General features: G+C 38.4%; 2 long non-coding RNA genes across 2 annotated transcripts; both read right to left on the bottom strand.

Annotated features, from left to right (window-relative positions):
- Positions 1–5,546: 5,546 nt before the first annotated feature.
- On the bottom strand, positions 5,547–14,511 carry LOC120749297 (uncharacterized). The gene is made up of 4 exons (XR_005699607.2): positions 14,420–14,511; positions 13,870–14,001; positions 10,163–10,250; positions 5,547–7,869 (listed from the first exon to the last, which is right to left on the bottom strand). It is a non-coding gene; the product is annotated as an uncharacterized LOC120749297 (long non-coding RNA).
- Positions 14,512–42,287: 27,776 nt separating this feature from the next.
- Positions 42,288–51,700, bottom strand: LOC120749456 (uncharacterized). Its single transcript, XR_005699657.2, has 4 exons — positions 51,633–51,700; positions 50,762–50,940; positions 46,981–47,056; positions 42,288–42,800 (listed from the first exon to the last, which is right to left on the bottom strand). It is a non-coding gene; the product is annotated as an uncharacterized LOC120749456 (long non-coding RNA).
- Between the last annotated feature and the right edge of the window lie 20,389 nt (positions 51,701–72,089).

Genomic DNA, 72,089 nt, shown 5'->3' with positions numbered 1-72,089 from the left:
AGTGCCTGTCTACTCCCCCAGTGAGTGAATGGCACAGTAATGCTCTGCTCTCTGACAGAGCTGGCAGGCTTTGCTAAGCAGCAGGATTTGTTAATGCAGGTCCAGGTGTTGCTAGCCCTGCAGGTAAGCTGCTCCCTGCCCCTTCCACTCACTCCCTATCCTTTGCTTCCAATCTCTCCCTTACCCCCTACTGGTTGCCCTTCATGCTCTGCTAGTCAATATGGCCAGTTATTTCTCTCATCCATTCATACTCTTGCTTTTTTCTTTCAGAAATATCCATTAAAACTAACCACTGTATTTCAGGTCTGCTCAATGCTTAATTTAAAATATCTCTCTCTTCCTCTCAATTAGATGTCCAAAACCCTTCTCAGTCTCTGGACTCCCCTGTCTCCAACATAGCCCAGTCACCAGGCTTACAGAAGACATTGCTTTTAAATAAGTTTTTTTACATGATTTCTAACTAGCCAAAAGTGAGCCATCCTGCCTTGATCCACAACTCAAGTGGGTCAACAGACCCCCACGCACAGTAACAAGTTCATCTTTAGATCCCATATTTTCACTCCTTTCATCCTAGCCTTCCTAATAATTAATTTCAACTCAGACAGGCCAGACTTCTGTTTTAGAATATCATTACTTTTCACTGCAACAGAGTATTTTTCACTTTCAAAAGCATCTCTGGCCAGCCAGAAGAACCAGACCATAACAGTGTGTGAAAATGATACTGGCTGTGGAGTACAGCACTTCGCAGCCTAGAGCCACATGTAGCTGTGTATGGGGAGAAAAATGGGAACTAGGGGACAATGGCCTTGAACATGCAATTGCCAGAAGTTTAGTGGGGCATAGACTTAAAAGACAGTTCAGTTTTTGCTTTTCCCCCCCTTTATTATAATGTCCCTTAGTTGCTTCACGTCCTGAAAGTCTTAAGACAGACTGGTGTCCCAGGGAAACATGCCAATGAAAGGAGACAAAGGCTTTGCTAGCCAAAATCAGAATGCTTTTCTTCAGATCCCCAAAAACAGTTCCTGGTTTGCTGGGGAAGAAGTATCCAAGGAAAGTTTCACAGCTGCCCTTACTAGTGGACTACAAATCAAAAGCAAATTAAAAAGAAATAAAAAAGGACTTATTTTTAGAAATTGTTAATTTAAATTTATGTAGAGGAGATAAGGCATTTTCTGGGAGGCTGAGAATTATTAAGCTATATATGTAGTCACTATAGAAACTACCAACCTCTTCTCTGTTTTCCAGCTTCTCCCAAATTAGGAACCTACAAACACTTCAGCTTCCTCTGAATCTTTGGGATGATTCAGGTGCAGCATTTAAAACTCCTCACACTAGGTTCTGATGGAGAGATATCCCACATATTGTATATACAGGCTTCCAGACTTAGGCAGTATCAGAACTGAGTACAGACTCTTTTCATCCATTGATAACCCTTTATATTATTGCAGGTTCTAATGCTCCCAAATGCTAAGGGAATGTATATCTGGCATCTTAAATTATTGCCTTATATGTGGAGACAGAGCTTTGCAGTCTGCTTCTGGGGGACACTCTCATAATCAGTTAGGGACTTTGACTTCAGAAACAGAAAATGGAAGTTTAATAACCTAGCTAGCCCACAGTAGAGAAAATAGTTTAAAAATTAATGGTGTATTAGAAAAAACCCCTAACCCTTCCAGTTTTGGTGGTGGTGTTTTGTTTTGTTTTTGTTTGTTTTTGTTTTGTTGTTGTTGTTGTTTTCCAAACCACATTTTCCCACATTTCTACATAGTTAGCCACAAAAGGCTGGGCCAAAGCCTTTGTCCTGTACTCTTCTTTTCATTCTCCTGATGCTGATGGGCCAAACCATGAGATCTTCACTGACTCCTCTCCACAAGAACTCTGCTGTTTTAAGGTGTTACTGCTCCTACCTCATGCTGGTTTTTTACCATTCCGCCACCAAAACTGGACTAAGAAAACCCTAGAGCCTTCCTCAGCCACCCAAGTGCCAAGTTCTGCTCCTCCTCTGCCACCAGGCCTTTGACAGTGACTTGCCAAGCTCTGATGGTGGGACATCAGCCTCTGGCACAGGGTGATGCCACACACCTGCAGACCCCCATCTTTCCCACTGCTGCAGGCGCTTTGGCTGTACACAACTCCCCTTGGCTCTAGGCAAAGATCCAAACACTCCCCTGTTTTGCCAGCTGGCTGTCAGAGACCCTGGCACATTATCTTCAGGGTTTTAATTAGTTGTTTGCTATAAGTGTGCAATCCATTCCCAGTGTAATCACCCAGTGGCAAATATCCTGCCTAGGGAGTTCCGTTCCTACTGAACTCATGCTAACACAAGGTCTTCCCTTAAATTTGGAGAGTCCTGTTCTTGACCTAAGAATGACTGAATTTCACCAAGACTCAAAGGGAGTCAAAGGGAAGTGAAGCAACCTGGGACCATGAGTAAAAAACCATAATAATAATAATAGAAAATAAATACATGCCTTTTTCACATTTCCCTAATCCAGTTGCAACCCTTAATACATTTACTTTTATAATGCTTACAGTGTAGTTGAAGTGCAAAGGATACAGCTCTTTTTGAAGTTCTTATTCATATGCCATTTGTGCTAAAACACTAGGCAGTTGGGGTTTTGTTATTTCTCACAGAGATATGTTTCCCAGTCTTTTTAGTGGCAAAATTTCCATTTGTTTGATCATTTTTATTGTAATATAAAAGAACTGTGTTAATTCCAGGTGAATTTACTTTTTTTACCCCTTTCAGTTCTGAACTCAGTGGATTTATCTTCTTGTTTTAGCCACATTCAGACTTTCTATTTCACTGTGAGATCATATATCACAGCTGAAGGAGTAATTTTAAACTGACATTTGCCTTTTGTAATCCTGTGTGGAATTGCCTAGCTAGCTAAACTTTGTTCAGCCTGTAACAGAAACAGGAGGATGCAGATGTCAACAAACGGGTGACTCAGTCTCAGATGGCTCCATACAGTATTACATCAGGAGCAGAAGTTTTCCCTGAATGACACATTGGCTTGGGTACACTCCAAAGCAACAGAAGCACCAGCATCATGGCTTACCCTGTCATATTGCAATACCTTGGCTCTGCTAACAGGAGTTTAACAGGGACACATTATTTGCCTAAAGCACAATTTTTCATTGGCACTTAATGAGTTTCAAATAATCCCTTGTCTGCATACCCGAGGTTTGATATTTAAAACTGATGAGGATTTCAAAGACTAGCCGACAAACTCATGCTGACATGAATTGTCTCTGAGCCTCACCAGCAGTAAGGCGCTCTGAGAGCTCACTTTTAAAGCATCTCAGGTGTCTGGAAAAAGTAGAAACTGGTGCCTCTGTCACAGAGTGCCTTAGTCACACATATGTGAAAGAGGAGTGGCTGCATGCACGACATGGGACTACTCCTTCAGGAAAAAGCACGAAGGGACTGCCCAGGCATTTGCATGGAAAGCCATACTGCAGAGAGAGTACCTCTCTTCTCAATCTTAAAAAAAAATCAACCAAACAGTGCAAGCAGCAGAGAAGTAATTTGCACTCTGGGTCTCTACACTAGGTCTGCAGAAGGAAAGGACTTTAGGTATGATCTATTAAAGCACTGACAGCTTTTAAGGTGAAGTGGAAAGTTCAGCCTCCACAGATGACAATTGTCCTTTGTCACCAGAGAACTCAGAAGGAAAATTTATTACTCTCAGCCAAAAATTTAAGCTGAACTTGAATCATGCCACCAGAAAGACTGTTTGCACAGTTCAGCTTTAATAGTTACTGACTTGATACTTGGGTGAGAGACTAATAATATGACATGGTGTACAGGAGCAGCCTCCAATTTATCCTCTTGACTTCTCACATCTTTTCTTGCCATCTGAAATCTTGTAACATTCTTAATCAAAGGTCACAGGAGACACTGATACGCAGGCAAACTTTATATATGGCAAGGCAAGGTTATCACACCTGATAAATTCAGGTCCTCTCTAACATTTCAGAATCTGTTAGAAGAGAGAACTTGAACTTGGATTAATTCCCAGTTTTTCAAGCAAATTCTAATTGTTTCATGCATTCATACTGCTATATTTTTATATTTGTGCACTTACATACACTGTACATATTTGTATAAATTTATGCATATATATTTACACACACCATATATACATATATGCACATTTCATTTCAGTACATTCTAGGAAGACTACAGATACTCCCCAGTTAATTTTTTCAAGTAACTCAAAAAAAAAAAAAAAAACCAAAAAAAAAAAAAAAAAAAAAAACAAAAAAAACAAAAAAACCCCCAACCTTGAAAAGTACAATAATAAAATTAATGCTTCCCTTTTTCAATCCAAATGAATAAAATACCTCCATCTCACATTGCAAAACTGAATAATTCATTTTTAAAACAAAAACCTTCTCAAGTGTGTTTTGAAATGTTCATGGGAAAGACATCATATTTCATTCTGCTCTAGCTTTTGCTGTCTTGCTCAATATGACAGAAGTCACCAGCAAAAGAACAGGAATGAGCTGTTGTCTCCTGGAGGAAAAATCCTCTCACATCATTGCTGTGAGCCATCTGCCATGCATTTTTAAGCATCTTGCCCCTAACATCAGTATTAAGTGGCTGCAGCAGCACTCAGCATCCCAGGCAGTTACCAACCAGTTGGAGGGATTTCTGGAAAACACTGCTCTAAGAGCGCCTTTCTGGGATGAATCCAGTAGGAATGGCTGTGCATTTGGAAAAAAGGGTCATCAAGTGGCTTGGCTTTTACAATGGTGCCTTCAATTACGTTTAGCATGTGAATATGTTACATTTACTACCTGAGGATTTTAAAGTAAATTTAGCTTTAAGGGAAGTATTTAGCTGATGGATAAAATAAGGCATACAAAAAGTGAAAAAATCACTCCAGTTGGTCTGCCTGGCTCTGGTAGATCTGCAGAAAGGGAATAAGACACATGGGACTATTTCCTCCACACCCATGTATTTCATGATTCAGTATATAACCTCTTTCAGCCTGCACTGCTCTGTTCCTTGGAAAGAGCTGCATGATGCTCCCAAAAGCTGGGGATGCTCTTAATGGCATTACCACTGTAACAAAATTGGGCTGGTACTAAAAGATCACTGCTACAAACACATCTTACAGTTGGTGACACAAAACTCTCTCAAGCTGAAACAGATAAATAAAGGGAAAAATAAGTCTCTTCAGATCAAAATTCTGACAATACCGTGTCAATAAGAAAAACACTAGAAAGTTTAAGAATATGTAGTAATCTTCTGAGTCTTTGTATCTTCTCTGCTTATCCCATCACACTTTATCATGGGCAGTCCCTGTACTGCACCCATGGTGGTGTGGTGGGGATTTTTTTTTTTTTTTTTTTTTTTTTTTTTTTTTTTTTTTTTTTTTTTTTGTAGACTTCCTGCTGTATTTGTGGCAGAGAAGCATATTTGTTTTTTTCTGTGCAACACTATTTCAACTTGTGTCCTCTGTAGCTTTCCTGCTGCTTCTTTTTCTCTCACATTTATTACTCTGCTTTCCCTTCTACCCCCTTACTTTTGGGCTATTCTGGTTTGAATTACAAAGAAATGATAAATTCTATTGAGTGTTGTTATAAAAATGTTTCTTCTTGTATTCTGAGGTGTTGACCCCATTGTAGCTGAAGGCTCTTTTCAGATCTAAACGGTGCATTTCTTCCAATTTGACCTGCTGTCTCACATGTGTCCTTTAGTAACATGATTTTAGAGCAGAAAAGACATCAAGAACCACTGTGTGATGTAGAAAAGACTATAACCTTAGAAAGTGAGTTTCTTTCTATTGCCTTTGACTATGTGTGGTTTTGGGCATGCTTCTTCTTTCACAGGAACACTGAGTGATGCACAGGGTCTCATATTATGCGAAGAAGCTTTTCTCAGTAACAAATATTAATTTGACCTCTCTTCCTCAAAGTAAATGACAAAATTCCAGCTGATATTGGCCACAATAGGAGCAGAATAATATTTTGACACTAACAGTTAGAGAGGAATGTATAGAGACAGGAAATACACAATCGTATTGAGAAGCACATAAAGAGTGTTATAAAGCTCTGGCATAGTAATAACTGAGCTGCTGAGTTCATTTGTGCCCTGTCAAAGAGAAATACCGTTTCATAAATACATGCAAAGGTTCATGCAGGGGGGCATTTGATCCTGGGAAGCTATCTCAGACACAATGGGTTCATTTCCTTCTTTTCCACATTTACCCCGTTTCCTGGAAAAAAAAGAGGGTTTTACTTAGAAGGACAGCCTGTCCATGCTATAATCTATGTCACTGGTAAATCGCTTGCCTTGTGAGCATAAGGAAGATTTCACCCTCCTCTGGATCTAGAACCTGTTTTCTAGGGAAGCTGCCACCTCTTCAGGAGGCAGTTAATACAACTTTTTCATATTTTATATTTACTTGTTTACTCTTTAAAAATCCCATGCTCAAGAAAAGTTGAATAATGTTGTGTCAGTTTAGCACCGGTTCAGTTTTCTTGAAATCAAAATCTTTGTCCTCCATACAATATCAAACAACCCTGCAATTTAAATACTGAATAAGCATAATTCTTAACATTGTCTGAAAGCCCAGCAGAGTTATTAGTAATTAGAGTTATTAGTTATTAATAATCAGTTAGTAAACTGACCACATAGCAGATGATTTCTGGATGCCCTGAGAAAACAATGCCTTTTCAGCACTACAGCCATCAAATTACCCGAACTTTCTGCAAACACTAGCTCTGCACCAAGGGGATGATTACCTGGTTGACTGTCCTCTGTTCTGTCATAAGTACTGGTATAGCCATGCTGAAAAACCAACCTTCTTGGGCTAGAAATAAGAGAATTGGTCAACAAGCTTATCAGTTCTCTCCCCTTTGAAAATGAAGAAGGTTTATTAGTCAGAGGCTGAAAGACTAAAAACCATGAATAACTTCTTCTTTCAGTCAAATTCACAATACCTGACTACCTGGAAATAGGAATCAGTGGGTGAAAAAGCACTCTGAAGTTTCTTTTTTGCTGCCATTTGTTGTTGCTGCTGGGAGATGACAGAGCTAGTATGGTTAAGGGAAAGCTGTTTTCAGCCAGCAGAACTTTGACTCAAGCAACACACAAATCATGACACCAGTATTATCCTATATTCAATAACTGATGTGAACTTTGCAGTTCAGGTTACTGCCTCTTGTCATATACAAATTCACCGGGGTGAGGGGTGAGGGAAAGAAACAAAAGAAAGGGAGAGAAGATAAAGAAACAAAAGGCTTGATTTTATCACAGGATTACTCTTGCTGTGGCAAACAGTAAAATCTCCATATTTCCATTACCTATGGCTACCTTGCAAAGAAAAACTCACCATAACATTTCCTGCGTTCAAAGGTAACCACTGGCTGAATTACACAGTCGAGTTAGATCAAGGCAGACTCTGTTACCTTGTCTTAAGATTGGTAAAATAAGTGCTTTGGAGTGAAAAACATGAAGATTTAAGCATAAACGTGTTTCTAGGTCCTGGACAAGATGAGATTAGCTTTGGATGTTTGTAAGAGAGAGAACACCTTTCTCCACCTCCATTTACTTCCTGATCTGCTGAATATTTATTCAAATACTGTAAATACTTATACCCTCTGTTTAGGATGCAGAGGCTGTCATTCAAAATCTCATTAAGCAGCCAGTAGACATCAGCATTGTAAGGAACAAGTAATGACATCAAGAAAATCTGATATCTTGTCAGAGAAAAAGTGTACAAGACATGCAAGAACAGTGGCCTTCTTTGCTTCTCTGTGACAGAGCAGGAGTCATTATGTGCTCCCTCTTCTTTGACACGCATGCCTTTGTAGTCTTGAAGGGAAAGGGAGACATGGGCCAGAAGGCAATACCTGGAGAAACAAACCAGATAAGTGAGACAAGACATGGTAACGTGAGCATATCAGTGTGAATGTACGTGCATTTTAAACAGCCACCAGTGAGCCCTGAATCTGAAGGCAGTGCCTATGAACACGCACACAATGCCTGCTGTCTAGCAGAGCTGCACTGCAGAAGGATGGTGGCAATCAGAGTTTCTTGGAACACTTAATGTGAGAGGGGGAAAGGGAATGTAAAAAGGAAAATAGTATGGGGAAACCAAAAACTCATGTCAGGTGCTCTGGCAGTGCACACTACTGTGATATGATTTCCAACACAAATAACTCTTTATATTTAAAAGGAAAGGGGAAAGAAAAAAAAATAAAAAAAAGAAGAAAAAAAAAGTTTAAGGTTTTATACATGCTAGTTTGCATGTGTCTTCTGTGTACACATGTCTATAGATATAAATATGAGTTGTAAGCATTAAATGCATGCATTAATATATGAATACCCCAATTAACATAAAGTTGAAGTAGACAAAAGCTCTCTTCCAGAAACAAAAGCACAATGAGCAGCCCAGAGAGTAAAATCCAGAGGGGAAAAAAGGAGTTATGGAGGAGGAAGCCAGCATGCTGTGCATTCCATTTGTGTGATACCAGGCCTAGGTGTCTGTAGCTCAAACTCCTATCAGTGTTTGAAAACGCACATGTAAAACAGCACAAAATCTCTGTATATGGTGGCTGGGGAAGACAGTGGAGCTGAGCCAGCAACAGCCTCATTGTTTTGTAGGCTGAGCCACTTCAACAGTATTCCCAGAGTGGCAAAGGCCCTCAAATCTTTGTAACTCTTTGATAATTGCTTCACTGAATTCATTGTGGCAGGCAAACAGCACCGTTTCTTGCACTGTTTTTGTTCCTGGTGTTCTCCAGTAAATTTCTTGAACTTCTTCTGAGTGAGATAAAAACTCCTTTTGAAATGCCTTTAAAGAAAAAAATCTGATTAACCTCTCTTCTATTTCAGGGTCATAAATAACTCTGATGCTCAGAGAAGGCTGCAACCTTCAAGAGAGTTCACCCAGCAAGGAGATCACTCCCACCTTCTGGATATGCAAACCTGGATGCTTAAGCATGCAATATCCTCTTCTTCTTCTTCCATTTAATTTAATGCTTCTGATAAAATTTTCACAGAATAGGCTAAACTAGTTACAATGAAATGGGATGTTGACTTTTTTTTAAATTTGTAATAAGGATTTCTTGATTTGAAACCTGAAGATAAAAGAAGTTCCTTGAAGCAGAACTGTTTTCTAAATCAGTAAATTTGCCTGATTCACCATAAGCAAGGTCTCTGTTTATTAGTTCATCAGCTAGGTTATGAAGCCACTGTTTGCAAAACCTGTGAGGAGTCCCATTGGCAAGGTAAAATCCTATTAATACAACGGATACAGCTGGGGAAAACCAGAAAAACTCGGAGCCTTATATTCTTCTGTAACAATTCTTTCATTAGAAACTAATTAGGAATGTACCATTCCTCCACAATTATCTGGCTTATTCCAGCTTCACCTTTAAATCATGTCTAAGCCATAAGAGAAGTACAGAGGTGTCAAGATGTGGTGATCTTGCTCAGAAGTGTCAGAGAGTCTTCAGAGTTGTTCTAACCAAAACTTACTACTGAAAAGATGCTCTAAAAGTCATAACTCAAATGTGCCTCCCTGACAGGGGAGCAGAGTTTAAGATAAATAATTAGAGAAATTAAACAGCCTCAGAAAGCAGAGGAAAGAGACAGAAGAATGACAACCTGTTATAGCACGGCCAGACATCGATACATTGCTGATAAACGAATTCTGTCTTGTTTGCCTCACTCAGACTCAAAAACTCAGACGAGATAAATACTAGCAGCCAAAGCAGAGCCCATTGTGTGTTTATTAATGTTTTCTTTGTGATGATTATAGACTTGGAACCCAGTAAATTTGAACCTGCCAGCCACAAGCTCCATAATTTCATCACAAATTACTTAACAATGCTTTTTTGAGGAGATTTAACTGCAAGATGTCCTTGAGAGGTGATGACATTCTTCTTGCAGACTCAAACACTTATTAAACAGAACACACTTTCATTTCTTTTTGGTAGGGTTAATTTTCTACTGCTTTAACTCCTTGAACTATTTTCCCAAGTGCCAGCCCACCATTAGTGCCAGCAGACGGGAAGAATTGTGAATGTCTGGTGGAGTTGGGAATGAATTTGTTTCCTCAGAAGAAGCCCTGGAGTTCAGTGGCAAGGGCACCATCACACCCCTCTTGGGCTCACCAGACCCAACAGAGGTGTCACCCACCCTCACACAGTAGCTCTGGATCCAGGAGAGCTGATGTCATCTTTAAGGTGGCAATACTGTTTTGTGGAGCCAAACTTCTGCTGCCTCTCTGTAAGTCAGAAAACAGCATATATTTGGAATACAAACTATGACACAACATTTTTTTTAAAAAAAAATTACTTATGAGAACTACATGTGACTTGAAGATTAATGCACTGTTGGTATGGTTTTACTGCTAGGCACTTAAATACAAACGGACCTTAGAAATACAGCTTTGGCAAGGATGAACTCATGATTTCAGATTGCTCCTTGCTGCCAAAATATACGCTTGCTTCATGTTTGCACTGAGAGAGTTAATTGTTGTCCTGATCTAGTCTAAGGCTTTTTTTTTTTACAGGGCTTAACCAAGCTGCATCACTTTCTCATTTATACTAGAACCCCCAAAAGGGTCTCCTGTTGCCCACTGTAACCACATTCTGGAAAGTTATTAATAAAAGTGTTTATTGTTTTAACCCTGAGTGACCAAACCCAACATTATGCCCTGTACTGAGTGTTCCTCTGAATGATTCAAGGGAAATTAATGCCACTTATCCTGAGGCTGAGAAGCAACAGGAGAATTAGCATGCATTCACTGTGTTCATATCCCTGCAAAAGTTGACAATTCTACTTGCAAGTATAATTCCAGACTGTCCAGGGAGATGACAGACAAGCAGGTGCAGACTTGCCTGAAAAGGAAGCTGCTTTAAGGCTGCACATGTAACACAAACAGAAGGAATCTCCCCACTACCCTGGAAAGGTTTTAAGGACATTATTTAATGAATTGACACAAACCTGAGTATATTAAAGAAGAGGGACAACAGAAGGCAAGCAGAGTATTAGCCTGTGCATCCTTTCCAAGCCTTCTGTTTGCCAAGGCAGGAATAGCCCTGTTGTCTCCTCTGGAAAACTGGGGAGCTGAATACTCACATTATAAAGCAATGAAAGAAGGGCACTTACTATAATTATTCAGGGAAAACACTGATGGTAGTGGAATTCAGTAGCAAGGAACAGCTTTTGTAGCTGGCTAAATGCAGGAGGGAAGCTTGACAAAGGCCATTTTGGCAGAAAAACTAGATGTTATGTTCAGTGTATTCTGAACAAGTATTTGGCACACAAAGTGAACTCAGTTGAATGGATTCAAGAAGCAACAAGCTGTGAAATGTGTGTTTAGCTTAGTAGATTGGCAACAGTGGTTTCAGTCAAAGAAAGGACCACCTAGTTCCTCCTGTTTGGAGGTCTTACCTACTACAGTTCATCACAGACAGATTATATACTGTTCAAGTAGTTGTGTTTTTTTTCCCCCCCTGTAATTTGTCCATTAATATTGGCAGGGTTGATTTTCCAGTGAAACATTTATATTAGTCAGAAATGAAATAACTTGGTAAACCTCATTACAAATTGTCATTGCAGAATGTGCCATATTTCTGCTTAGTCATCTGTCTAGCATGGGTTTTTATCCTTGACAGAGTCAAGGCCATGGCCATGGAGGCTAAAAGGTGTCTCTGCTACCCCTAGCACTGCTGAGAATCTGGGAGCCAAGTAGAAAGAAGGCTTTGCACCCCAAGTTCTTGCAGTGAAACCTGCCTCTCAGGAAGAGACAGTCAGAGCTCCTGTTCACTTTTATCCCACAATCTGATTTGTTTGGCTAACAGCAGCTAATGGAACAAGCTATAGGTGAGACAAACATAGTTCCATACTGTGGCTGACAGGAGAGCTGAATAAAGCCAGATGTGCCCATGAGACCCTCAGAGCCTGTACAATGCACAGCCCGTAAGGCAGAACAGCCCCGGGGCTGCTGCTCAGGCTCTTAACACAGGAGCACACAGCATGAAGGCAATTTGATTCAGGGAAATGGACAGGTATGGGGATGTGTTTTCCCCAGGACTAATCCTTAATGTTTGTCTTATCCATTAATAGAATTACACATTGATTTAATAATGTTTTTACTCCTCCCTGCATAAAAGAAGATGCGGGTTTGTATTTTGTTGTTGTCGGGTTCCCCCCCCGCCCGCCCCCCGCAAAAAATCTCTATTGAGAATATTAATAGCAAAAGCTTGAGAAAATTAGACTAATAAAACAATAAAAAAAAAATCTTATTTAACAGCCTGCTTTTAAAAAAGCATAGTTCTGATATTTTTTGGTTGCTTCTGTGAAAGAGGTAAATATTTTTCTCCAAAATTTTACCTCACTTTCTCCAATGTTATGATTAGATGCATTTCTTCTAGAGCTATCTATTGATTCCAAATTATGAACTAGGCTACAAGAACTAGTTACATCTGCACTTTAAAGATAGATATTCTTCTTCAGGATAATATATAACATTTGTCTACTGGCAAGCAAGAATTTTATATTTAAAATTTAAAATAATTGAAATACAAATTTTGGGTGTACTGTAATAAACTTGTAAACAAATTTATTATTTTAAATGACATTTTATTTCCAAACCAGTTGGGGTTTTTTCCACCCATTGAGGAGGAAAAAATATTTTATGAAATGTAAAATGACACGAAACTGCATGATGAACTATTCAGTTGATTGCATTTTAAATTTCTCTTCAAACAATGTTTTCTACCTTTTTTTTTTTTTTTACCACCATGATCTTAATTCTGTCTTCTCTAATCCCCCACAAAGCTTGAAAATATTGGCATAAAATCTGATATTTAAAACCAAAAACCAATGAAATATCATTGGGATCCTTCACATTTGCTCACTGGCTTCTTTTTGTCGGCACTTAACTTCTTCAAGTCCAAAGACATATCTTTGGGGCCACTGGATTTAAACAAATGCCACAATTTCTCACTTCACTACCTGACCTTGACATCTGACTGTAAGCAAAACACCTACTGTTAAAAAAGATGTGATGCTATCATGATCTAACAATGATTGATTAAACCCAGGTCTGAATTTTAATGCATTTCAATGAATTTCAAGTGACAGGCACCTCTGTTTAATGCTGAGATACTGACTCAGCAGTGCTTAGCAATATGAATCTGATGTCTGGATTGGTTTTCCATTCTTTCATACACCCCCAAATTTAATATCCAAATCTGTTTTGGCTTCCTCTGATAAGTCTCTGGCTTTTCAGTGTGTTTATAATACTGTTATAAACTTACTGACCTGCCCTACTACTACATGCTTAGCACAATTTATGACATCCTTGCACACTAGAAGTTATTAATTAAATTGCTCTTTATTTGTGAAGCTGATTACTACAAGAGGATGCATACAACAGCCAACAAGACAAACCAAACCAGGCACCATTAAAAATCAGTGCTGTTTGCAGGTTTCTAACTGGTGTAAAAAGAGTGCTGGCATTCAGGCAACAGGCAGCATCTTGTCACTTAAAATACAATATATTAAGCACAAGATCAGAGCAAACTCCACAAAGTATTCAACACAGTGCATCTTCCCAGGAATTCACTAGACCCCAGTACTATTGTCATGACATCTTATGAAATTGAGTTATCTAGCACTCACAGCAGATTAAGTGAGGACAGAAACTGCAGAAGTAGTCCGCTTACAAAAGCCCCATTCACCCCATTGAGCAGAAGTTCAGCTCCTTTATTTGAAACAAAATACAGCACTCAACCAAAAAGCAAACCCAGACTCAACTACCACAAACAGCTGAAGCATTACTGAAAATTGTCATGTTAAAGTCCTCCATAACCTCAGCCAAGGGCCAAACTCACCCATGGTGCGATTCCTTTGGACCTCAATGGAGTTGTGCTGGCAACCACCTCAGCTGTACTTGGCCTAGTGCCATTATTTATGCAAGGCTGTACTGTGTGTCTTCTCTTGATAAATGCCAGCACTGTAGAGCTCTAAGAAATAAAGGAAAAACAATCTTCAATAATCACAAGACAAGAAACGCAGACACACAAACTGCAGCACGACAGATAAACAAGAATTTACAGCCGTGCTGTGTGCAAGCACTTAGCAGAAGTTTTTTCTTCTATTTTAAAGAAAAAATTATTGTCATAACTAGCATGCACTTCTTTCTAGTAAATGGACTACAATTTGACTCTTTCATCTCTGCTTTGAGGCAAAATTTTTCACAATTAAAAACAGAACCAGGATGAGACAGATTCTGACTGACTTTTTATGGGGAGACCCTGGCCTGCAGTTTAACAGACTTGAGGGAGTGTAGGATTTGCAAATACACTTTCAACATCTTTCAATTTGGAAATATTTAGCACTGCTACATGAGGTATGAAGCCAAGCAAAATCTTCAAGACTCACAGGAACATGGTCATTAGTTTATATTCAGGTAACATGCCTGTCATGTTACTAGAGGCTGGTACTCTTTACTGAGGCTTTAGAAAGCCTTTAAATATAAACATGCAGGCTCCAACCTACCATTTTGTTGAATTGGCACAGGTGATCTTAACACACTTGTAAGGCAGTAGAAGGCACTAAATAGCACCTACAAAGCAGGCAGTGGCACCTGTTTCTCAAGAGCTGACAGATATGTCAGGAATTCAGCGTCAGCACACAGCCTGGCTGAGGAGCAAATTCCCCCAGGAGCTCCCCAGAGACAACATTTTCCATTTCCTATATGCTGGCAGTTTTTCAACAAATCAGTCCAGTATGTGTATCTATATATAATATGTATGTATGTGTATAAGATTAGCTTACTTTTCTCCCTACATTTACTTGAACAATAATAACTTTTAAAAATCAGGTGTCATCTGGAATCAATGAATGCATACTCACGTCTTTCTTTTGTCTGCTTAAAGGCAATGGTTAACCTTTGTGTATTCATTCACACATGCAATGAAACTGTCATGCCTTCCTGACGCTGCAACAAACCAAAATGTGCAAGGGTAAATTAAAGAAACAGCCCAGAAGAGTACATAAGCAGTTATATATTCAGTATTGCTAATAGTGCATGGATCAGTAGTCTGTGAAAAAAAGAGTTGGCACAGTAAGTTAGGATAAACACAGATTCTAAAAAATATATGAAGACACATTTCAAATGAGAAATAAGAAAGGTTTAAAGCAACATTTACTGAAATCTGATGCTACTAAATAGCTCTGTTACCTTAGGCAGCCTATTTAACTGCTGCCTCAGCTTACCCATTTGAAGTATGAGAAAATGTCTCCTTATCTGAATGGTAACTGAATTTTCCTGGGAAGGTACAACAGCTTATGACAGAAGAGACTTTTTGAGTTTATTCAGTCTTCTCCCTTTGCTTAGAGCAAGACCTACTTTGAAGATCTTAAATCAAACTTCAGAATAAAATCAGTTTGTTCTGGACCTCACCCAGTCAATCTTCAAGTATCTCCAGTCGTGATTGTTGAACTTGCCCTAATTCTTTATGAACATTGATTTCCTCCAATTACAAATGTGAATTTCTTGCATTGCAGCTTACATCCATTCTCTTATCCTGACACTCTGGAAAACCATCTGTCTCTCTCTCCCCTACACACTCCCATCAGGCAGCAATCAGGGCTCCTTCCCGTCAGCCTCGCCTTCTCCAGGCTGAACAATCCCAGCTCTCACAGCCTTTCTTTGTCCATTCTGTTCTCCTGCCCTGACCAGCCTGTGTCCCACTGCTGGACTCCACCCAGTACCTCAGCCTCTCTCTCTCCTGAGGAGCCCCAAAATGGGCACAATGCAGGTGTGGCCTCTCCTGTGCCAAACAATGGGGAAGGATTGTTGTCCTCAGCAGCACCCCAGTGGTGAGCAGTCTTCAGCTGGCTTTGTGGTCCTGGTTACAACTTGGTGATCCTGTCAAGACTTATTTTGAACTGTTTGAAGTCTAAAAATAACTGCAGAAATTGTTAGGTAGTATTTATGCAAGAAAGAACGACAACTTGTGCTTTTTAATCCTACCCAAAAGATTTACTTAGCTAAATTATCAAAATTTGAACTTTATCTGACAGAGAGTTCCTGTAGAGATGTCAGAGACCTTTTAGAAAGAATATATTTATTATCATGATATACTTACGTTGCTGTCAGATGGAAGATTTAGCCAGGGAATAAAAAACTTAATTTCATCATCTGGTATGTCAACTGAGTTGCTTCTTCCTATTTAAAAAGAATAAATGAGAAGACTGTATATTTAATTAAAGAGAAAATCAGCATTTGTGATTGCCTTCAGTTAAAGCACAAGTCTCTCTCTCCCTTTCTTAGTTTCTCTATCACTATCCTTCAATGGATCATCCACCTTAAACATGGTTATTCATCATTTGCTTAACACAATCATGCTATCAGTGCAACACAATTACCTCACTTTTTCAGTGCTTTATCATTTTGTTCCACTACTTTCCTTCAAACAACTCTAGCTGCATCAATGTGCAGCTATTGTAAAAACAGATTTTGTATTTTACTTCCTTTTTGATAAGCTCCTGGAGTGCAGCCTTGCTGAGAATATTTTACACAGTTTTGCCGTTTCCATTATATCAAACACATGTATATTATTCTTCTTTATCTTCTGCGGACAAGAACACAAATCTGCTTCCTGTAAGCTTTCTTTCCAGTGGCAATCAAGGCATTCACACCTGGACTGTGTCAGATACAGCCCTCTAGCAAGTGAGCTGCTCAATGCTATCCCATCCACAGTGGAGTAATACTCTATAATCAAACACACTTTTCTACCATATGAATTTCTGGGCAGACTGGCAAACTAGATTTGTACCTTCCCAGTGATTTCAGCAGTAGAAGATAAATACACTTTTGAGGACTTGTCCAAATATAATTTTTACTTTTGATGGCTCTATTAATGGTAGCTTAAAAGCATAGGATTAATACGAGATTTTCCGGTATAATAAATCTGGTCTCTTGCTTTTATAAACAAGGTTGACATACAATCTTGCTCATAAATATATCCTATTTCATTTTACATAGATTTTCTGTTTTGTTTTTTAAATCCCCTCTTACCATGGAAAGGCATACAGGAAGCTTACATCATGTTTTTCTCTCCAGCCCAACTGTACTCAGAACGACTGAAAAATTTTGTTTCTTGTACGTAATCCTTTTACTTAGTCCTTTGGTTTTATTCTTCTCACTCCTTTCATTCCCTTTCCTCAAGTGGTATAAATAGAGGACTTTCAACATCCTTTTAAAGAGAGATATTCCTCCTAAATCACCTCTGCACCTCTTTTGCTTTACACTTCACCTCCCACAATTGTAGAGGATCAGGACTTCAGACTATCCCAAATGTAGGGCTTTCCATGGCCAGGCAGAAAGGTATTAATTAATGACTCCCTCAGTCTTTTGGAAGCGTTTTTTCCTGAAATGTGAGGCCTTTCTGTGGACACAGCTTGTAACTTGACAGCTGTAACTGTGTCCTGTATGTGTTGTAACTGCAGCCAGAATAAAACCCAGCTCTGGTGAGAGAAAGAAGTCCGTGCTCAAAAGTATCCAAAGCTGAGGAACTGCTGCAGCTAGTGGGGCCTGAGGAATTTTCTTAGCACCTAGGTTGATGCTGGTTGAGAAAAACACATTGATAAAGCAAGAGAGAAGTTTGTAATATGATATGCCTTTCACATGTTAAGGTTCTTAAATTTCATGGACAGCGGGTATAGGGTTACAAAGCATTAGATTGAGCAGTTCAGTACTGCAACAACTGCCAGGTGTGGTTACCTTCTGACAGATGTCTGTCCTGTGGGCTGAGAAAGGCAAATCAGTCTCAGCCCCGTTCTCACCTGAAAAGTCATCGTCATGAAATGCTTCATACTATAAATTTGCACAAAGTGGTGACGGTAGAAGAGACAAAGATTGAATAGATGTTTTGTGCCATTTCTTTCATGCCTCCAGGCAATCCCTCTCAGTCATGGTTGAGATATTTTGCTGAGAAGTAAAGACAGGGGTGTTTATCTTCCCTCCCTGTACCCAGCTGTCTTCTGGGGAGGAGCAAATAGAGATTAAATGCTTTTCAGACAGAAGTTAGTCAGGTGAATTAATTTTGCTTAAATTTCTTTTTATATGCTTATATCTCACACTGTGTTTGCAGGGAGATACACACATTTTTCAAAATTTAAGACTGTTATTGAAGATGTCATGTGAAAATTTTACCATTCACATGCAAGACAGCCTAACAGACAGGGGCAGGGGTGAGAAGGAAGGAAACTAAAATCGCAGAAATCTCATTTACCTTTCCAGCAGCTAGAACCCAATGATTTACTTTCCAGTCTTTTACCACGTGTGAAACATTATTTTGTGCATGCAATTACACCTTACTTGGATGCATACTCATTTCCAAGTCAGACTAAGATACCTTAGCCCCCCTCACAAAGTGTCTTTAAGTACCAATTAAATATACATTTCATTGTCTAAACGTTTGATTTACTTTTTTGCTCATGATTTGCTAAGCATGCCTAGAGAAGGAGCGACTGAGAGGAACCCTAACTGTGGTCTTTAACATCCTCACGAAGGGAAGAGGGGCAGACACTGATCTCTTCAGCCTTGTGACCAGTGACAGGACTGGAGGGACTGGCATCAAGCTGAGCCAGGGGAGGTTTAGACTGGATATCAGGAGTAGGTTTTTCACCCAGAGGGTGGTTGAGCAGCGGAACAGGCTCCCCAGGAATGTGGTCACAGCACTAAGCCTGACAGAGCTCAAGAAGTGTTTGGACATGGCTCTCAGGCACAGGGTGTGATTCTTGGGGTGCCCTGTGCAGGGCCAGGATTTGGACTCAATTATCCTTATGAGTCCCTTCCAACTCAGGATTTTAAATTATTCTATTATTTTGCATTTTATACCTCCTCATCCATGCAGTTAAAATGCTCAAGAAGGGATGAAAGAAATGTAAAGGCTATTCCTTGGGGACCCCTGGAAATATTAGACACATTCAATTTAAGTTCACAAGGAAACCCTTTTCCAAATTTCCTGGTTTATTTTCTCAAATAATATATGTATTCCTCACCCCTAGAACAATAAAATAGAGGCACAGAAAATATTTTAATGCTTAATTATAACAGTTTGCTTCATTATCTGTGTATTTGCTTTCCATTGTTGCTTTTAATGGCAAGTGCCTACACAGAATATCCCAAAGACTTCATAAACCTTCAATTTCATAGTAATTGATCTGAAACATTCAGGATCCTAGCACAGGAAATGAAGAGACAGTGGGTACATAGAAATAGTGAATCACAGAACCGTGGCTAGTCTCTCTCTCAGAGCCCCAGCTCCATTTTTGCCTCAGCTAGCTTGAGGGACAAACCACAGTTGGAAGGATTTTTCCTTAGGGCCCCCAAAATCCCAGGAGTAGCTGTGAATCTTTTCCTTTAGAGAGAGATCAGGTTCCAGTCGATGGCAAAGGAAGGTCTGGACTTGATCTGGGGGAAGCCAGGGGTTTATTCAGTCTTTCTTCTATGGCCTTGCCCCTGCCTGGGTCAGGAGCCCGGTCCCTATCCCAGAGCCAGGAGAAATTTCCACGTGCTTTTCTGGCTTATATCCAGGGGACAGGCTAAAGGCAGAGACGAGCCGCTACCCAATCAGGGATAAGGTGGGAGTGGAACAGAGTTGGATTACAGTCCAGTGTGGGAGAATGAGCAGGGAAAGGGGTCAAGGACAAACCTCGGGATGTTACCTTTTCCAGGGGAAGAAGGGAGTACAGAAGAAACCATTACAAAACCCAATATAAAAATGAAATACCATATAAACCCAAATAATGCACAGCAACACAGAATGATTTGGGTTTGAAGGGAACATGAAGACCATCCAGTTAACAACTCCTGGCCATGGCCAGGGACACCTTTCACGAGATCAGATTACTCAAAGCCACGTCCAACTTGGCCTTGAATATTGCCAGGGATGGAGCATCCACAACTTCTCTGGGCAACGTATTCCAGTGCTTTACCACTCCTCATAGGAAAGAATTTCTTCCATATACCTAATCTAAACTTGCCTTCTTTCAGTTTAAAGACATTTCCCATTGTCCTTTCAATACCTGCCCTTGTCATAACTCTCTTTCCACCTTTCTTGTAGGCTCCATTTAGCTACTGGAAGGGGCTATTATGTACCCTTGTCCTCTCCTCCAGGCTGACCAACCCTAACTCTCTCAAACTTTTCTCATAGGAGAAGTGTTCCTTCCCTCTAATCATCTTCACAGTCCCCCTCTGGACTTGCTCCAACAGACTGATGTCCTTCCTGTGCTGGAGATCCCAGAGCTGGATGTGGTTCTCCAGCTGGGGTCTCATGAGAGCGGTGTAGAGGACTGGAACCCCATGCCTTTTCCTGCTGTCCATAAAAGGCCAACCACCAAACAAATCAAACCAAACCAAATCAAATAATGCACCACCACCCCCTCCCTCCCTGCCAAAAAAAACCCTACAAAACAAACAAACAAACAAAAAAACCACCAAAACCCCAAACAAAAACAAAACAAAACAAAAAAAGGAAAAAAAACCCAACAAAACCAAACTATTAAATTTATAGTATTTTAAGTGCTGTAAAAGAAAGCTTGGTCCAACTGGATTGAGAAATGAAAAGTTCAGAAAGCAGTGTGTTTAACTGGAAAATCAATGTGTGTTGACAAGAGCAAGAGTTATAGGAGAAAGAAAATAAAATAAGATTATATCACACTAACTGAGATTAGAGGAAAAGAAAGAGACACGGGAACAAAAAAAATTACCAAAAGAAATTAATGTGTTGACAAGGCTGCTACAGAAACCTGATTGTCTCATTCCTGCTATGAAAAATAATGCCAGTATTAACAATGAAAGTTACATGTACAATGAATTACAAAATTATATGCAAACTTCAAGGTGAACTTTTTGAATTACAGGACTTGTAAGGAGCTGCAGCAAGTTGATGTGCCAGGCTTATTAGCATTCCACAATCCCTGCATGGGAAATATTCCCTTTTGTGCTGTGAATTCAAACTTTTACACCTCCTAGAATGATTTTATTCAAAGAGCTCTGTTGCTGGGGTATTTTTATTTTTTTACTGGTTAAAAGAAATTGAAAAGTAAAGGACACACAATCTAAATGAAAGCTATCTAACAGGGTCCTTGCTAAAAAATGCATGGAATTATTTCTAAATCCTGTTTAGAGAGATAAAAGACTAAAACTGTTAGACTTCAGATGAATATATTTGCAAGGGGAAAGTCAAAATGAACAAAGCATCTATACTTAAATCTCCTATGTAGCAAGTCCTCCCATCTATTAATGAAGGAAGCACAATTTACCTCCCTTGGCGACAAATAAAAATCAATTATTTTTGTGACTAATTTTTAAAAGAATTTAATTACCTTATCTACTTCTAGAATTTCTTAGCCCTTTTCCTTAGTAACACATGTTGACAAGAATATGATAAAATATTAAAAATATCTAAACCAACCACTTCAGATACTGTTGTATCACTGAATGATTCAACAAATCACAAAGATATAAGATATCAAATGGGTCCTTCACCTTCTCCCGTATATGTATTAGGATTTTACAGTGCATAGGCTTAAACCTCAGTGCATTTACTGAAAAAGAGGGGGGATGTTGAGGGGCAGGAAGAGTATACACATTCCTTGCATATTCAGTTTGGTCAGAACCATGGCCACATCAAATATCTGACAGTTTACTGACTCCTACTCGTGCAGTTCTGATCACACCACTAAGGGATGCTGAGCATTGACCACCAGGCCATTTCTCTGTTCTGGATGGGACTTTTTTTTGCCAGATGTATCTTTGGAGGTAGGCTGTGCACAAAAAAGGAATGACAAAAGCCTGCTTAGCATGTTTGGGCAGGGCCAGGTTTTGCTTCTGGTTTGATTTTGCACTTAACCACTTTGGTCATGACCTAATACTTGTTATTAATCAAACCTCTAGGGTTAAGCCCCTTGAACACTACTACTTTAAAGATGTGTGGGACGTGGACTTCACATTACCTTCAGATAACCCAAGAAGATTATGGCTTTACAGAAATATCTATTTCACTACTTAGACAGATTAAATCCAGTTTAACTGATAAAGCTTTGTCTTTAATTCCTGCTGCAATTCATTACCTCCAGTCACAGGGTGTAATAATCTATTTTGTCAATTATACCTTTTTTCATTTCTCTGCAATTCATCATTATTATTTGATTTTTAGGTATAAAAGGAAAAGTACTAGCCAACAAAATTACTTAGGACCATAATGACCTAGCACAGTGAAGCCATTCATCATCAGTACCAAGCCTCCATCTGAATAGATCCTACAAATAGTTTCAATTAATAGCTTTATACAAGTACTTCTGTAAAACATACATTAAACATTGTGGCTGATTCTGAGAGCTGCTGAGTTTGAATTAATAACAGCTGGAAGTCTTTTATGCCACTCAATCTGGATCAGAAGCAGCTGATCAGCCCAATCAGACCCATTTAGGAAAGCCTTCACCCCAAAAGTCTTTATACATAAAAATGTCTCACATAATTTAGCAGGAAGACATTATATAACTGTGGCTCCCAAACTAGAAATGTCAGCTAGGGCATGCCAGGAGATGAGAAGAAACACTGAGGAGAAGTTGATACCAATCATTAGGTAGTCTTTCATGATATGGTTTCCATGCATGCATAATTTTTTGCAATTTACATTTGTTTATAATAAGGTACATAAGCAAGAGGACAACCTTAATGCGGAATTTCCTATTCTCTTTGACTATATGGATATCACAGAAACCCCTCCCCCTAGCAATATTATAATGAACTCATATGCATGTATCCAGTATGATAATTTTGGCAGCGATTTAATTTCTTAAATTAATCCCATTACCACATTCCTGCACAGGTTCCTTCCTCCACTGCCTAGATAACAATGCATTTTTTTTATCCTCCACTTGGATATGCATACAATTAATGCATAGAAGCTTCAATAAGTATATATCAAAGGCAAGCCATGACAGGCAACATTGTACATAGGCATTGAATTGTCCCATTTCCAAAGCTTGTGTTAAATGACACATTGCCCAGAGATGTGGTAGATGCTCCATCCTCTGAAACACTCAAGGCCAGCTTGGACAGGGCTCCAAGGAAAATGGTCCAGTGGAAGGTGTCGTTTCCATTGGAGGGGTTGGGCTAGATGGCCTTTAAATGTCCCTTCCAACCCACATTATTCTGTGATTCTAAGATTTGAACAGGAGACTGCTAAAGGGAAGGTGCCATTTTTAGATGAGTGATGGATAAATTGTATTTCAGTTCACCGGTTTAAGCAACCAAATACTTCTGCCACACTCCACAAATAGGTGTTACTTGATAAATACAATCTCTTTCACAACAGCTGTCCTGTTTTATACATAGTTACACAAAGTTAAATAAGTAGCTATATACCAAACCCTTAACTTTCTGTTTCTCAATGCATTAATTACTTAATGTCATTACACAAAGGCATTATCAAAGGACAGATTTTAATTGCAATTGCTGACTAAAAGACCCCAGACTTTTCCTTTAAGTTATTGAACGTCCTCTGTACAAACACCTCAATCTGTATTGAACACATTATAGTGTTTTGAAGACCACTACCATATCCATGGCACAAAATATTTCCATATCAACACATAGCAAGGATGCTTTGAAACCAATGAATTTTTCAGCTTTAATTTCTAACATTTTCCACAGGTATTGAAAGTCACTAGATGAAACAAGACATATTGGGCTGTCACCGTGTAATATGATGGCCATGAATTTGCACTGTGGTTGACTTAATATATTTTAATCTGGTTTTATGTAAGTTGTTCTGTCTCTTTTTAACGATGTAAATGAACACAATCTTAGTATAAGCACAGCATTGCATTAAAGATCAGGTTTATATGTATATGTCACAGACTCGGTCATAACTTTTTATATCAAAAGTGGGAAAAATTAGCCTCTTCTCTTTTAGTAGTGACGTATCAGCTCCAGTAAAGCTGTTATCATGATTTCAGAGACCACAGGTAAATTCAGAGGTGCAGAGAGGAGAGAGGCTCAAATAAACACCCAGTGATTAGAGTAGTTATTTGAACCACTTTTCCCACCTCCAAGTATTTGAGTAATTCTAGAGTATAAATATTTCTCTCGTACCTCCAAGGAGTGAGTCTTAACCATGCAGGAATTCCTGATTCTAGGCCATACTTCACACTTTCTTAAACGAAACAAAAAAAATCAAGAGCTAACTTCTCTATCCCATTACAAAGAACAGCCAGGTAAAGAAATCTCCACATATATAAATTTAATTATCTTGTGACCAGTTCAAGTAATTCCTAATACTATGGTTGAACTATTCCTAAGATATAGATAGATAGATAGATAGATAGATAGATAGATAGATAGATAGATAGATAGATAGATAGATACACACCAATGGAAAGGAATAATGTTCTGAAGGTTACTTTCATGTAAACCTGTTCTATTGACATGTATATTGTGCTGAAAGGCAGCTTGATGGCATCCTTCTATTTGTAACATGCCGATTCCCATTACTTTGATTGAAATGAGCAGTTTAACTTTTTGTCTGCATGACCCTTGGGTCAGCACATCACAGTTTGCCAAGCACAATGCACTTGCCAGAGCTTGTAACATTAAGTTTCATGCATCAGCATTTCACTGCAGCCATCTGTCATCAACATTGTTCTTCCCAGGATGTTCTCAACACAGATTTTCTTGCCTTTGTGCATGTGCTTGCATCATAGACTCCACAATGGAGATTTTCGGTGATACATACTCAAAGAGAAATAAATAACCAATAGATATTATGCAGGTATTGTGGATTTTTGATCAAAGAAATTTTGGGGGAAAAAAACAGTCAAGAAATTAAATAGAAGGATCATGAAAGAAATCTAGAGCTTGAATTTTCTACGTACCTAGAGGTAAATGCAGGGCAAGCACACTGGCATGTGTGGCACACTGGGCATGACACTCATTTTGGCAAAACAGTCCGACTCCAGTCTCTGGAGTTAACTAGCAGAACATTTGCATTAAAATCAATTGATTCAAGATACTTACATGTGCCATAGAGACCTTGTGAGAGTTTTAGGTTCAGTCTGTATGCTGGACATGCTCTGCACCTTTCTGAGATCTCTGCAACCATGAAAGAAGAGTGATTGAGTGTCTAGGTGGTGTAAAAGATGATGTAGATGAATGGATACAGAAGAATTAGGCACCAGGATGACAGCATGTCTGTGAACACGACTCACCAGGATGCCAGCACGACTGAGGCTAACCAGCAGGAAACGTAGGAAAGCAGAACACAACCTTGGTTTTGCCACTCAGATTAAAACAGGTTTTAGCTCTGGATTTGAGGGTGGGAAAAAGGCAATTTCATTTACAGAACGAAATGGTTTTTTTCCTCAGTGTAGATGTCATCTCAAAGAAGAAAATATATAACAATACTTTAAAAGTGACACCACACATGCAAAAATTTTGCTGTATTTTTAAAAGATAGTCTGTGCCAACAAGAAGAAAATTTCTTGTTTTGAGAAGCTCTGATTTTCTGATCCTTGTTTTCCAATACGTGTGTTAAGAAACAATATGCCTGCTTGACACAAAGAAACCATTATTAATGGACGGAAGAAGAGGGCAGATCTGCTGAAAGCCTGAGCCTATCCACTCTGGTTTATGACCAGGAGTGGATAGGCTCTATCTTTAACTAAAGCTCATAACTCTTGCTCACAATAATAACAAGCAAACAAGCTCAGCTGCTAAACTGATAACCTCAGAAGCAGCCTAGCATGACTACATGAATCCATTTTAAAACCCATTTAACTCTGGTGCTAGCTATAAATATACACTGTAAAGTTTTATCTGAGGTCAAATATCTCTGAGAGTTTGTGTAGTGGTTGATGTGGTTATAGGACTAGAGGGTTCTGCAAAAGCACACGGCTAACTGACCACCCAGCTATGCATTCAATGAAAATCAATACTAAAGCAGGTGCTGATTTTCAGTGGAGAGTGTTAGCATTATCACTGACCTGTCATTGATCTGATCTAGGAGTGTCATACTGAAAGAGAGTTCATCTAAGATAAAGAGATCCATATAACTTTCACTTTCTTTGTATAGCATACTGGGTAACCACTACTGGAGTTGAAATGATCTGTGTAATTTTTGAGCACACACAAAAATAATGCTGGTAGCATTTCTTTCTTAACCTGAAATCCAAAAGATCAAGCTTTTAGCAAATTTATTTAGTAATTTATGTATGAAAAATTCACTGGGCAACAAAGGCTAAAATAAGCAATTTTTTGGACTAACCATGGATTTTGCTGTACCCAGGCTACACTTTACCAAACAATTTCAGAATAAATGTTATTTATAATATTCTACTATGAAAAAAATCCAGATAATAATGCTATGTTTCTGAATATCACGCTACATGAAATTCTGATATTCAAATACCTGCAAACTCTCTATATATGGGATAATCTTTAAGAATTTGTGCTTTCCAAAAGAGAGAGTTAATACCCTTAAATCCACAACAGTCATCCCCTTATCTGTGGTGGTCAATTTCTAAATCCAATATAGGTTAAATGTAGTTCTTAGAAAATCCTTCACAAAATAAAGATTGCATTTCAAATTATTTGTAAACTAAGGAAAACAGATTACAGATTTGCAGCACTTGATAGCACTTACAAATAATATAAAGTACAAAAATCAACTCTAAGTTCATAAACTCCAGAAACCCCAGCTTCCATTGAATTCTAATTTGAAACACTAAGGCATTTTACAATTTCATCCCCTAAAGGTCAGCTTATATTTTGTTTATTTCATCCAACTTGTTATGAATTTACAAGGGGACATATTACTCACAATATCTTTAATCCATATTAGTTTTACTAAGGCAAGAGAAATCCCAACTGATATTTCACAAAGCTGGCTGAGGACTGTTGACACAAGAGTCAAATGCCTGTTCCTGCTAAGTATATCTCAGCCTCTCAAAGGCAACATAGACTTTTCACTTTTCTCTGAAGCACTAAGCTCAGATGTTTGTGGGAGACAAGATTTTAGAGCTGATGGACAACCAGTGTTATCTAAAAGGTAAAATCATAATTAAGAAAGAAACACTCATTCAAGGCAAAGAGAAGTGGTAAAAGTAGAAGGCTTCAAACATTTAAATATGCTCACATGAAACCATTTTACTAGTACAACCATTTAAAACTGTTTCACAGCAAGGAATTTATTATATTCTGCAAGAGTTAATAGGGACCAGCAACCACTTTCCTTTACTGCTAGAAAGTACTTATGCTGTTTCTTACAATTGACTCTCTCTTTTGGCAAGCAAGATCCAGGAAAAAAGAATAGACTTTGAGAGGCTTTCTTTGATGGAAAAAGAGAAAGAAGAGGATTTGAGCAGATGAAGATGATCAAGTTTTCTAGTGATGGTGGAAAGCTGTATGTGAGGAATTAAGGAAGAAAGAGAATTTTATGAAAACTCAATGTAAAAACAGAAGCGTGACGTAAAAAGCTGCTTTGCTCTCCAAAACGTTAGAATTATTCTATGGTGTGACAATCCAATATAAAGACAGCTGTTTGAGGCACATGACCTTATCCTTTATGGTTTTGGAGGGTTTTTTTGTTGTTCTTACGTTGGGTTTTTCAGTAGCAGGCAGAAAGTAATTTTTTAGTTATTTACATATCTAAGTAAAATAAATGTTTCTTTTTGAAGAAAGACACACAGTATGTTTTAAGGAACTGATTATTTCATTTTTAAAAGAGTTTTCGTCCTTTTGTCAAACTCGCAGTGGCAAGCATGGTCTCCGTCACCTCCATCCTGAATTCTTTCCTAGTTCATCAAACTTGTTGCGAGAAAAGACTGTTGATCTGCTGTTATCCACCTGCTCTGATCCAGTGTAATTTCTTTAAAGATGAAAGGATGAAAAAAAAGGTCATGTGACTTGAGAGCACACACCTTGTGGTAAAGAGCAAATAGTCCCAGACATATGTATAATTCACTTGAAGATGGTCCAAAGTTGAGCTTAATGAACGGCTGTCCTAAAGTTTAGACAACATCTTTTGAGTGCGTAGTTACAAATTAGAGAATACCCAGATCACATTTGTGTTGTGACCTGGTTATAGGCTTGAAAAAGCCTTCCTGTGCTACTGAGATTGTTCACTTCTTTATTGTCATTTGTTTCTGATGATGGAAATAGATCAGAAGACTCGTTCCTGATTTCTAGGAATGTTTCCTGTCCTATACATTCATGTAGAATGTACCATCTGACCAAAGTAGTACGGTGCTGTGTGGTGGTGTGAGAGTTGTTTTATTAAGTTATTAAGTTACTTTTGTAAGATTTTTGAGTTACTTTTGTAATGGTTGAGTCCACTGTATACCCCTGTGTTCTGTATTGGTTTTCCCCTTATGAGTTAGGTTGTTTAACCAGACGTTTTCTGTCAGTCATTCTTTCCCTACACCTGTCACTGTCAATCCCCCTCTCTCTCCTCGTGGTCGTCCTGTCTATCACTCCAGGACCCTTCCCTGGCTTCTGGAAAACTCCAGGAAGGGTGTCGAGTGATAGGCTGGGGCCCTGGAGACCCCCTCCCATCATTTTGTGGTTGGTCCCCAGTTCTATGTTTCACACCCCCGGTTAACCCCCCAATTTCTGTGACTGGCTGACCGGTTGCCGCCACCCCCGTTTCCACCCCCCTTAAAAACTGCCGCGCGCCTGCCCTCGGGGTCTCTCCTGGGCAGCAGGTGCAGAGTGCAGAGCTCCGCGCTCCCTCTGTTTCAATAAACCTACGTTACACCCTGCTCAGAAGATTCCGCCTCTCATTCAGCTGCCGGGGTCGCTTACGTCATCTACGTGCCCGTTGCTGGCGGTGGGATCCAAGTCCCCACAGGGAGGAGGCGGCTCGCTCTGCCTGCCACCCCGACCTTACCACGCTGCCGCAGTGAGACCCACTGAGCTAGCCTGTGGCCGCGCTGGTCAGCGCAAACCGGACACTGCGACAGTGCTGTAATGCCTAAGGAAAGATACGGCTCCAGCCTTATGAGCAGGGCTAGCCAGGAATACTCTACTCAATTATGCTTGTTTGCAGCTCCTTATCAGAAGACAGAAATGTCTCACTCCATGCTTGTCTCTCAAATGAATCCCTGGATTCCTTGCTTCTTTACCACATTCTCTGAACACTGCCTGGCAATTTCAAAGCACTGTTACCAGAATCCTCATGGCTCAGGAGAAGAATAAAGCTCTGCCTCAACCCCAGTAACATTTGAAGTTAAACAATGCTTTTAAACAATAACTAGCAAATACCCAGATATTTAGCATCCTGTGATGACAGTCAAACAGAAGTCATCTAGCTTGTCTTGAAGACTTATCCCCACTCTCAACTGGAAGATTAGAGAGCACCTACATTCTTCCTCAAGAGACCATCTTGAACAGCTTCCCAGCCAGGCCACTTGAGCATTTTTAAAAGCATTTGTTTGCTAAGCTGAGAGACTAAGGGAATCCTTGTCATAGAACCTAGTAAATACACAAATTAAGTAGACAAATGCTAACAAAATTTATAATCTACATTGCATTAAAATAAGAAATACATGAAATAATTTGAAATAATGTATGCAGAATTGAGGTTTTAGTAGCTGAACACAGATACTAGATTTTTGCATTTCTTTTTCTGATTTAGGTTTGCCATTACTTATTTGAAGGATGCTTACTATATAAAGGAAGCTTGTGGAGAACTGCCTTAATTAGGAACCTAAATCTTCTATATGTACTCTGGAAGATGATCAAGACCTCATTCTATAGATGTAACACAGACTCTTATACCCTCCTCAAGTATGTAGTCCAACTGTATTTTGTGCATTGGTATTTTTGGCTGTGTGATTATTTTTAGGAAACCAGTTCTTCACTGTTGCTGGCTTGGGTTGTGTGCAATAAACTAAGGACAAACTGGAACCAAGAATCGATGATATTCAATACATTGAGCCTGTGGTAGCACACTTTTCCCCTTCTGTTTGCACTTTCTGACCTAAAAAGCAGCCACTGTTGACAGCTGAAAGGATTCATGTTTTGCTAGTATCTTGAGGACAATATACAAGTGCTATGTGATTATTAATAAAATGTCAGAGAAAAATATCTTTGCCCTTTAAATATTTATATCTAAGGAGACAAATTTGGTGAGCCAGAGATTGTGTTCATCAATGAGACCGACTGGAAAGAAAAACAAGCACGCTCTCAAGGCTCGGGTTGGAGCAGGTCTACTCACCAGCAGATCTGACAATTTGCAGGAGATTTTTATCTCCTGCAAAACACAGGTAAAAAAAAGGCACTCATCTCCTGTTTTAAGGTTTAGTTATACAGCTTTTCTGTTGAAGCCAAAAACTGGTGTGGGTTTTTTTTTTTTTCCCCTCATATGGTCTAAATAAGAGATACTAACTGTTTCTTTGTTGGGATGCTGTTGCATCTTCAAGCCATTGTCACAGATACAAGACAAGCAACTTTTATATATTTATCATTAAAGTGAGTCTGATTAGAAATACAGATAGAAATGTCTAGAAATCAACAAAGGATAAACAACAAGACAGATGAATGTTCGTCTAGTTTGATTTCAAAACAGATGTGCCAACTTAACACGCTGTACCTAAGTTTTGATTAAACACTGAGTACATGCTGTTTACTTCAGCTTGTAGTGTAGCAAAACAGCAGATAAAGTTTTCAAGCTAACTGATGTTTACGAGAGCTTTTATTTTATTTTTTGTGTTGTTTGTTTTAAGGGTAAACCTCAGTCTGCTTTTGATAAGCCAATATAGGTTCTTTACATTCGACTTAAAAACCCAGCAAAATAGTATAATTCATAAAAATTCCTCTTAGGTATACATCTGGAGAGATGAATACCTTAATCTGAACCCCAGGTTTCCTGTGATTGCTTTAGCATTGTTTGTAACAAACATTTAAGGCATTTTTTCAGGATGCTCCATTTATTTCTCCTACCCTAATTCCCTCTTAATTTATGAAAAGGATGAGCTTGTGTCTCAGGAGGAAATGTGCCTCATTCTGCTTTTTTTCTGCCATATTACTTATTCTCTCATTGATTAATTTACTGGAGGAAAAACATACTGTGCACAATTACTTGTGATGCTCTGTTGCTGAGATGCGAGTTCTAAGCATGATATAAAATTGTTGATGTTACTCCTAGGGTCAGTGCTTGTCCTCCAAAATAAAAAGTGTTTTGTTTCGTTTTAACTTCGGACAGTTGTGTCTTATTTCCTTACACCTTCTACACCTGTGTTTATTAGTAACTTATTTAGTAAGTTGCTGGGCTGCTTCAATAGTAGCATCTATTAGGCCAAGCTGATTTGCTTACAGATTCTAATTCTACTTTGGAAATAGAAATCGCCATGGCTGTTCTTGCTTTTAGACTATTCTTATGTGATAATTTGTACATATGTACATGTGTGTGTATAACTCTATTTTAAGAATAATCTGTCTCCAGCAAAAGGCCTATGTACTTCCACTGAAATAATCTAGTTAATATGTTATGCATGCATTTTGATGCGGAAAATGTTACAGCAGCTGCTACCTCAGTAATGTTTCTAGACTCCAGTCTGCCTCACCTAAATATGTGCATTCCCTCAGAAGGTCAATAATAAAAATTATAACAGAAGTCTTATGAGATGAAAAATTCCTGTCTGTACTTTCAACAGCTGATATTCATATTCCCTTTAGTACACATCCAGAAAACCAAATTGCAACAAGTAAAATGTTTTCAGAATTCTGCTGTGCTTATGTTGATTTCCTCAGAGGGTACCTTTTTTCCCCCCAGTATATATAACTAAAGGATCCTGGGCCATTGCTGAGCTTTCTAGATGCTAATGAAATAGAAATAACTGGAGAAGAGAAGAGATTTGTATCCATAAACAGACAGAGGCACAAGCACAACAAGATCCTAAAATGCTTGCCATAAATAAATATCTGAAAAACATAATAATTCTCCATACTACCAGTATATTTCCTTCTTAGAACTGAACCTCTGTGAGTCGTGAAGGCTAGTGCTAGTGAAGGCATGACCTCCTAAACTGGTGGTGACAATTTTAGGTTTCAAAAAAGAAAGCTCCTAAAAAAACTTATTTGCTTGCTGAGTGCAGCACCGTAGAAGAAATGAGAACTGTAAGAAAGAGAGCACAACAAGGCTAGGGAAAAGGTGGTACAATTTTAGGGCTGCCAAGTATTAGAACAGGAGCTGGGAGGTAGCAGGAGGGGGAAGCGGAAATAAGGGTTTTACTAACTTTGTATTCATACAAGGAAGCTCTTCTGAAATGACTAGCCAGGTGGATAAAGGAAGTGTCTGCCCTGAAAGTGGGTTATGCTAATTCCAACGCGGGCGGATGGGGACAGGAAGGTCAGGAGACAGAAGTCGGGAGGGCATGTACAAACATATCTGTATTCTGCTTTCAAGTGTGTTGCTGGCAGTTCTGCTGCTGCTTCTCACTCTGCACTGCCTCTCTCCGGGGCTGAGCTGTCTGCTTCCCCGTGTCCTCTGCTGCTCCGCTCACCTTGCCAGGGCACAGGCTGGAACACTTCCTCTGCTCTGGCTGTGCTCTTGGAGTCATAAGTCCCCCTCAGAGGGACAAAGGGGTCAGGATTCACAGCAGGATGTCAGCTCTACGTAGGAGTCTGACATTTGCGGGTAGGAATACTTTAAATGTGCTTTAAACAACACCTGGTAGCATGCACAGGTGCGAGCATTGATAAACATACAGCAGTTGTGGAGATTATTTTCCTGTGCCACACTCAAAGGAAGAAAACTTAAAATAATTTTTTAAAAGCATGGATGGAAAGAAACGGGATCTCTGTAAGTTCTAAAATCCTTTCTTTGTTAATCTGAATTAAAAAAAAAAAAAAAAAAAAAAAAAATTCTCCCTCACATCTTGCTCCTTAGAAGCTCAAATAAACCTGAGTAAAATATTGGCACTGCTAGTAACACTAATCGTACTATGATTCAAATGAAAACAAGGTTATTAATGTACATTTTTATTCTCATATTGGTATTTGACTATAACACATTAAGCATTATCTTTATGAAATGTCTATTGGCACATTCAGCCTGTTAAGTGACATTATACCTGGTCTAGCTGAGCTGGGAATCTGATCTGAGAGGTAAGAAATAAGCAAGAGAAACACATTAAGGGAAGAAGGAGAGCTAGCCAGACTTTAGTCATAAGGAAACATGCTATTAAGAAATGCAGTCACTATTTCAACATAATACTATCAGGAGGAGGCCCTAGCACATCCTGGAGTCATGAAATTTTGCTCTGCCTTGGGACAGGGTTCAGCACAGAGAACAGGCTTCGGGCTCTGATCAGATTGTGCCTCATGCTCATCATAAGCATTTCTTACTTAATAGAGTTTGTCTGTAACAGAGCCTAAGAGGACTATTATTAAAAGATAAGGCTGCCTCCAGCCTCTTGTTTAATGAATTTTTCAGTGTAGAAGGGAAACTCCATGGTCCCCAGTCTCTTGCTGAGGTAACACATTACAGTGTGTGATCAGACTACTGAGCCTCCATGGACATCTGTGTGATGAGCAAATCATACTGTAGCCACTTCAATATCAGTCAAATAATGGATACATCAAAAACCATGCAGCAAGCAAAAAGGGAAAAGAACCCTACACACTGGATTCTAGTCCTTTGAAACGAAAATAAAACCAATTTGCTTGGGGGAAAGGTCTTGTACTAGGATAGTCTTTTTAGAGAAAGTAAAAAATAATGCATGCAAAATTTTCACTGGAATATTTAGAGAAGATTTTATGATGCCAAACATCATTTTATGATGTTTCTAGATGGAAATTTGCATCGGAAAATATCTTACAGTGGGAATGAATCCAACACTGCATGTTGCCCTCAGATAGCCAATGACCCTGTGTGAAGGGCATTACTTTATCATTCTTTATTACTGTATTGTCATTCAAGTGACATTTGCCAAGTCCTGACTCTTAAGCAATTAATTTAACTCTTCTTCTTCCCAGTCTCAGCTGTTAGTTCTTACACTAGGCTGCTGTCCCAAACTTCTCACAAGCTGAAAAGTCTTGACTTCCTCCTGATTTAGCACAGGGACATTTCTGAAAGCCTTTCATCAGGTTAGCAGCCCTTTCACTGTGGCCTCCTAGCCAACGCATTTCACTGTGAAACAGAAGGGAAGGAGAAAAGAAGAATGTCTAATTTCTCAGAGTCAGCTCAGAGTGAACACTCAGCTACAGGCTGTGTCAAACAGAGATGAGTCCTGTCCTTCATTTTTTTGTTCTAGTTACTCAAGTGGACTTACTGGGGCACTTGCAGGTGAAACGGGATCTGAATTCTGACAGCTAACCAGACAGGCATTCTAAGCCACATGCACATAACTCAAAGATGAAAATATGAGGGATGTTTTCCTGATAAGTGACTTTGTTCCCCTAACAACAGCCAACAAGTAGGTCAGTAAAGAAGATGCTAGACAAACCCATACACCAACAAGGAGGTAATTTACTTTTGCCATTGATGTGACACCAAGTTCCAGGTCATCAGCTATTTCAATGCATTAATGCATTGCTATATCAACACAAATCAGTTAAAATTTATAAAAAAACTAATAAAGCTGAATTATTCCTAACAATTGTAGCCTGAAATATCTATCTAATGAATAGATTAGGTTAGATTGCAGCTCCTTGCAATTCCTTACCAGTACTTCATCTACACAGCCAGCCTCTTATGATAAGGTTCATCCAAGGAGAAGATACGTCATGTACAGGGTTTTACTCAATCTAATAAATACTTATATCTGCACCAACAATGCCTCATAGGTAAAAGCAGCATTGATCTTGATGAGGCCCTTAATTAAAATACTTAAATCTTTCCATTTACCAGTTTCCCTTCTTCAGGCAAAATGACACTATTTTCCCACATCAGAAGGCTATACTGAGGATTTATACATAAATGTTTGAATATTCTCATATATTAGAGGAAAAGATGAATGCAGAAATTTCTACAGAAATGTAATTCTACGTTAACAGCCTTTCTAGATTCAATTCAAATATCACTAATTATTCTTGTGCTCACAGTTCGGCTCCTCTCTGCAAAGGAAACTAAACTCATCTCATAACATGTATGTAAAAATACAGTCACAAATGTTACTACTGTATACTAAAATGTTAATGTTTTGCCATGAAAAATGTGTGTTGCCATGGTAGTATTTTCATTATTTCTGTCCCAGCATGTGTTTGTCATTTGTGACAGCTTTGCTTTTTTATACCTGAAAATATGAAAAAGCCAGACTCCTGAAAAGCTGCAAGTAGAAAAAGGCAAAGCACACACACATTTAAAATTTTGACAGTTTCACTACAACATAATGCCCGGCAGAATGAAAAAAAATTAGTTACTTTTCCTTCCCATAAAACCCCTTAAAATTGTATATGCACAATTTAAATTTCAATAATACAGGGAGAAGCCCTTTCCACTATAATCACACGTCCCTGTAGGTGAGAGAGTTCTCTACTGGACACCAGGAGTGTCAAGAATTGTGTATTTCTAATGTTTAAAATTTATTCTATACCCATTATTCTCATGAGTGGAATTAAAAACAAACAAAAAAACAAACAAACAAAAACATCCCTTCAATGAAAATTTCAGCAGCAGGAGCACACTTACATGAAGTACCAGCAAGTATGTTTTACCAACATTTTTGTTTTGCTTTGTTTCTTGCTGAGTATAACTTGCCAAAAGATGTTTTGACAATGCAGAACTTCAAAATGTATACTTAAAAGTCTCCAGATTACCAAACTGCCTTAAATTAGGCTCTTATCTTGTTCTGAACTTTAATTTCAATCATATTCTTTGCTTATATTTTATAGTTTCCTTTCTCAACAGTGATGACTAGAATGTTTTTTTTTTTCCTTGTGAGTCCTACTGAAAATTTAATAAATTTAAATAGTTTCTGGAGACAGCAAATTTAGAAAGACAACTTGATGGGATGTTTGTGATAAACTTCAGAATGACATACTTTCAATCTTTCTTTCAGGCACTGAATCTTCTCAGACCTTTGACCAAAAAAATCCAACAAACAAATCAAAACAAAAAATGCGTAGGGAAAGAATGCAAACAACAAGGAAGAGCCAAAAAAATCTTCACATAAATATTTCCTAGTACCAGTAATGAGTAATTTTTCTCTGGATCCAAATACCTAGTTTATAGTCTTCTATTAAAGTGCTTTCTGAAAAAGCCTTTCCGTAAACTTCCCACTTACAGAAGCCATTCTCCTTCAAGAATGAAAACACCCCTTTTGTAAGTTAAACAGCTGCGCAAGTTTGTTTCAACCTAAAGGGAACGGCAGACCTAAAATTCCTGCAAGCAGCCAAACTGGACAGTCATATCTCAAAAATGTTATCATTTTCCAACTCTGCCAGCTAATGACAGACCATGTGATGAGAATATAGCTTATCCCTAGGAAGTGACTCACCAAAACATCGACATATGTTTGTGTTCTCCCTCTAAAAGGGCTCAAAGCAAATTGGAGAGGGACAATCTTCTGCTGCAATAGAGCAGGATGTCACAGAGTATGCTGTGCGTTTGTTTCTGTCTGGTTATTTTTTTTCCAATTAGGTTTAGCAAATGTGAGTCATCATAGATGTTTCCTTCTTTTTATCTTCCTTAGGAAAAAAAGACAGCTTTTAACTATTTGAGTCTCTAAACTGGCGTGCTTACTTAGAACTTTTAATAGACATTATAGACAATGTTATTAAGGCAACGTTTCCTTACTCTCCCAGATGACCATGGCACACAGTTAATTTTTTCAGTCTTATCAGTGTCAAGTGAATAATAAATTCCCTAAATTCCTGATGAAGCAATTTTTTTAGAGATGTGTTTAAGAGAAACAAAATTACGATGAATGCTTCTCCAGCTATGTTATCATTCTTTGCTTGGATAGTTGTGCTTATTTATAATTCTGACTTTTGCACATGCTCCCACCATAGTAAATAATTTAAAACATAACAAGGTTCAATGGATTATTTTTATTGTTAATGGAAAATGTCTCATTGGAAGATTTTACTGTGCTTACATGATACTATTTTCTAATGAAAAGCAGATAAACTCTACTTACATTCTGTATAGTGTAGTTAAAATAATTTACAACTGCAAATGAGAATTTAATTAGCCTGAAAGTTTAATTTTTCTTTTGTTTCTGAAACCAGTTAACTTAAACTTCTTGATGTGTATATTCTTATATCAAGAGAGGGAGTTTTATTGTACTGCATAAAGCATTAAATCTGAGCATTACTCTATGTCAAGTGATCAAAGCATTCATAAATGGATAACTGTACTGTCATTACCTGTATAATTAGAGCTCATCATTATGACTTCCCATCCCGCAGCATAATAAGTGAATCCTAAAACTAGATGCTAAGGTAGCCAATTCACAAATATATACATCCTAACCCACCCTCCCCCCTTTATTTTCAAACCTGTTGTTTCATCAACTCTTACTACGGTAACTTAGCAGCAGATAATTGTTGAAAAAAGTGCAAGACTGTCCAAAGGGGTGGATAGGACTTATGCCCCTTCACAGCACAGCAGGATTAATCAGACACACTCCTGGTGGTGGGCTGCTCAACTGAGCAGATGTTTGACTCCCTACAGAAGGTTCTACTGTAAAACATATAGTCGTATAATCCCATTTCAGATACTGGGAGAAAAATTAACTTTTAGCTTCTGCAGACTTACAAAGGGTAAGTATCTTTAAGCAAGGGTATCTCCCATAATTTCAAACCTGTCTTCTGTGAAAGTCAGCTCAATCCCATTGTTTCAGGAGGTACTTTTAAAATAAAAGAAAATGCTTTAGCCCCTGCCTGAGGCAGAATCCATGCTGGGAGCTTTCTGTGCCCCACCCCTTGATGCTACCTGCCCTCTGCAGTCCCAGCTGCCTGCCCCAACCAGGCAGAATGCCTATCGTGATTCACCCAAGTGCAGGGCAGGCCTCTATGTCCTTGAAGCCTAGATAGGTTTTGCAGTCTATATATAACTCATGATTTTGATAGTTTTTATTAATTTCCGAAATTCCAGATCCAAGCCATTTTCATCTTTTGTCTCTCTCTTGTGGGTTCAGATGTTCAGTTCAGAAGTGAGGCATGGTTCTTTGGAAACTCAACTGTGCAATTAACTATTTGAGGGCAAAAGAATTATGTCATGGCAGAACATCTCATTGAAAAGAAACACAGCCTGCAATAGATAGTTTGTTAGAACAACAAGATTTGTCTTTTTTTTGTTACATAAAAGGATGCTTTCAGTTTGGTCAGGAACACCTCTGCTCATATTGATACAGATCTCTTTTTTTTTCTCCTGACTTTAATGAAAGGAGAATGAGGCATTTCAGATTTTATTACCACAGTCACTGCTGAAACGTGTATTAAATTAGAGACGTGCCAGTGCTGGGATTTTAACAATAATTCAGACAGCTATGGAACCACTACAGACATGTCAGTCTTTTCTCTCTGCCTAACATCTGCTTGAAATAAATCCAAACCAGACACTGATTTGCCTAGTCCACACTAAATCCTATGAGCTTAAAATAAATACCTTCCTAAACTGCCTCTTATTAATGATAGATATCTGTAAATGTGGATCTATTCATAAGAAAGAAAGTTTCTCAGACCAAGCACTGCTCACCATTAAATAATTGTTATCTACAATAGTAGAGTGCCTTGATTCCTGAGCTACTTTAAAAAATATATATATTTATTAATTTAAAGAGGAGAATAATAAATAAGCACAGCTGAGAGACTTGTATTTTCCTGTTAAGGTAACAGCAGCGTTGGAGTGTCTTTGGGTGTATATGAGCACATATGCAGCCCTCACCCACCTTTCCTAAGCCTAATTTTGGTTTTTGGGAGCAGGACATCACAGTGTCTCACTAACTCTCCCCCTACCAAAAGCAGGATAAAACAAAATTTTAAATGTCAAATCACAATACATCTCTAGAAAGGAAACTGGGGTAAAGGGGAAGAAAAATTTCACCTTGTAGCATCAGGAAGACAGTATTTAAGTTTATTTCATTTGCTAAACCAAATATTTTACCTATGTCCCTTGCCTATTCTTTATGATGTATTTTCCACACAGCATTTTCTTTGATTCCTTTTTGTGAGAATTAAACTCATGTGAGAAGTGCAAACAAGCGAGGCATTTGCATCAGAAATTCACCTACAACTATTCAAAGGTACAACACCAAAACATCCTTGTATCCTACAATAAAGGAAAAAAGTCAGAACACTGTTGAAAAGCACAGGAAAGCAGAAGAGGTCTTGGAAACTGAGGATGCCATAGACTCACTCCTCCAAGCCACTGGGCAAACAGTCACAGACACCATAAGTGACACGTGGCAGCAATTTTTTCTGTGGTGGCAGCAGGAGGTCAGGCAGGTGCCAGAATGCTGGTCACTGAGGCAGCAAATCCCTGTTCAGAGCAGCATTGAGCTAAACAGGCTCGTACACACACAAACAAGTCTTGACTCTACTCCACCAGCTACTGGGGGAGATGTGGAGAGAGGCCAGGCTAAATTTGGGAAGGTAGATGGGCAGCTGTCAGAGGAGATCCTGCTGTAGCTGCACTGGGGCCAAGGGAAAGTATTTTGCCCCAACACACTGGTTAGAATTTTGCTCTAGAATTTGCCTCTTGGCAAACATCAGGGATAATTACGTTTACCATGGGCTAGCAAATAGCAACGATCCTTTTAGTAGTTTAAAAAGGACTTTTTAAAACCAAGTCTGTCCAGGGAGGAAGCTCCCTTGATTTGTACTGCCATTTGAATTCAGACATTCCTCCTGCCTGCATAATTTGCTACACATTTCCAGTTTAAGTGTCTCATATGAATGTACACTTTTATACAGTTATCATAACAATTTTAAATCATCTGATTAAAAATCTGAAGAAGCAGCACAAGAAGAGAGAGTAGAACACTTTTTAATATGTGCTTTATATTCTACATCCTTGTAAAGGTTGGTGGCAGATTGCTGCAGTTAAAAAATATGTTACCATAAATTTTGAGGCAGGGCAAAGAGGAGTCAGCAGCCATTCCATGGTGTTATAAATACTTTTCTACCTGCTTTGAATATCACAAAAAGGTAAAACAAGTCATTTTGGTTAAGGGAAAGTTTATGACAACTGGGAGATCTGTAAGCATTCCTGTATGCTTTGCTCAGTTCTGCCCCAATGCTCAAGTGATGTCCAGGCTTGTGTACTTTACTGGCTCAGCTAGCAATTATGGGCCTCTCTCTAATGAGCAAGATGGTGAGATGTTAGAGGTGCCCCAAGAGGGAGCAGATGGTGCAGGAGCCCCCCAGAGCAGAGCCATCATCTCGGGGTGCCTTGACTGAGCTGTACCAAGCAGCCCAAATGATGTGTTGAACTGGCTGTGCTGCTTCTTCTTCTTGCCCTGTGCAGGGCAAAGATACATCCAGTGCTGCCCACTGGCCTGAGCTACTGCAATGATTTTAGTTCTCCTGAAGGCTGAGTTCAAACAGTGCGATCCTCCAAGTATTTGGTATGCTCAGTGGAAATATTAAACCCTTATACTCCTTTTTAAAGTGAAAAACTGGGGGAGGGAAAGATTTTATTTTTAATAACATTCTGTCAAACCTAAGCACATATGGAAACACAGCTTTCCCAGAACAAAGTTTGCTTTAGAAAACTGCCCATGCCTCAAAGGCCTGAACGTGGGTAAGAGGACCCTGATAAACACATCAGGGTAGCTGACTGGGAATAGGTAAGCCCAGTGTCTAATAGCAATCCAGACCCCATATCCTAGGTGAGTACCCCAGCCACTAAACTCCTAAGTTTTCTGGTATAGCTTCCACCTCCCAGCAGAAGCCTTTAAAATACCCTGATTTCTTTCTGCTTGGAATGGGCAAGCTTTCTGAAACCATCAGTGCTCCCATTCACCTCTTGTTGAAATGCCCAGGCATCACTAAGAAGCCGTAGGACAGAACTGGTCATCAGCTTTCTTGGGTTTTTTGTTTGGTTGGTTTGGTTTGTTTGTTTTGTTTTTAAATTCTCACAGGACACTGTATTGAAAGAACATGACTGCACTTCACAGTCTAGAGACTTTTAAGGGACTGAAGCAGCAGCACAAGAAGAGAGAGTAGAACACTGAGGGGCAAAGAAAGTCCTTCTTCTCTGCTGTTAAAATCCTGTGTCTAAACAAAGCAGGAGAAATGTAGGAGTAGCTTGGGAAAAAGAGCCAATATAGTTCAAACATTTTACATTTGCTCAGATTGGTGAGTCCTAATTATCTGACACTTCCACAAGGTGTTAATCAGCTCCAAGAATAATAATTCTTACCTTCTGAAATGAGAAATATTCCAGGGCAAATTTCTTTCACCTTCTCCCATACAGCTCCACCTCTTGCTAATTCAGGGTGGAACCAATGCACAAAGCACATTGCCCTTGTTGGGGCCATAGATTGATCCATATTGGGAAGTAACAGGGACAGGATTTCCAGCTTGGTCTTCTGAGAAACACCTGCTAAAGGAACTATTGAAGTCTTCATGCTAAAAGTGGTAAAAGACAGCTTTCCAATAATAATTAGAATAATGAAAAGGTAAAATATTTATATAAACAGTTTATAACACAAAGCCAGAGTACCTCTTCTCATTTTCTCAAGTCCTTATCTCCTCAAATCAGGACTCTTGAAAAAAAAAATCATATAAAGGCATATAAAAAAATCATAACTAAAAACACAGCACAGTGATGAAGTATTTGGGGAAAAAAAATGTTGTAATAGATAAATAAAAAATTAGCAGGATATTCAAATATTCACATTCTTCTAGTGCTGTTGTTTCTAGAAAACTCATCTGCAAAAGTAAGAGCTCCTGACAAAAGTGAAAAACCATTTTTTCTGGAACACAACTGTGCAGGTAGCAATGCTTATGCATTTCAGTTAAAGGAATATGCTTTAATTATCCAAAGTCACCCACGAACTACATGCTCAAAATTATAGATAATTTAGCAAGCTCATGAGAAGGCAGCCAGCTGAATTTCAGCTTTTTCTTTCCAAAACATGGGATGCAATATGATAGAATTATCTGTAAATGCTCTTGGATTTCATACAGAAAGAATCAGGATTCATTAAGGGATATTTTAAACTTACTAATGTAATCTTTGGGTATTCTATAGAAATATATTTTACAGAGGTTCTTAGACTAGCAGTATGATGCAGAAAATTACCATCATATCAAGATCCTTTATTTGAACAAGAACGCTTCACTTCTTTCCGGGTTTAATTCTGTTTCTTTCCTCCACAACAGCGTGGATGAAAATTTGAAGTAGTCTGGTCTGATCATAGTATAAGATATCCATACTTTCTGAACATGCAGATTTATGTCTGTAATGTGTTTGTGCATATACATGAATAGATGTGTCTATATGTACCGACAAATGTACAGTTGCATACCTGTGCTTGTATATAAATATTTTTGCTTTTCTCTTCAGTTTAGGTGAAATGCAAACTGAAGAAGTTGATAAGTCAAAGCACTGCACAATCACATAGAGTTTTCTTGTCGCTCCTCGGACAACACAGCCACAGCTGGAGCCTGTTTCTGTTCGGGACCCACCACTTAGAGTCCATGTGATGCATGACTGAAGCTGAGAACTCACATCCATGACCCCAGTCGGGGCTTCAGACCCATCTGCTCTTCAGACCCTCTGCCTTTGGCCTGCTGAGTGGTGGCAGGTGTTATGTAAAGGCTGCTGTCTTTGCTCATCTCTGAAAGAAACTGCAAAAAATCACAGCAAGAGGAGAGATTTTATGAATCTGCCTTCTTCAGTGACCACAATATTTTTTCATACCTCAAAAGAGGCAATTTAACTCCCCAGGCAGTATAGATTTGCTAATATTTTATTGGCATCATCCAAAAATGTATTAGGTATTTCTAAAATTTTTGGACAATATTCCACCATCATCCTCCTCCCAAACTGTCATCGAAAGATGCCTTTCTATGTGAGCCTGAATTGGCAAGTTTCTGTAAACAGCTTATGGCCAACACAAAACCCAAAACCAACACGACTTCACAGTGAGCATCATAGTTCAGAGAATTTAATTCAGCTTAGCTTGGGTGAGTTGTGGTTTAATTCAGCTTATGCTTGGACCTAATCCATGAAGAACATGGTACATGGCAATTCTCAAATTTTACAGTGCTAGGCACACTCTAAAACGAGCTGTCGACTAGCACTGTACAGCCCTGCTGCTTCTTATTGGGACCAAACCCACAATTCTTTGGCCTTAATTTACTCTGTAGGGTCCAATCAGATCATCTGTGTCAATGCTGGAATATTTTGAGCATTTTGCCTATTTGTCTGAGACTTTATTTTGTTACCTGGACCACATCCGGGTCTGTGAGGGAATGTTTCGCACTCTGAGATAGAAGTTTGGGGTCTAGAGTCAAACCACAACAATACAACTGTCACATAGATGATTTATTTATTTATTTTCTGAGATTTTTTGGTTTGGGGTGTTTTGTTTGTTTGCTTGTTTGTTTGTTTGTTTGTTGGGGGTTTTTTTTGTACTGAACTTTACACTGGTTGGCAGAAGGGTTAAGGAAAATGACAACTGCCTGACTGAAATGTTTGCTAATGTTCCATGACGATAACCACTGCAGTCAGTCATTTCACCACCACCACCATCAGCCCCGGGGACTGCATTTATCAGAATCCAAAAGAGAACATCTTAAGATGTAGCAGACACAAGATGAATTTGACAAATGTGCATGTAAAATACTCAGTCTGCAAAGATGGGCCACTCATTCCAACACCAAGCAGCTGAGACAATACAGCACATATTTAATTTCATATATTTCTTATTTCAGGATGGAAGGTCCCCTTGCACTGGTACTTGTAGTGCCCATACAGACACAATCACTATTCTAGAAGAATTACCTATAAACTCTACCTTTGTACATGAATTTAAATGAGAGTTACTAAGGCTAAGGACATAGTTCAATCACAAGCTGTGATTGTTCTTGTTGACATAAATGCCAAAATCTGAGTTCCCTGAGTTTTCTGCTTCAGTAACACTTCCTGCTTCAAATGGACTGACATTAATTATCCAAGTGCTCATCCTCCCACTCAACAGAGTCTTGTGCTGCAGATGGTGCAAATGGCCTGGAATATGCAAAATCCAGTACATGACTCTGAAAGACTGCCAAGGCAGAGCACAGCTCAAATACAAGGTACAGTGGCAGAGCTCTCTGGAGGTCTTTGCCCATTTACAGCATGTCTGACCTCAGACAAGGCTATCAGATCCCCACTTCTACAGGACCTGGGCATGCAAGTGTTTGTACCTCATTGCCTGAATAACTTGGAAAGTCCAGACAGACTGCCTGAAAATAGGATTCCAGATGGACAGTCAGGCACATGGCTTGAAACAAGTCTTAACTTGATGTAGCCATCATTTTCCTCAAAAGTGCATTGGAATGATTTCTTGGGCAAAGAAAGTACAGAAATTGCTATCAAGGTAACATCACAATTGCTGTTTCATTCTAATTTGTCAGCAGCTTACACCTTCAACTATTTAGAACAAACAGTTTTCTGTGAGACACTGTGGTTACAAATCACAGTGCTTGGCACACCAAAGCCCAATGCAGTTTCCCTGATACTGATCACCTTTCAGAAAACAGGAGTCAAATTAAAAGGGTGAAATGTTCCTGAGAGCCTCAGTACTGCAAATCCTATTTTTTTCCTGCATACAGAGTTGAAGCATGCTGCACAGCTCATAAAACCTATTAAAAACCAGAATCATTCAAAGAGGGGAGGAGTCCTCCACTTGCACCCTTTTCCCTTTTGATAAATCTTCATCGGGTCCAACTTCACAGACAGAAATTGAGATACCTGTACTGTGGGCATGTTATTCAGTGACCAAGTCTCAGTCACTCTTGGCTGAACCTCGTGATAGTTAGGACTAGTCAGTACAGAGAACATACTGATAACACAATGGAAAGGGAAAAATACAGCACCTACAGAGACTTCATATATACTGTCATCAATAGTCTTTGTTAAGGCTCAGGAAAAACTCAGAAGAATGAGAGAAATAGGTATGTTACTGTTCCCAGCACTACTTTTTACTTACACGTAATTCTGGGAAGCTCACTTCAAAGCATTTCTGTAGGACTGGCACCAAAATAAACTGCCACAATATGTTTGTGGAGAGCTTCCAACTATAAAATATAAACATACCTTAAAAACAATATTCCCCCTACCATGAAAGATGCTAAAGAGTACATACATTTCTTTCAAATTATTTCTTTGAGGTCTACAGTTGTACAAAATAGGATCTTGCTCTCTGGAAATGGATTTTTCAGGGTAAGTGAACGTGTACTGGTCACAATGTTTTTATTGATTTAAAATAGCAGTAACAACTCTTTCTCTTTAGTTAAATTTGAAAATAATAACTTTTTTTGTGATTCTGACAGTGATTCCATTTTGCTTTCTGTTCTGCTACATTAAGTCTCCACACTCATCAAAGATCTGTGGGCTGAGTTCCTGGTTATATTTCAGGGTTATATTCCTGATTAACAGGTTTTAAGCAGATGCAATAGGTTGTCCAGTTTTTGGTGGGTTTTTTTAAGTATATTTGAGTAGAGGGACAACAACAGGACAGCCACTGTATGGGCAACATAATGCATTTATCAGTTACAATACTTCTCATAAATTATATTGGTGACTCATAACAAATAGATTATTCTTTAATTGATAGAACAGATAAAACCACTCTTCTGTCAAATTAAACTTTGGAAAATGGCTCCATCAGCCCTTTTAAAATACAGCTTAGGAAGATTAAGGTTCATGTTCCAGATGGCCCAAAAATAACCACTAAAAGCTTCCAGCTAGGCTTGAATTAAGAAGCCACTATATACATCCACAAATTTGACATACTATGAATTAAGCACACAATGATGGGGAAAGGTAAAAAACAAGGATATGAAAACAAAATTTGGAATGTTCCTTTGGCACTAGATATCTAATCTAGACACACAAAGTATAAAGATAATTTCCCATAGCATCTTTTATTATCAGGAAAACAGGAATTAGCCCTACTACTTTTTGTTTTCTGGAGGAGTCCATTCTGTGCTCTCCTCAGAATCCCATCTGGTCTGGAAGCTTCATCTAACACTTAAATGTGAACAGCACAAATGTTCCCCTAAGATTTACAAGAACCATCACTAACAATTATCATTTCAGGTCATTAAATGTGTTACTGGTGGCTATTAAGGTCATTTAAACAAATAGGTTTGTCATGGCATCCCATTACTGTACTCTGCATTACTTGAGAAGGGGACACTAAATCCCCAAGGAAATATTTTTCTTCTTTTTTCCCCCAATAACTGAAAATATCAGATGAAGGTAACATGATTATTAAGAGAATTTTCAGAGATATGGCAAGGGGATGGAGACCAGAAGAGTCTCCTCTTGTAAAAACCTCTCCTCTGGTAAAAACCACAAGCAGTTTTACAAGTTTTCCATTCCAATTCATGAACCAAAGCTGTTCATTTTTGCCTTGATTAATTTGAGTTGCCACATATCTACCATTCAGACTTACAAGGAGAGAGAAAAATTAGGTGTTTGTATTTTATAAAACTACAAAGATAGAAAAAACAAGAGTAACAATTGGGTATACCCTACTATTTAAACTACAAATTATACCCAGAAGAATAGAAAGATAAGTACACAAATGAAATAGGACACTAATTTCTACAGTTATGATATGAAGCAATCACCAGGGATAAAGAATAATGACTAAATAGCAGATACAGACTTTACCCTGAGATACATCCCTGATATATTTTCCTGCAAGCCCACACCTGATGGTAGCCACATTATGGTTCAAAAGCCAGCTATCAGAGATCTGACTCCATCTGGACCAAGACTTCTTTATTTGCACAGATAATTAGCAAGTCTTACCGCGGCCTGAGTAAAACAGTGGCAGCTGGTCAGGAAATACACTCTTTCAAACTTAAACAAACAACACAGTTTCTCCCTAAAAGGAAATAAAATGAGGAAAAGAAATACAAAAATTATCAAAAGGGAGACATACTACATTTTATACATTTTGAATAGTAATCTGGCAAGTAATTAAAAGGAATATTCTTATATTTTGAAAAGGGTAAAGAACTGTCATGAAAGAAATATTTAAAACAGCCATATTAAGAGGAGATTGGAAAAGAAAGAGAAATAATCCACTGAGGAACAGAGGAGTAAATTACAGTAGTTTTAAAAATGAAGCCCCTTCCAATATACATCAAGGAAAAGACAACTTGGGAAGATATTAGACAACTAGGAGGAAGCCAGAGATTCACAAAAATTCATCATTCTGTAGGAAGAGAACAAAAAACAAGCTGAGAAACTCAAGCATAGTAAACTGTTCAATTAGAAAAGTATGTATTCACTTGTCTGGTCTGAATAAAAAAAAAAAAGGGTGAAATAGCAAGTGAAGAAAAAGCGCCGAACCACAGACGTTTCTGACTGTGTAAAACCTGCAATATAACATTCATTTCTTATAATGAAGTTCAGAATAACTTAGTAAGAACAGTAAAGCCTTACCACAAAACCTGACAGACGATTTAGGGTACAACAGAAATACATACAGAATTTGATCTGGTCACATTGTCATACTTTTGGTTCAGACTTCCCAAGGAGTCATACCAGCATGTTTTAACAACTTGTAATACTTAAACATTTCCAATTTGGAGATCATTCTGTTGTCTAAGGTGACACAAATGTTGAAGTGAGCTGGGAGAGTTAAGTGATCAGAGACCTCAGAGCTGACACAGATGTTCCTGTGGGATCAGCTCTTCATGACTACTGTTTTCTGCAGGTGTGATCAACACAGCAAAGAGCAATTTGGGAGAATTTATTAATGAATCACATTATTTTATATAGCAAAAACTAAAAGAATGTTTCCCTGTTCATGAACTCCCTGCAAAGCAACATCATGCTGCCAAGCTCCTCCCTTTAGCACTATCACTTATAAGACTTTCAGAATGAGGAAGAATATGAGCATAATGGACAAAGTTGAAACCATCCCCTTTTCAAGGTAAGAGATTTTTTTCCCCATGATGTTAAATAGCATTCAGAACTTAGAGACTGGAAAAACAAAACAGTTCCAAAAAGTTGCTCAAATTAACAGATGATTTTTCCACTGCTTCCTTGTGCAAAGCATTCAGGGAAAATAAGCATTCCACCACACTACTAAGCAAGGTGCTTCATGCCATGGTTCTGTTTCTTGTGCTTTGAACATTACATTAGGCAGCCAACAGATAACCAGCAGTCAAATGGACTGTGCTCAGTTTCGAAAAGCTTTTATGCTATCATCAGAAGAAAATCATATTTTAAGGAAGGCAATCACAAAGGCACTCATAAAATTATAAATAGATGCAAACAGCATGCAAAAGAGGGTTTAAAGCCAAATTAGTTATCCTAAGAACAAGAGAAATAGGTGTTTCCTTTGTGAGGCATTAGAGAATTTTCCTGTGACAACCAGTGTTCCTTTTTTTCCTTTCAGAAGTGCAAGAATGACACCCTGTAAAGAGCAGCAGTGGAATTTAAATCTGAAGAGAAAGAGAACATTACTTCCAGCTATTCACACTCATAATCTGTGAAATTTATGGCCTGAGAAGACGGCATTTAAATTAGCCATTCCTTCTTTAAATTAAGCTCAGGGTTCTAGGGCCTATGTAACAACCTTATGCTTTTTAATATGAAAACACAGGCAATCAAAAACCATAGATGAAGATGTCACAGGAGAAAAATTTTTAAGCCTTTTTTCTTCCTTGATTTATAAGGATTAGTCCTTGGCAAAACCAACACTGATCACAAGTGGAAGGTTTTATTTCTTTTCTCTGCAAACCTCCTTTTTTTTTTTTTTTTTTTCCCTACTGTGACATTATATACTTACATTTTGTTATTTACAACAATAAACCCGAGCAAAATAACCCCAAAACAAACCAAACAACAAAAACAAACAAATACAAACAAACAAACAACTCCACAAGCTCAATAGACATAAAGTGAAAAGTTTTGCATGTCACAACTGAAATGCACATGGTTCCATGACCTAGCAAAATCACAGCTGGGGAGCAGGATGACCATTTTTACAGGGCACTGACAAACTGCATTTGCTAAATTAGCCAAGGATATTGAATCCAGATAGCTTTGAAAGAAGAAATTAATTCACTCTGATGACATAAAGATGAAGCAATTTCCTAGCTCAATACAGCCTATTATTGCAACATTTTGACTGAATTGTCCTTTGCAATGTAAAAAATATAAGCAAAACCCCATTGCTATCACAGCTGCCAATTAAAATTTTAGAAATCATAAGTTTCTGTCTAGTTTCAAACACAATTTTTATGTACATAATGTGTATGAGTAGTACTTCTAATAGATTTCTCTTAACTCTGTAGTGTAAGATGGGAAATACGTGACTTGGGCAGGTTTTAATGAAAAAACCTTTATGATGAAATCATAGCTGTACTCTCATCTCACTCAGAAAGCAAGAGATATTGAAGTTACCAAGTTCTGGAAGAGGAAAGTATAAATAAAGAAAGAGCACAGGAAGAAAAGGGGTGAGCTGAAACTTTACTAGCAGTTTTCAAGTAAGACCGTGACAGCATTTTGACAAAACAAACCTAAGAGAAAAAACACAAAGGCAGCTCAGAAAAACTGTGGGTTATTCCATCCCAAGATGCCATGGAGTTTTACTCTTACACATCTGACTGGAAGATGTTTGGCCAGTACAGACTCATTGAGAGAAAACACTGGAACTGTGAACATAAAATCTCCACCCAAAAAGGATAGTCCCAGCTTGTTACTATATACATTAATAAGAGATGATTGTTGTATCCTCCATGTAGCTTAGGTGTGATTTTGTCTTGGCACAACAGAAAATGCCTTCACAGGAGTGACCCCAGGAGCGAGTGTTACAGCTGTGCTATAGGTAAGAAATCAAATCAGTTTTTATCTTCAACAGCTGCCTTAGCAGTCTCTTTTTTATTCTACTCTTTATTTTAGGTGCTTTGTACAAATAGCATCATGATGGTGGTCCAATTTTGTGAAAAGTGGTGTTGAGCTTGGTGCCAAGGACATTTGCATACAAATACATGTACTTATAGCAATTAGTTTTACCTCAGCTAACACTTATGCAACACAGCTTGGCTTATTATTATCAAAAATTGTAATGAGCCTCCCCCCAACCCCCCAGTAAAGCTGGTTATTAAAAATGAAAATATTATCACTGAGTGATAAAACTAATGAGTCATATAGTCCCTAGAAGCAAGAAACACCAATAGCTCAAAAATTCTAGTTTTCCTGATGGTTGTATAACGAATGAGTAGAAGCTAAGGGAGAAAAGCTAGCAATGATCAACCTTTAGACAACTTCTAAAAAATTTCCCCCATCAACATAGTATAGAGAGTATCTTTTCACCTCTTTAGGCCTTGCTGACTTGCCCCATAGTTGAATTCTGTATCCAGGTAAGCCAACATATATGGTTTGCAAAATATTATCTATTCACAAAGTTGTCATTTGCAGCAGGGTGTTTTGTTAGTCACCTTTACCAGTGACAATGAAATTCAGCTAAAAATGAATTAACAAACATCTGCAGATCTGGACACCTTCCAAGGAATAAGGCAGAGAAACCAAAATTCACAAGCCCTAAGAATTCAAGGCTTGGGGGCATTTGTACCTTTCTCCCTTTGTGGTAAACCACCTGAAGAAAGATGAATATTGCCCTTCATTCAGGGCTCAGTATCTCAAAAGGACAGTCATGGTCTCCTGAAAGCCGCTTCAGCCCTGGGCTGATCTTCTTGACTCCCCAGTGGCACCCTTGGATCCTTGTGATACCTTTTGCTCCCACACAAACATCTACAAACATTTGAGAAAAAATATAGTGTAGTTTGACAAATAGCACAAGAAAATTGTGCACTATTTTGTCTAAACAATTTGCTTCTTTAATCTGAGGGTGATCTGATCTTGTAGGTCTTGCATTTGTGACTGGGGAGGATTGGTTTTGTTTTGGTCAGGAATAGAAGTAAAAGAGCATCATTGTTTCCTTCTTTTCTAGGTCAGGCATTGCAACTGCTGTGGTTAACTGCTGTCTCAAGCTGGTTTATTTTAGGTATGCCAAGAGACTGCCATGGCGCAGTCCCATGTAATTAAGCAAAGAAACTGGGAGTCCTTCTTTGGACCAAACTTACTGCTTCTTCACATCTTCTGGCTGGATAAAGACAGCTCTCAGAACTCGTACGTCTTTTCCCCTCTCTCCAGCATACTGCCATCCTTAGCTTTTCTCTACTGGACCCCTCCGCAAGGCCTTTAGTGAGAAGGCAGCACTAGAGGGTTTTTGTTTTCCCAAACAAGCAAGCGCAGCTGCTCTCCCAGGACACTGGGGAGCCCTTTTGCTTTGCAGTTGAAGTTTACCCGTTCATAAGGCTAAAGCAGAAGAAAAGCCCATTGTTTAAAAAGCTTTAGATGTTGCCATAGGACTTTCCATTAAAACATACTTTGTGTGTAGGAATCCTGAAAAAAATCTGAACTTTTCTAGTAAAAAAGATTACCTGGTTTCTGCTCATCAGAAAGCTTGTGACAGGGTCTGTATTAACAGGATTCTGCTGGGCTAGAAAAGAGCCCCTTGCAAGAACTAAAAGAGATAAGCTTTACAGTTGGCTCTGAGGTTATCATCAAGCTCTTTACATTAAATTAACTCTAATTACTAATTAACTAATTAACAATTAACTCTAGCTCCTGTTATTAGCTCCTGCATAATGCTCCAAAGTGGATGGTACCTTGCTAATTTCACTCTGAGTGTATAAGAATTACACAATAATATCATTACTAAGAACCATGAGTTGCTCTGACTGCAGGGCTCAATCCAGTGAAGTAGTCACATATAACAAAATTAGCTATGGTAGGCTAGCTTTTTCTTCTTTGTGTTAAGGGCTTTCTTAAGAACTATGCAAATAAAAATGCCAAGACACTCTTCTCTCAGTGAACAACCTAAGTTCTCAGAGAGCACAGTAGTCAGACAGCTGCTATACTCTGGATAGCTCTTCCCGTCAACTGCTTTTCACAGTTAAAAAGCCTACCACACACCACCAGAAAAACCAAAAAGCAACCAAACACCTAACCAATCAGCCAAACCAAACCCCAAACCCTAAACAAAGAAGAAAAACAAAACAAACTGAACCAAAACCTAATGAACAAACATGAAAACAAAAAACAAAGCCAAGCAAACCCAAAAACCTAAACAAACAAACAAAAAACCAAACATTACCCAAGGAAAATAACATACATCTAGGAAATTTTGACCCTTTTTTCTTATGTATTTCCAACTTGTAACAAGGCCAGAAAATGGACAAATTTAACTTGATCTCCTTGAGAGACTGCTTATCAGGAAAACAATAAAGGAAATAATTTAGAGAAGAGTATTAACCAATCCTTCATAAATTTGATTGTATTCACAGCTTGTTTTGAGATAACAGGTTACATAAAAAACCTGTATTTTTTCCCTTCATTCATGCAGCTTCCTATTTTAATAGCGTCTTCAATATTTGATACATTTATTTTAGCTCTACAGCAACATCAACAGTTGCCTATTAATTTGGCAGACAAACCTTTACCTAAGAAAGACTTTTCACTGTTGCTTGTAGGAAGTCTGCTTCTTCTTTCACAAATTGGCAGTGTTATCACTGACACAGTAGTTACTATATGCCACCAGCCACTGAAACAGAAACATCCTGTTGTTTCAGTTCTTTCATATTCCTTTGGTTTTCATACAAAGAAGTCAGAGCAGCAAAATGAGAAATACTGAAACAGCAGCAGAACTTCTAAAAGAACTGAGGTCTCTACATTTTCCTATTATAACAATGATGATATTGTTAACATAGTTCCTCATCCAACAATAAAGTCAAAACTAACATTACTAATAGTAATCTCAGAAATACGTACTAAAGCAATACTTACAACCTTTCAATAATGTCAATCTTTCATAAATATTTTTCTCTTTTTAAATTTTGATTTAAAATTATTACAGCATATTTAATCTTTGGCCTTTAATCTGCAATGCTTCAATAGAAATAGACTTCTTAAGTAACTAAGTAAAATGCAATGTTAGACAAGGGGAAACTCATGGAAAAGATGTTTCAAACTATATTTTTATTTTTATTTTCTTCCTGTTTAGTGCAAGCGCACTTGCCTTTGTTTTCTCTGATAGGGAAAATCTTGTCAAATTATTTTTACCTAGTTGCTTAAGTCTTGTATAATATAAACCCCAGAATTCTGATATTAATTTGTGCCCAGTCTCTCCACACAGAGTTGGTTGCATTGCACTGCTCTTTTGGTAGGCCAAGTAACAGCATAGTTCTTAAAATTGCCACCACACTTATCTTACAAAAACCCCCAAAGCTTTAATGTGAACAGAACAGCCTCAGATCTGCACCATTTCTTACCCTTTTTTGAGGTGTGTGAGTCTTGGGAAGTTTAAGAAAGGGTCTAAGCAGCACTGTGTTGTTAATTTCACGGAGTCAAAACAATTATTCAGCTACTTCAGATTTTCCAAATGCCCGATGAGTGCATCTTCAACTATTTCCTTGTGCTTTCTGCAAGTAGCCTTCATACCTTCTTGTACCCATGCCACCAACTTCCAGCAAATGGGCTGCACTCTGACACCTTGAACATTGAGAAAAAAAAAAAAAAAAATGCTGCTTACGAGATATCTGCAGCTTTAGCAAGACTGCAAACAACTATCATTTGCCCTTGCTACACTTTGTACTCCTTGCTTTGACAGCTCTTTAGGAAAAACTCTTACTGCCTTCCTAGATATCTTTGCTGACCTCTATTTCATCAAATTTTACCATACATTGTGTTCCAAGTTGCAAAGAATAAGAAGAAAGTAGAAGCGGTATAACTCGCTGCATTTCTTTATGTGCAAAGCTGAAGAATACCTCTACAGAACAGACTTGAGGCCTGATTCAGCAGCTTCAGGTACCTAATTTCATCTATGAAATGCACATTCCCATTATTGCCAATTTCATGGAAGGAAAAAAAAAATAAAGCAAAAGAAATTAATCTCTCATCCTTTATGCAACAAAGTAAAAACTTTCAGAAATTAGCTAAAGGGTAAGGCACAGTGTGTTGTGAAACAGTCTTTGGGAGCAAAAGAGAAGAATGCTGGAAACATTCTACTTCAATGAAAAATGGGACAATAGCACTTAAAAGATTTATTGCAGTCTGAATACTGAGAAGTGTACAGGATCCCAATAGGAGTTTTTTATTATCAATTTTTATCATTTAAGTATTTCAAGCTTCTTCACATTAGAATTGTCCAAGTTCTACAGTTGACATGAGAAGTAGTTTTGGAAGGGTTGACATAACACCTGGTATATTCTATAACTTCTTTTTTTCTCTAAACACATCTTTTCAAGTATGTGTGCTGTCTTCAGAAAAAGAGCAAAACCATGCTCCTTTCAGACCAGAGGAAGAAATTGTCCTTGAGGTACTTCTCAAGTATAGCTGGGGTTTTTGGAGTCCACAGGGATACACTTAGGGTAGTGAGTTCTGCTGGGAAATACAGACATTTTAATGGCCCAAGAAAGTCTTTGCAAGTTCATGCTGACAGATTATGTGTTTTTAATTTATAGTGGTTTTATTGTGGTTCTTCAGCAGAGAACACCCTTCCCTACCATCAGCATGTTTGTGTGCCCATCCTTAAACCACATTTGCAAATTGGTGTGATATTAGTTGCCATAAGACTACTGAATTGATGGTATGAGAAATTAAGTGACTGGAAAACTAAACAACTTGTTCACTAATTTCTGCTGTTGTATATATCATATACATAAATCATATATCATAAATCATATATCATAAATCAAAGCTTCCCACCAGAGAATATAAAGCATTCCACATGCCATAGAATTCAGGTTTAAAAAGGAAAAAAAAAAATTAGCTTCATCAGCCATGCCTAAGATTTCCAGTCAGTGGCCCTTAAATTGCAAGACTTTGCAACTGAATGCATGCACCTCAAATGCTGGTGATTATCAGAATTTACAAGCTTGCATCTTTATTGTTTTCTCTGCAGACAGCCTGACTGTGATTGATTTAACTGTGCTGACCTCCCAGCTGTGACAACTGCCTGTTCCACTGTCACTTGCTAATAACAGTCGTATATTTAGTTGCATCCCCTAAATGCATACTGCTGGAAGATATCTAATAAGTTATTCAGCCTGGATTTAGGCAAGACATCAGAGATTTTGTGTCCTAATAACATTCCCTTAAGCCATCCACCTTCTTTGCCTTTTAAGTTGTTTACTAACGAAGATAAATGAGCTTGCCTAGGCAGGACAATGACAGTAGTTGGCAGATACATTGCTCACACAGCTGACCCTATTCAATTTTGAAATAAAATAAATATAAGCTGTTTTGTTTTATGTATGACTTATTAAATTACTGATATGGAACTTGTCTACCCCAGATTGCAGGGCACCGCTAATGCATCGAGTTGCAGACACTATGTAGCCTTAAAAAAAAAAAAAACCCCAAAAAACAGAAAACAAACAAAACAAACAAAAAAGGTTTACATTAAAATTAACATGAAAAAGAGAGAGGTTCAGATAGAATTAGAGATGAGGGGAAAAATACTAAAAAGTCTCATCTAATTGCTTTTTGGGAACCCAATATGCTATCAACTGCTATGATTTACAAAGCAGCTGATGACTGGGAAAGACAGCTATGACGCATTAAAGCTATTCATTCAGAAGGTGGAATCACAATGCTTTAGAAATTGCTGTATCCAAAGAGTTTTTGTTAAGCCTCCATAACTAGGTGCACTCAGGAACATCCTGTGAAAACATTACAGTTATTGCTGATTAGAAAAAGACCCACAAAAACTGTTTGTTTGAGGCTAAACCCTTTTCAGCTAGAATTGGGAATTTAGGAAGTCATAGAGCCATATCATAAAAAGGCTTGGGTTCAAAAGGACCTTAAATTCATTTGGTTCCCAATTCCCTGCCACAGGCAGGGATGCAACCCACTAGACCAGGCTGCTCAAGGCCTCATCAATCTGGTCTTGAATGTTTCCGGGAATGGGATAGCCACAACTTTTCTGGGCAACTGGTTCCACTTTCTCACCTCCCTCACAGTTAAGACCTTCTTCCTAATATCTAACCTAAATCTTGTCTTTAAGTTTAAAACCATTCCCTTTTGTCCTATTATTGCTTGCCCGTAAAAAAATAGCTCTCACTCTTTTTTGTAAAAGCTTTTTTGTAAAGTATCCAAAGGCTGCTTTAAGCTCTCCCCAGACTTCTCTTCTCCATGGCTGAACAGCCACAACTTTCTCAGCCTGTCTTTATAGGAGGAATGTTCCAGCCTTCTCATCATCTTCATGGCTCTGCTCTGGACTTTCTCCAGCAGCTCCATGTCCTGCCTGTGCTGGGGACCCCATGGCTGGATGCAATTCTCCAGGTGAGGTCTCACAAGGACAGAGCAGAGGAGCAGAATCCTCTCCCTTGTGATAAAATCTTGCACGTGGCCAGAATGGAGTAAGCTACTTGAAGATTTATCAACTCTCCAAGGGTGTCCTGCACTTCTCAGAATGGCTTAATAATAACGAGACAACTTCTCTGGACATGCTCTGTAAAACAAAAGGTTTTAATAATGACAAAAATAATAAACATAATCAAAGAAAGAAATATAAGTCGAACACAGTGCAGAGAACTCTCTGACACTGGTAAGGCATTCCAAAAAAGCAATTGAGCTCCTCTGTGCAGTTCCTTTAGTACCCGACGGTCTAGGTGGGCTATTTGGCACTTTGCCCAATGAAATTGGCAACAGGCTTTGAGGTACATTTCCAAAGCCGAATCACTGCTCCTGTGCTGGCTCTGAGCCAATTACAATGAGAAGGCTATGGAAAATCCTAGTTTAACTTCTTTACATATTTAGAGGTAAACTGAAACTTTTTTCCTTATGTAGGAGCGCCTGCTCAGGTGTGGGGGTGAATTCCTACACCCTTGCCCTGCTGCCCACAGTGCTTTGGAAGCAGTCCAGGATGTGTTTGGTCTTCTGGGCTTCAAGCGTGCATTGCTGGCTCAGGTCCAGCTTTTCACCCATGAGAACCCCACTCCTCCTCTGCAGAGCTGCTCTCAAATTACTTCATCTCTCAGACTGGTCTCATGTCTGGGATTTCCCTGATCCAGGTGCAGTACCTTGCACTTGGACTTGTTGAACTTCATAAGAGCCTTGGATTCTGTTTGTTCTTGCTTGTGAAAGGTGCAACATGCTGCTCTTAGGGTCAATAAAGAGACCTTGCAAACTGATATGCAACCACAATTCTTATCCAATTCGTGGGGAGCTGACAAATAATAATTAGTATGAGTTTGCAAAACAACCCTGAAACTATTTAGCATCTCACTTCCAGGTGGGGTGGACATTTGGTCTAATCCTTAGTTATAGATCTTGTGCCTTTCTTTACAGCAGCTCCAAATAGAGAAGGCCAGAATGCAGTCAGGGAAGAGCTGTATGACACAAAGATTCATTCAGGAAAAACTCTGTAAAATAACAAAGTGAAACGAAAGCCTTATCAGAAAACCCATGAAAAATGCCAGCATCCATAACAACTAAAGGCACAAAAAATTCAGTGTTTTGCTGAATTATTCAGGCTTTTTTCCTACATTTCTAACAAAACCCAATGAATTCCATTGTTCATTACATTATAAGACAATGTTCTTATAATTTCAATGTAATCATGAAATTAGAGATACTAAGAAATAAAACACCTATTGCTCAATCTGTCAAGTAATTATGATTTACACACTTTTACACCGGCTAAGCAGCATGAGCCATCCCATTTGCATGGCCGCAATAACTCAGTTTTTGTCCCACATCTCATTAACAGTAGGCAAAATGGCATCCAATCAGAAAAATAATATTTGGAAAACAAAATACTTTACTTGTATTAATTTTTAAAATTATGATCCATATGTATTTGGCCAGGTCAGCAAGCAACCCGTCTCAGTGAAAATTCTCTCTTTCCATATAACCAAAAGGATATTTCATTCTTTAGTCTTCAGGCTTGAAACTATGACATTTTCATAAAGCAAACCCTAGTTACGGACCAGATTCTGCTCCAGACTTCCCATACTCCCCAAATTTATTCTCTCTCCTGGGATTTTATTGTGTGCACAGACACTCTGATGAATGAAGCTATCTCCATTGTCCTTCATATTCTGCTAGCAAGAATACAGAATGTTTATAAATAACTAACATTTTGCATGGATAAGATGCAAATGACTATACTAGTGAGAAAAATACTTTAATGCAGCCTGCAGTGCTAATCCTACCCTGTGATTTCTCCCACCTTGATCCCTACCAGTTGCAGGGAAGCTTCTTAAAGCAGCACTTGAATAACCCATAGGTACAACATAAAAATTCTGTCCTGGACAAGTCTGAATAGAGTCAGGGATGTGCCAAGACACACTGCAGTTTCTCCATTTCCTAACAGCAAAAATGTGAACGATTCTCTTAATCCCAGTTTCCCATCATTGGCCTCACATGTACATTGCAAAAACCATGCAGAGAGGTCCCAGATGCTTGTGCTAAAGACAACTATAAAAGTTTTTACAGGACGTGAGGAGACAGTTGGAAAATTTCAGACTGGAGAAAGACAATGAATTCTGCTGCATGAGTGACCAGAGAGTCGGGGCTCAAGCATACCCTGGGGCTCAAAGCTGAAATCACAGCTGAAATCTGCAATGTGACCTCAATCACAGCCACACAAAACACAAAAGTCAAACAGGTTCCTAGCTTGCAATGAGAACCTAGCTAAAATCTAAAATCACAGGGGCAAGAGTTCAGCATGAGCACAAAGATCAAGATCCAAAATATGATGGCAAGGTGTTTTGTCGACATGTAATGTTCCAGTAATACATCACTTAGCTACCATGTTGTGCTCAGTTAGAAGAGAAAATGGTTTTGATTATTTTTTTGAATTATGGATAATTTTCAAAATGCAGTTGCATGTTTTTAATAATAATAATAATAATAATAATAATAATAATAATAATAATAATAATAATGGAAGAATCTCAGACTCCATCTTCTGCTCACTTATCTCCGATGTTTTAGGAGATGATCATTACCAAGAAGACACTTCCCTTACCTCCTTCCTGAGGTAACAGTTAATTCTGAGACACTATAGTATATCTAACTAAATACCAGTCCAAGAAATATCGATATTCTGACACAAGACATGGTCAAGCAGAAGCTAAAATGTTTAAAACTATAGAAACATGTAAAATGGAACACTTTTGATTCAGCTTTTGGTAGTTGTTCCATGCAATTGCTGCATGTTAACACCAATCTACTCACTATTAGTCTAAATTTCGCTAGCTTTTGTCCTAAGAAACTAAAGGCTGCCTGATATAACACTCGAATGCAGAAACCATTGTCTTTTTACAAATGGGGGCATAGATCTATGAACAGATTTATTATGATATTCAATTTAAGTTTCTTTACATGTTCAAATTATTTCTGAAATAAGACTGAATTTTCTGTCTCATCCACCAACACATGCCCAATGAGAATCAGTCACGTTACTTCAAGCCTTGCTGTCTTAGTAGCAAAAAGGAACTCCCTTGTGCTGTTTCATTTCAGTTTCATTACAGAGGCCAGTCTGAGCAGAAAATAAATAGCACTCCCAGCCATTTGGGTACAGCAACCTGCCAGCAGCTTTGCATACACGCAGACAAAGATGTTAATCAGGGTTTTAAGAAACAAATAAGGAAGACTAATGATTATGCTACCAGGATTTCCAGACAGCTTTAATTCCAACACTTCCACTTTTTTTTCTTTATTTTCACTCTCCTTGTATTTATTGTTCTGTCAATAGCACGATCCTCAGAAGCTGCCCTGCGTATCAAGCAAAATATTAAGACATGGTGATATGAATACACTGAATCATGATCTTTTACTCACTAAATGGTCCAAAATGGCTGAACAGGAATAAAAAAAAAAAAACAATTGTGTGGAATACATACGATGACAGGAAAGCCAGAATGAGAAATCAAGTCTCCTGCTTAAGACCTGCTTGATAACAACTCAATTTTTATCAATAACTTCCTTTTTGCAGTTAATATGAAGTTTAAATGAACTTCAGACAAAGCTAAGTAGATTTTTATTAACTGGCTTCCAAATTATGCTTTCTCTCTTCTGCATCCTTTTCTAAGCTAAAAGCTTTGTATTGCTTTGTTGCAGCCTCACTGGGAACTTCACTGTTCTGTTTTTCCATGAGTGCTAACTAGAACCTTTCCAAGACCCACTTATATTGCTTAACAGATTTAGACCATTCCTGCAATACAGCCCTGAATCCTAAAGAAAGCAATCTTCGCTCATGCAAGTTCTTCTGCCTTAAAGAAAGTGGCCATAAAATTACTCTGATAAGCTGAGTTTTGTGGGAAAAATAAAATAGAAAAATGATTGGCCTAACTGAGAAGGAATAGTATGAGAGAAGAAACAAAGTTTTTCTGACACTGCTGAATTGCATTTTATCTTTCTGAAAGACACAGCCGAATAGAGTATATTGATTAGTTTACAGGATAGATTTGGTGTATTTATTTCTTACATACATCATACCAGGGATGTCTTCTGCACATTAAACAATTCCACATGCAGGAAGAATGTCTGCATTTGCCTGGTGTAGAACAAGCAGTAAAAATGATACTTTAAAATATAAATTCCATTTATTCCCAAATGAGACTTGTAGCTCAAATACACTTTTTAAAATTTAATCTTTAACTGAATTGTGGAGATACAGCAGTCAGTACCCAGAATAAAGAGACGGCTTGTCAAAATGGAGCCTAAGCAGTGGTGGAGTTCTCTGTGTGATTCCCATTTATTCTGAAAATCCCTTCAGATTGAAAATACATCATCAGCAAAATCAGGGTCTATGCTTAGAATCTCCATATTCAGCTCTGAGACTGTACTAAAAAGCAAACAGCTCCTGATCAGTTTTGGTTTTTTTAAATACTATCTATGCCCATGTATCCTTTTCTTTCAATAGCAAATGCAAAAACTAGTTTTTGAAAGATCTCAACATCATATCTAATAGGTTAGACAATTCACAGTCTTACAACGCTTTTCCCTTCACTCCATTCTCTCTGAACAGGCCAATTGCTCTTGTCCAGGAAGACCATCCATTATCACAGTGACAGTTATTGATTTTAATTAAAGCCGCAGAAAGAAGCTGAAAATATTGAGCTCTATTCTTTCACATTCCAGGAATCAAAACAAACAGTACTGAGAATTTACACAGACACAACCACATATTTATGCTTATGCCCAAAGCTACAGTCAGTCTGCATAAGAGATGCCAAGAGCAAACTCCAAGAGATTTAATTAGTATAGAAAGCTGATTTGATGATAAGTACAACACGTAATAGTCTTGGCACCAGCAACTCACAAGAAGTGAGTCCCTATTGAAGTGAAAAACTTGATGGGCAGCAGTAGTCACTTGATTTGTTTATATAACCAAGCAAGTTGTTTTGCCCCTTTGTTTTTTTCCCCCCTGTTGCTTATTTCATGTCCACAAAGAAAGAGTTTGGGTTAACATCCAGCGACCCAGAATTACAATTTGAAATGCCTGCCAACTGCATAAATTTCAGTAACCATGAGAAGGAAAAAGGGTTTTTCCTACACTATGAGACCCAGGCACACATTTATACACAGAAAGGAGTACAGTCTGCTCCTAAGCTATGTATTCTTGCATCTATATATCCAAGTTGCAGGAAAATATTTCAGCTCCAGACTTGAGAGAAGTAAGCAGGTTCAGAAAAGCTGTGCTGCACGTAAACTTGCAAAACATGATTTTGTTGAGTGTTTTTTTCCTGGCCCACCAGAAACAGCATCTTGTAATACAGCTTTGCTACCCTGCAAGAACTGATGAAATAATGTTCACAAGGCACAGGGCAGACCATTGGATAAGTGCCAGATACAAAGGACAGCTACTCTAATGATTAAAAAAAAATCTATTCATCTCTCAACCTCTACCTGATCAATGGGCTAAAATTGGTTTTAAATGGGATCCCACTGTATTTTAGAATAAGCTGACTAAGGACAGATTTATGCAGTATAACTTCACCCTTTTAAAGATTTCATATCTCCACTGTTATGTGGATAAATTAACAGAATTTTTTCTGTGTGTTACATTTTCTCTTTAGTCCCTGCAGTAAAACAAAGTGATTTACCCAATGATTGTCATGTCTAAGTGCTTAGATATCAATCAGGAATTTTACAAATAAGGGCAATTTTTCCTACTTTCTTTCACACAACAGAAATATGATTTAAAATCCATAACAGCCCTCTTCCATCTGTAAATCCATCTGTTTTTTTTCCGTAAGTGCCCTTGAAATACTGATACAACTGGGAAAAACCACATTGCAAATAAACAAGTTTTATATACAGCATTTCAGTTTTGAATGCAAGATTTCACCCTTCTGAAATTCCACTGCATTCCTGTAACCAATATCTCTGTCTTGCAGGCTGTAGCATATTGTTGTTTCCTGAATATTTATTCCTTTGTCTACAATGTCATTTGAACAGATACCCCCCCATCAAGAAATGAAAGATGTAATAGAGAAGCTATTGTAAGCATGAAATTTATCCATCTTTTTTATCTCCTCAAGGGTCTGTGAATTTGGCCGTTTCCTTGGTGTTCCTCTTCTTTTTATCTGCATATTATGGGTATAGAGATTTCAGGGGACCACATTGCTCCTTTTGATGCGATGTGCTGAACAAGCTTTACTGCTCCCACTGTTTGAGTGACAGGTACTGAGCACAGGTGTCTCTCTGGTCAGGGTCACAGAGGAGAATGTACTCCTGATGCACCCTGAAATAAAACAAAAGTGATTCCATGCTAGTCAGGAGCATCATCTGAACCAATGACATTTTTTCCCAGACAACACTAAGAAATTCACCACATACAACAATCTTATGCCACCTACAGAGAGACTTGGCAGAAAAATGGCATAAAATTAGCAATTGTCACTTACTCAGTTTGCAAAGAAAAAAGAATTAAATGGTTTCTACTCATTTTGAGCTTTGACAAGGGAAGCAGGAAGGTAATGTTTCCAGCATGGGCTGTCTGGGTAGACTGCAGCAATAATGTTCATCAATCCTGAAACCAATTACTGGTCTGCTGTCCGTCAGAGCAGACACCATTTTCTCTGCATGAATGTTCATTAATGGAACCACTATAAACTGCAGGTGAGTTCACAGAGGCTTTTCTCACCATGAAATGCAGGTTAAAACATACTACAGCAAAAATACATTGTAATGCGCGTTGTTGAATTGAGCCAACATATCTCAACCCAATCACAGCACCACTAGGAATTCTCAAGACGCCACTTCTCGGCTTGGACTTAGTTAATGACTGAAGGAGAGGACACACAGGATTTGGGGAAGGTGTGCAAGCAGTTACCCACCAACAGATGTCCCATCAGGGAATGACCCTTGAATCATAGCATGAACAGTAGAAAAAGAGTGCTTTGAAAACATTGTGCAACTAAGAGATGATTTTAGCAATAAGTGAAGGGACTGAGGAATGCTGAATTTCATGCTACTCTGTAGAATGTATTAAAAAAAAAAAAGAAAATTTTCCCAAAGACATGAATCTTTCCAGCTTTTCAAGAGTCTCACTCTGAGCTGACAGGATACAGTCACCTTGGGGTTATACTGAACAGAAGTAGCTATTGATTAGAAAAGTGTTTGTAGATTAGGAGCTTTACAAAAGAGTTGCTCAGCAATCTCTATTAATTGGATATTTTCAGCCCTTGAAACTTAATTTTTATCTCCATTTAAGTGGGTCAATATTGTGGAAACAGCTAGAACAGAGGTCTGGCACAATAAAACTTCAGTTCTCTTCCCATTTGTTTGGATCAGTCTAGGCAAAAGCAGAATGCGTCTACCTTCAGACCCAATAACCACTGGCCTCATGCTTCATGAAAAGGCTGTAATGGTTTTAATTTGGCACTGTACCAGGGATTCATGGATTGTACCAAGTTTACTGCATCACAGCTTGTCTCAGAGAGGAATCTCTGGTGATTGTCCAGAATCATGAACAGGTAGGTTCTGAATATCTCACAGGCTGGAGACTCCACAACCTCTCCAGGTAATAGATTTTCTCTTTATTCCAGTGTTCTGACTCTCTCTGTAGCAAAATGCTTTCCTTGTGCTGAGCCTTCTCTTCAAGGATAAACCATCCCAGCCCTCAGCTTTTCTCTATATGTCCCTGTATGTAATCCCTTAACCATCTTTGTGCCCTTTGCTCCAGTATACCCATGTCTCCTTTTGTACTGGAGAGGAAAGATCTGGACACAGAGCTCTAGATGTGGCAGGCATGACTAGAGCCAAGGATCACTTCTCTCGAACTGCTGGCAATGTTCTTCCTAATGCAGCCCTCTTTGCCACAAGGGTTTATTCATGTTCATGTTTAATGGTTTTGGTCCACTGGGCTCCCCAACATCTTTTCTGCAAATCTGCTTCTCAGGCCCTGGTCTCTACTGGTGCTCGGAATTATTCTCCTCCCGATCCTGCATGTGACTTTGTTGAACTTCATGAGCTTCTCCTTGGTTCATTTCTCCAGCCTCTCAAGACGCCTTCAAATGGCAGCACAGACATCTGGTGTATCAACCACCCCTCACAATTTCACATTTCTTTCAGAGTTTCTCAGGCTGCAGTCTGCCCTGTTGTCTAGGCCAGGAAAAACTGTACTGGCCCCAGTTTTGACCTCTGGAGATCCTACCAGTGACACACTTCCAGCCAGACTTCAAGCTACTATCACAATGTGCTGAGGCCAGCAGTCCAGATTCTTTCCAATCCGTCTGCCTGTCCACTTGTCTAATGAATTGTTGCACCAGTTTGTCTACTCTTGGCCACTTTTTAGACATCAGGATCTCCATAAAAATCAGGTTCTATTTGGTTCTGTTTCTAGGAGGATGAAGCAACTAATCCTTACAAACTGTAACACAGATACTTATGAACTGGCTGCGCTGAAACAAGATGACTGGTCATAGTAATCTTGTCAATTTTGCTCCTCAGTTGTGTAGGAAACAGCACATCATGCTGAATAGGGATGAAGAGCAATTAGCAACTGAAGGAAGTCCACGGTGTTTCTGTCCTCAGAGGTTAATATCCCAATGTGACTAAAGGAGAAATACTGAAGACATTTTCTGAAAGACAACATGACCTTTATGAGGAAAAGAAAAATCTTCTTTTTCTTCTTCTGTACAAAACAGAGAGCTTCTGCTTGAAACTGTAGTGAATCTGAGCCTTAAGCTAACATCTGGAGCCTTGCACATGTGTGGCTTAACTAAGAATCAGAGCATTTTTGTTAAGTAACTTACAATATGCATGTTTTTGTAGCACTGAATAGAACGACATAAAATTTTACAAAACTAACAAAGACAGGATGGAGACACCAAATGAAAATACGTCTAGTTTGAGTTCGTCCATTTATTAATTCTCAAGGATAGCCAAGTTCTTAAATTTTTATAAACACAGCACCTATTTAATGCTAAGAAATACCTGAACACCGTTTGACAATTCCAATAAGAAAAAAAGGTTTGCATAGCTCTCCTGGACCTACTGAAGAGCAGAAATAACAGATTTCCCTTAAATCAAAAAACATGAACACAAACTTCCAGAATCCAAGTGTTTCTGATCATGGGTCTTACAGAGGGAGAAATAAGTCTTCATATGCTTGAAAACACCACCTGCTCCCACTAGCTGAGGCATGGAGTTCTGCAGGGACACAGAAATTACTGTGTTCTTCTCTAACTCTGTATAACTGCTGTAAATGTCAGTGCTTTGCTCATCCAAGTCCCATTGCACAGCTAAAGTTAACAGTAGAAAGTATCAGTATCAAGTGAAGATAAAACTCCGCTAAAGTTTGTTTACAATGGATAATTGTGCCCTTTCTTTCCCCTGATGCGTGTAACCATTTCATCCATACCCATTACCTGCAGTGAGAAAACCAAACTTTTGAATGCAGCTCCCCTAAATTCTTAAATCCCTAACTCTCTCAACAAAGACTTGGTCATGCTGGTTTTGCTGTGACAATATGATGTGTGCTAATAACTTTCTGATTTTCTGCCACGGGTGTCTCAGCAATTGTTTTTTCATCGTGGAGTTCTCTTTGAAGATTATTAGTCACTGTCAAGGGTGACCTGCTAGCTCTATTGTTAGTGGTTAATAAATGATTTTTCTTTACATAATTTATACCAAAAATTAAACTCTAAAGGTTATGCTAGATGTTACCATTCCTAAAGACCAAGTCTAAAAGTGCAGGTATTAAAAAGGTGAGACGCATGAAGCAGCACAGCTATTCTTGGGCAAGCATTAATAATTAGATATTACTTTGGAGAAAGGGCAATGCTTCATCTGAAGATGAAGTATTATCTTCAATATCTCTTTGTGCAGTTGGTGGAACATTCCCACTGACTGTGCTTCTAATCTCAAAATAAGTTGGCAGGTTTGCCCTTTTCTAGCTGAAATATAGTCCCTTCTGGGAAACCTTTACCAACACATCCTGACAACTGTTATGTCCTATTAAAGGTTGTTCACTGATATTTGTAGTATTTTAAATACACACTGCATTATTACAGGTGAATGCTACATGTGCTTAGAGTAAAGATTCTGCTGAAAACAAAAGGCAAATATTTCTAGGGGCTGTCTTGTTTAGGAAGCAGAATCATTGCTGTGCTAGACTATTGTTGTATTTTATGGAGTTGCTTCAGGAACAGCAAAGCCAGCTAGAGATGGAAAACAGGCAGAAAAACAGGCCAGTGTCAGACTCCAGGAGAAATGTGGTCATTTATGATATCCTCCTCTCCAAGAACAAGAGAGTTCCACTGACACTTTTGATAGAAAAGACAAAAAAACAGTATGACTGAGCGCTACATCAGAGTGGTATTAAAAATTACTCTCAAATATTTCCCTTTCTCCAGATGTCTTCAGGAAATTCCTCTTTATATGGCTGTAGTGTTTTGGGTTGTTTTGGTACAGTTTTGTTCAGTTAAAAAAAAAAAAGAAAAAAAAGAAAAAAAAAAAAAAAAAGCAGCCAAGCTGTTGATCATATGAAAAAATACAAGATTTCATTGCTATTATGAAGAAGAAAAATGCACGCTAGTCTTATTTAATGGTTGGGAAAACTTACCTTGTCTTCAATCAAGTAATTACAAAACAAAAGAAAACAAACAAGCAAACAAAACCCCCAAACAACAACAACAAAACCCCCCAACAACAGCAAAAAACAACAATAGAAAAACCTGCTCACTTGCATTATTGAAGAAAATATGCCAGAAACTAATGCACTCATTAAATTATCCCTTTAGGACTGGCAAAGCAGTCCACACTCCATTTTTGTCAAAAATCTACCCCAAAACATCTGATGTCAAGACAATTTAGCTTTTATGTTTGTAGTAATTTAAGGTACCCATTTGTGCTTACCAATGTGGAAAAGGACTGCAACAGTTAGTTTGAAAAAAAAAAAAAGAAACAAAACCCCAGAAGCTTCTCAAATTCTTTTGAGAATCAGAAGTTAGAGTTTAGTGAAATATTTCCACTAGATGAATTATTGCTGAGAGTGTTACAATATTGGCTAATAAACAGCATACTGATAATATCCAACTGTCACGATTCAGAAAAATATATAAAATAAAATCTTCATCATCATCTTCTTGTGCTTCTTTTAAACTTGTGCACAAGTACCAGGAATGTAACAAAATTTTTTTTTCAAGTTATTAAAAATATCCCTAAAAACAACCCTGCTGACATCTATCATATTTTCCTGGGCCAAAAGGCAAAGGTCACTGGAAGGTAATTGCATATAGAGTGCTATAGCACATAACTATTTAATTCCTTTTATGTTAATAGCCACATTTAATCATTAAGGATGGTCAAAATGGTTTTGCAAACATGTTTTGGCTAACTACAAGCTCAATTGACATATTCTAAAGACAACTTGCATGAAAGGAAAGCTACTTGCCCTTATATAGAATTGTATATATGGATTTAGAAACAGCTCCTGCCTGTCTCTAGTCAGTCTTAATCACAAAACCTCATCCCACCTATTTCTCTCTGTGAGCCAGCACATCCTGCTGAGGTGTGTATCCTGTGCTCCTGTGGCTCTCCAGCAGAAAAAAAGCATGTACGATCAGGAATTCAGCAAGAAAAACAGAACAGTGGGGCACTTGCAGCTTGTGATTGTCTCAAGTGCTATGCACTCAACTACAAAATATAAAATCCCATTAGCTTTTTCACTTGTTTTGTGAAAAAAAAAAAAACCACCAACTTGACACAAGTTCCGCTTGTTCGCTTGCCCATCACAAAAAAGTATTTTTCATTATTTATTTCAAAAGACACCACCTTTATTTATTACTGCTAGTGATCCAGCCACAGCTTATGTAAACAGCCAAAAGATTATTCCTAAGACTTTAGAATTAAACACATGCATAGAGTATAGCCAGATTTTAAGCAAAGATTGGCACTTGTGACCTTCAAGTATAAACTTATAATAGTGACATTTGTAAATTACTCTTTTAGACTAATTTAATGACATGAGTTGACCACATTGTTAACTTTGGGTGGATAAGTATTCTCTTTATACTTTGCAAGCCCTTTTCTAACTTCCCCTTTCTTTGTATGTCCCTTGCATACAAAACCTGTACTTACTAAACAAACAATCACAGGCAGAAAAATCACAGATATACACTAATACAAGTGCTTTATTTTCATGTGACACTTCAAGGAAATGGAGTTTACTGTGTGGGATCTGAGTCGCTATGTCCTGAGGATTCCCTCAAAAACAAAGACATGTAAGAAGTAATTTGTATCATGTCCCTGAGAATACCAACGTGGTTTCACATCTAAAACTTTATTCTACAAAATAAATTCAATTAGATGCTGACTAATTTATGGAGTAAATTGAACCAGCACACCCACACACATGACTTTGAGCTGACTATTTTAATAAATAAGAATGGTTGGTTTTGAAGGGAACAGATTTCTGACAAAATGGAAAAATATTCAGCCTTTGGTCTTCTTTAATTTTGTTTACTGAGATGGAAATAAAAGTTGGTGAAGAAAGTGTGACTAATGAGGTAATTTCTTACAAGAAATAAAGAAAATAAATTTTGGAACTTTAAAATCCAAAAAAAGCTTTCTAAATGTAGATCTTCCCTTTTATGTATGTCAGACTGCTGAAACTGATGAAAAGTTGACAGGGCTACTTAAAGCAAAAAATCATATGCACAGTCTACACTGAGCTTTAGTTTGCAGGAGAAAGAAGAAACAGAAAGTGTTCCAGGACTGTAATTACAGAATAAAATGTAGGTGCTTATACTGTAAAATGTGAGTCAGTCTACAATCCAATTAAATATGTCTCACTTTCTGAAAAAAAACATTTTGCAGTAACAATATGCACAAGATAATTGAGCCTGTGAGAGACAGGCCTACAGCATGAGTATGACTATGCATCTCTAAGTGCTTATGAATTGAGAAGATATTTTAAAGGATTTTCTAGGCGGCTGGAAATCAGGAATCTGATTTTGCCACTTAATGGGGAAATGGAAAGAGAGTGTGTGTAAAAGGTGGTGTGCAAGAGGGCATGAGGAGTGAGGGTAAGTGAAACAGGATGAGAGGGAGAGAGAGCAAGAAGAGGAAGCAAGAACAAGTGGGAAAGAGCATGAGGGAGAGCAAGGAAGTGAATGAGAGCAGGCAGCAGTGATTGCAAGAGCAACAGTGAGGGCAAGTGCAAGCAAGAAAGCAAGAACATGAGGGCATGTAGGAGAAGGAGACCTCGTCTAAAATGTTCAGTAATGTCAGCTATTAATAACAGATGTAAGAAACTCTCTTGTCTGCAGTGAACTGTATTTTGACCCACTTACTACATAAGTCAAACATGACCTAACACAGTGGGGCTGGAGCACTGAAGTTCAGCTACTAACACTGTGTTTAAAAGCAATATCAATTAGTTGGATGAAAATAAATTAAAAAAAAAATATCAGCAGAAAGCAAGAGGGACAAGTAAAATCTGATACAGGCTAAGAGTTTCTGCTGCCAGTGATTCACACTGGCACAGTTTGTATTGCTTCTCTGCCTCCTTTGCAAAGCACAGTGTGCAAGCGCTTTTTGATCAAATAACACCATGGACTTACATAGAGACTGAACTGTTGCCCCCAAGCGTTCCCACTAATCATTCCTTTTGTATTCGAGGCCAAATTCACAGTAGACTGCATGATAGAGGAACACACATATGAGACCTGGACCATTACATGGATGAAATTATTCAAAAGGGTGAGGTCCTTGGGTGAGGTACTCTAGTCTGTTTCCCACTGTCAGCCCCCAGACTCAGAGGGAAATGGGCTTCTGGGACAGCTTCTGAGAGCAAACATGTAGCTCAAATCAGTATTTCCCACACAGGAGGAAATCTCTCATATTACATCCAAAAAGAAAGAAAACTAAGGTGGGGAAGGAGTAGCAGTGGCTCTAGAAACACAGCTGGAAATTAGCTAGCTCCAGTACTTGCAAGAAGCAGTTTGGGTTTTGGTTTCACTATGGATGATTTCCTGTACCCTCTTATATAATTTCCTGTCTACGATACGCAGGTTTGCAAGTTTGATGCCTTTTGGAGCATATTTGCCACCTGAAAGTACATCCTCTCTCTGTCTGTCCCACATGATGCCAGGAGTCCCACTACTCATTGCCAGAAGACTTTTTAAAATTTTACTTTAAAATCATTTTAGCTTCCCTTCTAAAAATAAGAATGGAAAATATAAATAATTACTAATCCAAGTACTGAACAAAGTTAATGTTTCCTCACTTGTAGCTATATTGCATGATATAATATTAATGAGCCAACCCACACTGACCAGAAGTCTGCTCGCATCCTTCCAGGAATCTGCTTCCCAAACATCCTTCAGCCTTCTGAAAGCAGTAAAATGCTTTTCCTAAAGGCACAGAATAATTCTGAGAGAGCTAAAAGAGACTTTTCATAGCTTTAGGATTAATGAGCTAGGTAGCTTGTCACTATTTGTGCATTATAAAGAAAGCTCAGAACAGTAATGGCTAAAAGTCATTAACTTCTGGCAGCAGCTCAGTGACATATGGGAAGAACTGGTGGCCTCAGCTCACTTCCCGGAGGGTGTAACATTTCTTATTTGTCAGTCCCACCAGAAAGACCACAGTTTGAATGCAGACCAAAGAGCTGCTTTCTACACCCCAAATATTACATCTCATGGAATTTGGAAACTACCAGAGGAGCTGCTGTGGCTGCTAGGATCTGTCTGCCCTGAGTTGCACACACCAGTTTCAAATTAGGTAATTTGACATCTGGATACTGACTTCAAGGCTAAGGGATTCTTAAAATAAAGTAACTCCTAAATCACTGTATTTCTGAAACAGCCACAAGAACATAGTCAAAGGCACTTACTACTCAATCACACTCTTTATCTTAAATCATGGGTCTTCAGTTCTCTCTCTTCTATTTGGAAGAGCTGAATAAAACCTCACAGCATTATTTTTTATCTTAACTGTATCTGAAACAAGTTGGAATTTACAGCACTTGGGATACACCAAGAAGTTCTAACACAAAACAGCCTTGAACTACTTCTCAAAAAACAAAACAAAACAAAACAAAACAAAACAAAACAAAACAAAAAAACCCAAACAAACAAACAAAAAAAAACCAACAAAAAAAACCCCAAAACATGAGGGCAACTGGATAAGTTTATATTAAGTTTAGTTTGGGGTATTTTTCAGTCATAGGAATATGCATTAAAAGCCACAGTAGTTTGAACAGAGAACTTGTAGTTTGATCAATCATTTGATTCACCCAGGGACGAAGGACATTTGTCCCCTCAGAGTGAGCAGGAGCATTGTCAGACTTGTGGCAGTGTGTGAGTGTAACAGTACAAAATATAGAGAAACAGAGAGGAAAACCCATACCAGAAATGCTGACAAGTTTTCGA

The sequence above is a fragment of the Hirundo rustica genome, chromosome 2 (assembly GCF_015227805.2).
Source record: "Hirundo rustica isolate bHirRus1 chromosome 2, bHirRus1.pri.v3, whole genome shotgun sequence".
NCBI classification, from domain to species: Eukaryota; Metazoa; Chordata; class Aves; order Passeriformes; family Hirundinidae; genus Hirundo; species Hirundo rustica.
This window is presented reverse-complemented; position numbering and strand designations above follow the sequence as displayed.